General features: G+C 43.2%; 4 protein-coding genes and 1 long non-coding RNA gene across 6 annotated transcripts in view; 4 read left to right on the top strand and 1 right to left on the bottom strand.

Annotated features, from left to right (window-relative positions):
- Positions 1 to 5,440, top strand: part of LOC146894419 (uncharacterized) — a 16,931-nt gene extending 11,491 nt beyond the window's left edge. For both annotated transcript variants that reach the window (XM_087901877.1, XM_087901876.1), the window contains one exon: positions 1 to 5,440. This exon is cut by the window's left edge. In XM_087901877.1, the coding sequence (XP_087758003.1) occupies positions 1 to 5,208 (5,208 nt within the window). In that variant the 3' untranslated portion in view covers positions 5,209 to 5,440.
- Positions 5,441 to 10,120: 4,680 nt separating this feature from the next.
- Positions 10,121 to 11,838, bottom strand: LOC148117815 (intraflagellar transport protein 172 homolog). The gene is made up of 3 exons (XM_087901760.1): positions 11,587 to 11,838; positions 11,253 to 11,345; positions 10,121 to 10,505 (listed from the first exon to the last, which is right to left on the bottom strand). The coding sequence occupies exons 1-3, from the start codon at positions 11,719 to 11,721 to the stop codon at positions 10,350 to 10,352; spliced, it is 384 nt and encodes a 127-aa protein (XP_087757886.1). The 5' UTR covers positions 11,722 to 11,838; the 3' UTR covers positions 10,121 to 10,349.
- A 25,950-nt stretch (positions 11,839 to 37,788) lies between these two features.
- Positions 37,789 to 43,508, top strand: LOC148117814 (dual E2 ubiquitin-conjugating enzyme/E3 ubiquitin-protein ligase BIRC6-like). The gene is made up of 4 exons (XM_087901621.1): positions 37,789 to 37,804; positions 40,593 to 40,761; positions 42,161 to 42,321; positions 43,267 to 43,508. The coding sequence occupies exons 1-4, from the start codon at positions 37,789 to 37,791 to the stop codon at positions 43,506 to 43,508; spliced, it is 588 nt and encodes a 195-aa protein (XP_087757747.1).
- Positions 43,509 to 43,836: 328 nt separating this feature from the next.
- LOC148117813 (uncharacterized) lies at positions 43,837 to 48,032 on the top strand. The gene is made up of 3 exons (XR_015736612.1): positions 43,837 to 43,994; positions 46,612 to 46,790; positions 47,899 to 48,032. It is a non-coding gene; the product is annotated as an uncharacterized LOC148117813 (long non-coding RNA).
- An 895-nt stretch (positions 48,033 to 48,927) lies between these two features.
- LOC148117812 (dual E2 ubiquitin-conjugating enzyme/E3 ubiquitin-protein ligase BIRC6-like) lies at positions 48,928 to 56,501 on the top strand. The gene is made up of 5 exons (XM_087901620.1): positions 48,928 to 49,085; positions 49,181 to 49,312; positions 49,821 to 49,918; positions 52,293 to 52,440; positions 56,345 to 56,501. Exons 1-5 carry the CDS (start codon positions 48,940 to 48,942, stop codon positions 56,499 to 56,501), a joined length of 681 nt encoding a protein of 226 aa, XP_087757746.1. The 5' UTR covers positions 48,928 to 48,939.
- The last annotated feature ends 14,249 nt before the right edge of the window (positions 56,502 to 70,750 follow it).

Below are 70,750 nucleotides of genomic sequence, written 5' to 3'. Positions count from 1 at the left end.
AAGTTTCAAGATATCCCACTTTCGAAGAAGCAGTTTGGGTCACGGCAGCAAACCGCACAACCCGTGTTGACTCTGAAGCCTCAGTCAACTGGTGCGGACTCTGTGAAAGTTTTACCAACACCACTGCCTGAAGGTAGAATGTTTCCAGAGTTGAACAAACAGCCATTGCTTTGTACAAACTCTGTAAATCTGACACCTGGCTGTGGTCTGCAGGACTTAAGAAGTGAGGAATTTTCACCAGGACCTTGTTTTCAAACAGTTAGAGCTATGCATGTGAAGCCAGGGTCACAGTCTCAGAGTGCTAACTCTTCAGAGTTTGCTCCGTGCCACAGGTCTCAATATGTTCAGTTTTTCTTTGCTCCAGAGCCGTGTCTTCAAGATACAAAACCCACGCAGCTGAGGCTAGGATCCCAACAGCAAAGTATGAATCGCCAACAGATTGCTTTAGATGAGACGCCAATGGTAGTAACACCAGAGTTCACTAGGAAGTCCTTGGCAGGACCAGCCCTGACAAGTGTCAAATTTTCAAATTTAATTCCAGAATCGCAGCCGCAATGTATGAAAGCATCAGAGTCAAGGGAACAAAGTGTAAAACTTGTGAAATTATCATCAGTGTCTCTGCCACAAAGTGGAAACTCCATGGGCTTATCACCAAGTCCATTCCTTCAAAATGTGACATTTGGGAACCAAATTCCCCAAACAAATGATCAAATCACAGAACCCTCTAAGGCGACATGTAGACCAGCACACCACCTGGTGGACTGTGCAGAAACGAACACGAAGATAAGGCACCAAGTCCCCAAGCCAAAGGATAAAGTCACAGAATCATCAGGGATGCCTCAGCCGCTAGGGCTTCAAGTACCAGAATTTGTTGATCTGACTCCAACACTAAGTGATCAAGATTCAAACTTCTCAGAACTGACCCCACAGAAAAACTACCAGAGCCTAGAAACTCTGGAGTTTCTTTCTCATTCGTGGACTCAATCGAAAGATTTCAAGCAGTTACAGACCCAACCAGCCACAGGATCTAAGAGAATGACCCCCGACCTCAAGAATCATGTTGCAGAAATGACAGTGCTAACTTGTAAGGCAAGGCAACAAGGAAAAGAATTTCTTAGAGTGACTTCAATGCCAGTAAATAGAGAGACTGAATGCGCAGAAAAATCTCCAAGGCCATATCCTCAAGGCTTAGGACCTGTGGTGCTGAGCTCTGAGAAAAGAACCCCAAGGGAACAATCTGTAGTACCGACACCAAGGCCATTCTACCATGTTCCAGATTCTGCTCCAGGGATAACACCAGGACCTCAGATTCCCGAATCTAAGCTATGGCTGCAAAGGGAAGAATTCTCAGAGTTGGCTGCCCAGCCAACCAATCAAGTTGTGGGAAATACAGCCTCTGTCGAGCTGGCATTTGAGGAATGTCAGACAGAAGAGGTAGTAAGGAATCTAACAAAGCCCCAGAATGCAAGCATTGGAAAAGCAAATGTAACTCCAATAGAATCACTTAATCAAATGATAAACTTTCTAAGGATCAGCCCAAAGCCACTCGATCAAGTGACAGAATCCGCAAAGACACAGCTTCAAGTTCCTCAAGTTTCTGAATCTGTGACAGTGATTCCTGGACCACCACTTCAAGTTATAGAGTCAGTGATGATACCGGAGCCGACCTCTCAAGGGTCAAAATATGTTGATTTGACTCCCAAACTGTGTGATGCGATAGTTTCAGAGTTTGCTCCAAGACTTTGGCTACAAAATGTGCAATCTAAGAAATTAATCGCAGAGCCAACACATCAGATTTTAGAAACGATAGAATTATCAGGCTTTCAAGTGATAAAAACTATATTGCGTCCCAAGCCACTGCTTCTGATTGTGAAATCTGAAGAGCTGGCACCAGGACCAAGTCCCCAGGCTATAGAACCAATAGGAGTTGCCACAAGATCAAGAATTAAAGTAAAGGATTCTTTGAATTTACTCTCAAGACCACATCTTCAAGACAAGATAAAACCTATAGACCAAACTCGAAGGGCAAATATTCAAGAGAATTTTACAGAATTAATTTTACAGCAAACATCTCCACTTGAGGAACCTCCAGTATTAACTCACAAGCAAAGGCTTCAGGCTCGAAAATCTGTAGGAATCAAAAGAGAATCTCCTAAAGTACTGGAAATGAATTTGAACCAAGGACGGGTGTGCCAGAAGAGAGATTCGGAAACGATAACATCAGAAAAGTTACAAGCAGAGAATTACTTCTCTAGGTTCATAAACAGCCCTCCAATCCCATTTACTTCAAGCTCTGTCAAAACAACCGAGTTAGGGCCCCTTCAGGGTTCTGGAATGCCAGAAGTGCCAAGAGCCTTGAATATGAAGAACTTTAATGCTGGCATTTTGCAGTCTCCAGAATCCTACACAGACACTATTATACAGTCATCAGCTCTTCCCTTGGTCCTTCCCTCTGATAAAACAGGGAACTCTGTGGGATCCCTATATCCTGAGATCTGGGAAATGGATGTCTTAACTAAGGAATCAACCGAAAAGAAGCAAATGGAAGAATTTGGGAATTCACTGCATAGCTATTCTCCGTATCCACTGAGATTACTACCCTCGGAGTTTCAGGCAGGATTAGGATCTCGAAGAAACTCTATCCGTTCTTTCCTGGGCAGACAACTGAACATCTGGGAAAGTCATGTCTGTAGGCAGCGACTACCCAGGAAATATCTCTCCAATATGCTAATGCTGGGGAATGTTCTGGGAACCACTATGGAAAGGAAGCTTTGTTCTCAACCGTTTTTAACAGAAGGAGCCACTATGGATATCTGCCGATCTATTCAGAATTTATTTGGGGTTCCAGCTGAACTGATGAAATTTTCTCAGAGCCTACTAGAGAGGGGTCCAAGGATTATTTCACAGACTTCAGTTGTCAAAAACTATATTCAGAGACATATTCTATGTCGTGGTCATGAGAAAAGAATGCCCTTAAAGATGTGGACACGCGGATCCACATCCTCCATAATACAGCAGTACTCTGGTCCCAGATTGGGACTAAAAACAAACTCAAAACTCAGTGATATATTCCAGGAAGTCACTCAGCACATACCTGTCTCATGTACAGGGGCCCAGTTTCCTGTCTTAGGAAAACCAGAGTCTCCTCTCGGGATACTTTACGATAGGGAAGATCCTGTTTCCTGGGAGCTGAGTGAAATCTCCCAGAGCGATTCACAGACAAGAACTTTTGAGGCTCACCACTCCCTAACGGCAAGTAATTTTTCTGAGACCGAGACCGATCTCTCAGAAGAGCTCCTAAAAGATCTACAGCTAAAGATAGCGGCAAAACTCTTACGGAGTCAAATACCCCACAACGTCCCTCCACCCCCAGGGTCAGGTCCTGTCCTGAAATACCCCATCTGTTTGCAGTGTGGCAAATGTTCAGGATTTGGGTGCTCTCATAAGTTACAGTCTGCTTCTGGGGCTTACCTTCTCATCTACCCACAGATTCACCTTATAAGAAATTCTGAAGGCCATGGTGAGATTCGGTTGCATCCTGTGTTTAGGTTGCACTTGAGAAAAAGACCTCAGGCCTCAAAGTATTGTGGGAGAAAGAGAACAGACACATGGAAGAACCCTTCCTCACCATCACAAAGGAAAGCTAAAATCTATACTACGGCTTCCAAGAGTCCAACTTCTACAAGAGATTTCCAGTCCAGATCTCCCCAGTCTCCGGCTTCTGTACCAATTCCCAGGAGGCAAAAGCAATGGGGCAGCCATGGTGTGGCAGGGAAGACAGAAGCCAAAGACTCTGGGCAGTGTGAATCCTGTGAGGTTCTCTCTGTGTCAGAGAGTGGCTTTGAAAGTAACCGGGATGAAAAATGGGCTAAATCAAGACTCAGAAAGACCTCAGACTTAAAATATTCAATGAAGAAAATCACCAAGGAACTTAAAACACAAAACACAAAGCTCTACAAAAACAGTAGAACCACAGAAGAGAGTCCTTCTGGAACACGGACAGATCCATCGAGGAGCAAGAGTATCGAAACCGCTCAAACCAGCACTGTTTCTTCAAAGAGACAACCTAAGAAATCCATCCAGCCCAAGTTCATCCAGCTGCTTTTTCAGGGCCTAAAGCAGGCATTCCAAAGAGCACACAGAATTTTGACTATTAATAGACAGAAGCCTGAGGACAGGTCTAGTCTAGACAACTTGTGGTCAAGCAAAAACTTGTACCCCAAAGGAAAAGATGAGGATGATTGCTTACCAGGAGATGGCAAATGGGCCAGTACACCTGTTATCAAGCAAAGGTTCACGGGTTCCACCCCTAAGCAAGAAGGAGATGGCAAATGGGCCAGTACACCCGTTATCAAGCAGAGGTTCACGGGTTCCACCCCTAAGCAAGAAGGATATGGCAAATGGCCCAGTACACCCGTTATCAAGCAAAGGTTCACGGGTTCCACCCCTAAGCAAGAAGGAGATGGCAAATGGGCCAGTACACCCATTATCAAGCAAAGGTTCACGAGTTCCACCCCTAAGCAAGAAGGAGATGGCAAATGGGCCAGTACACCCATTATCAAGCAGAGGTTCACGGGTTCCACCCCTAAGCAAGAAGGAGATGGCAAATGGGCCAGTACACCCGTTATCAAGCAGAGGTTCACATGTTTCACCCCTAAGCAAGGAGGAGATGGCAAATGGGCATCTTCTGGGAGAAGGCCTCGCAGTTCCTCAGAGAGTACTCGTAGTAGCTCTCCAGAGAGATGGGGACATAATCCCTCCTCCAAGGGTTGGCTCGGTCTCTATGGGAGTAACCAACACAGTCCCCCTTTTCAGAGATGCCGCAGCCCCTCAAAAAGGAGCCATCTCAGTCCCATCCGGAGGACATGGACCAGTTCTTCAGAATGGAGCCATGATACTGTCTCTGAGAGACCCCCTTCCAGACCTTCTGGCAGGACAAGGCGTAGCTCTTCTGGAAGGGGTTACCGCAGTCCCTCTAAGTCCAGGCTACACAGACCTTCTTCTGGACTCCACCACAGTCATTCTCAGAGAACTCACTACAGCCCCTCTGAGAGCAGTCGTGATCATTCTGAGAGGAGCCGACGCTTAGAGAGGAACCAGCAAGGTCACCATGCAAGACTCCATCACAACCCCAAGGGGAGGCTCCGGCACAGTTCCCCTAAGGAGAGCCCCAGACATAGCTTGTCGAAAGAGTTCAAGGCTTATTGAACTCTCCTAGGGACCACACTCCAAACCCCCAAAGTTGGGCAAGTTTGGAGGCATAAAGTTAATAGATAAGGAGAGATCTGCCCCTATTAATTATATCCTGCAAATCTTCACCTAGCTGCCCCTTCACTCAACCACTGCCTGCACCCTCAGGAATCAAAGAGCTATCTAGGAGGGGAGTGAGAATGGATAAATGGATAAATTTAAAATCAATAAAGGTCATAATTGAACTCTCTTTGCTGTCGTAAGATCACTTGTCGGGTGGATGGGACTAGATGTGCAAATGCCCGGAGCTCAAGGGTTGGGGTTCACGAGGACCCCTGAAATATTCAGGCTTCACCCACTTGCCCCAACCCTCCCCCGCCCCACGGCCTCCCTAAGCCCTAACTTAGGTTCTAACTTTTCATGCTGTTCCTGCCCCACCTGTCTCTCTAGAACCACTGATAAAACACCTCCCTTCCAAAGATCTCTCTCTGCTATGTTCTCTTTCTTTCCTTCTCTCTCTCTCTCTTTTGATACAGGGTTTCACTATGTAACCTTGGCTGCCTGACCTGAGACTCACTCACTGTGTAGACCATGCCAGTCTTGAACTCATAGAGATCTACTTGTGCCAGACAGTGATGGCACATGCCTTTAGTCCCAGCACTCAGGAGGCAGAGGCAGGTGGATCTCTGAGTTCAAGGCCAGCCTGGCCTACAAAGTGAGTTCCAGGATAGCTAGGACTGTTACACAGAGAAACCCTGTCTCAAAACAGACAAACAAAAAACGCAACCACCAACAGTGACAAAAAAAAAACCAAAATTATGCATTATTATAATGCCTGGCCAATTTTTCACTCTTTAGTTTGTTTTGTTGAAGCATGATATCATATAGTCTAGGATGGCCTCAGACTTACTATGTAGCTAAAGCTGGCCCTGAACCTCTGATCCTTCTGCCTCCACCTGGAAGTGGCAGGATTATACACTGGCACCACTATGCCTAGCTCACATGTTTTTACTTCTGCTTCAGCTTTTGAAAATACTTTCCAGTTTTCTTGTCAGTTTTCCTTGTGTGGACTGCTCTGAGTGGGATGGAGCTGAAGGAGAGGAGACTGCACTGAGACCCACCAGTTGTCAGCAGCATGGTCAATGGCAGCCTCTAGAAGCCCCAGCTTGTTAAGCAGTCTAACTGCAGCCTCTCCTCCCAGACTCTTCGCCCACAGATAGGCCATGTGTTTGTGGGCATTGGCTCCTCCATGAGATTGGCCACCTGTAAAGCAAAGTTGTTAGAGCATTGCCCACTGCACAGTTGCCCCCTGTCTCCTCTGGCCTCCTGCCCCAGCTGTGATGAGGATCAGGATCCTGCTCCAGATCAACACTGAAGAGGACCAGCTCCCAGGTCTCTTAACATAGGGTCACAGTATTTAGGGACAGAGGATGGCTTCAGGAAAGCCATAAACCATTAAAATTATAAGTAAATGCTATATAGACAGGTATGGCTGTACTTCAGACAGAAATACTCAGGTCTTTGTGACTTTAGTTAAAAGTTGTCATGTAAGACCAGGAAAGAAGGATGCATGAACTCCTCACCCGGTAGGCCTCCTCCCAGAGCCCACTGTACTGGTACATGTTCACAGTTGCCTTCCATTACTGGGCTTCAAGGTAGTGATACTCAGCTTCCTGCAGTCGGCCTTCTGCCTCCAGTTCCTGTGGGGTCGTGCACTGTAGAGAGCTGCGTGATGCCGCGCCTTAAAGATGGCGCTGGTTTCCGCCTTCCACCTTCCCCACGGTGAGTGCTCTCGGTCGTGAACAACTCCATATATATGACTAACGCTAAGGATCTGACTTGCTTCCGCGTTTCTGGACCTATCTGCATTTCCCACGTGGCTTGCTGGGGTTGGCTACCCAGAGGTTATTTAAGCTGTGGGCTGGCTTTGCCGGGAGAGAGAGGTCAGAAGATTAATCAAGGATCCTGAATAAACCGCAGTTAGAAGAGTCCGGTGTTGCGTCTTCCTTGCTGGTGAGGCGGTCGCGACAGTGCATCATGATGGAAGGGGTGACGGACACTGGCTGGTCCAGCTCCTGTGGGGTAGTGCATCATGATGGAAGGGGTGACAGATACCGGCTAGTCCAGCTCCTGTGGGGTAGTGCATCATGATGGAAGGGGTGATGGATACTGACTGGTCCAGTTCCTGAGGGGTAGTGCATCATGATGGAAGGGGTGACGGATACTGGCTGGTCCAGCTCCTGTGGGGTAGTGCATCATGATGGAAGGGGTGATGGATACTGGCTGGGAGGCATGGGCAGGGGTAAAAAGGCTCACCTCGCCCAGGTGAAGGTGTGTGTCTGAGTAGATCTGGGTGGTACTTCCCTACCAGGCGGATCATATCATCATACAACTTGTGCTTTTGGAACATGGTGTTGGCAAGGTCAGACTCCTCCACTGTCACATACAGCCTGAGGACAGGGGATGCACCTGGAGCCTCCTACAGCTAGATCCCTGCTGCCACTGCTTCTGGGAGGAGGCCACAAGTCCTCAGCCCCATCCCTTCTCCACACTCACCGTTCAGCCTCTCGGTACTTGCCCTGCTTCTCCAATTCCTGGGCCTGGGTGATGTACAGCACTGACACATCCTCTGGCCGCATGCATTTCATTGCCAGCTGTGAACATGGAACCCAGAGGTTCAGGTGGCAGGCCACATGGAAACTCTGAGTCTGCCCAGCAATCACTGGCATTTAGTTACTGCCACTCTCAGTCCAGGCAATGTCATGCCCATCAGGAGCCCATGAAGAGCTCCATTCTGCCGAGGCCTGAGAGACAGATATGTAGGACACGCTACATTACCACGCCTCTGCTTACTCTACTGAGGTCTGCAGTGTAGGGGAGATGACAGCGCTATCAAGGGACCAGGGGCTTTGGAATGGTAGTTCAGAATGCCTGGCTCCCTGGTCCACAAGCTGAAGTGCGGGCTAAGGGACAGGATCCAAACTGTCAAGGCTGTATTTTAGTACTTTCTTAGCTTTCAGGGAACTAGTAAAGGAGGGGTATCGGAGATCAAGAAGTGAGGCAACATGGTGGCCACTAACGCAGAGTTCTTTCCTAATAGACACTGCTCATTCATTACCTTGTGGGCTTGCTCCCAGCGGCCAGCCTGGGTCTACATGTCTGTAGCATTTTTGGTCCGGTCTCCTTTTGTGTGGAGCTCCTCAGCAATCTGAAATTGCAAAGATGTCAACAGGGGTGGTGGAGAGCCTGGCCCACCACTTTGTAGTGATACTGCAGGAAAGATGAGTACAAGAAAATGTGTCTCTAGGAGAAACACTAGATCAAAGCACTGTGTGTGTGTGTGTGTGTGTGTGTGTGTGTGTGTGTGTGTGTGGTGCACGTATGTGTGGTGTATGCACATGTGTTAGGCACACACATAAACACAGGAGTAAGAGTACAGAGTGTTAATTCTATTGCCCTCTGCCTTGTTTCTTTGAGGCAGGTTGGTCTCTGAAGCTGGAGCATGTGTCTTTTAGCTAGGCTGGTGGCCAGCAAGCCCCAGTAGGGCTTCACCCCCACAGCTCTGGGGCTACAGGCATGTGTGAGACCACGTAGATTCTCCCAGTTGCACACAAGTATTCTCAACTGCTGAGCCACATATTCAGGTGGAACTTCACATTTCTGCCACATAGGGCGATCTACACTAGCTATGCTAGAGTCAGTCATGAAGAATCATGAGCTGGCACAGGAAAGGGAGCTAGAAATCATATTTGTGCCATGCTGGGATGATGGTAGGGACGTGATGGCTGCGCTCCAGCAGGAAGATCTTGGTGAGCTGCCCCATATCTTGTTCTAGGGGACGTCCTTACCGCCCTGCACTGCTCAGAGCTGCAGAAACGGGACTTCTCCTCACCTCATACTCCTGCAGAGACGCATAGTGCTGGGCCACACGAGGATAGTATTTAGACGCAGTGTTTCAGTCCTGGAGATCTAATATATAAATTGCCTTCTTCCACTGGCGAGCACCCGGAGCAGCCTCAATTGCTTTAATGGAGCACCTGGCATAGTCAGGGAAGACATTAATATGTATGAGGAGAGAGGAAGATGGAAGAATAGAGACCCCAAGCACATCCTAACCTACATTCTGAGATCTCTTCCTTTAGGCCGTGCCGTCCTCCTTCGCCCACAGTTTCTCACGTCATGCCCAGATCCCTGTGCCCTGTGCTGCCATACCTGGCTTCAATGTAGTGATTGATGGCTGCATCCAGCAGCTTCTGCTGCACCAGGTAGTACCACCCCCAGGCCTCTTCCAGCCTCACAACCTTCACGGGAAAGCCAGTTGTGCCAGCTCAACCGCTATCACGGACAGAAGAGGCACTTGGCTCAGAATCCCAGGGATGGGACCCAGGGAAACAGAACAGGGAAATGAAGTACGGACGGATGGGTGACAAGTGGAGGAATGCAGAGGAAACAAAGCCAGTCAGCCTGAAGAGATGTCCCCAAGGAGATGCTGGGATACTGGGTGGGCAGGAGTGTACAGTGGTAAAGACAGCTGATAAGCACCTAGTACCTTTCATGAATGCATTGCCTTTACAGTAGCACTCAAGGGCCCACTGTGGGTTTCGAATCTTCTCAAAGAGATCACCAGCCTGCCAACACATGACTACAATGAAACTCTGAACACAGAGTCAGGAATCAGCTCCCCAAAGAAGAAATGCTGGCAGTCAGGGAGAGTTATGAACCCCCAGGTCTCCTTGGGTGGATAATGACCGGGAAGAGGCAGCCCACATACCCTTTTGTAGAGCTCCCCTTTGATGAGGGCCATGATGATGTGTTCTACCAGCTCCGTGTTGGCCAGCAGCTCCTCGCGGGTCAGCACCAGCCACGCAGCTTTAGTAGGGAGCCCAGCCTTGAGGTAGAGGCTGATGGCTGCCAGCCCATCCCTTTGACTCTCCTGCAGTTCACCTGCTCGCTCCTCTTGTTGTGTGTCCATTAACCATTGATAGTAATCCCTGCGCAGCTTTTCCAGGGCTGGGTGTCCCTGGACATCACAGAGGGAGCTAGGGATTCCATGTCTCTTCTGCTCCTCTTCTGGGACAGTGTGGCTCCTCCCATTCCACCCATTCCACCAATATGTTAATCCCTCACCTTATCAGCCAGCCCCAGCCCCATTCCAGATCCTATGGCTTCCTTAGAAAGACAGCTAAAATTGGTGATGCCAAGTCGTGAACAATCATGCAGAGAAGACAGAACAATACCTTGGCCTTGGCCACAGTGATACACTCATCCCAGCGTTGTAGCTCCTGGTACATGTCCGTGGCCTCCTCCACTGCATTCTAAGGGTTAAGAGCATTCACACAAAAGAAAGAGGACCCCGGGAAGGCAGAGCATCAATACATCCTGCTCAGACTGTCTAAGATGCCAGGCATGAACATGCTGTGTGTGTGTGCATCAAAAACTGAACTGAGTGCTTTGCACATTTTAAGCCCAAGATCAACCACTGAGCTATGCACCTGACTCAGTGATAAATTTCTTATAGACTACTGGGCTCCTTGTTTGCACAGGTACTCAAAGCAATTTATCTTAATGAAGGCTCCTCAGACTATGTGTTTTGGGTGCCACAAAAACTTGGATCTACCTTGTGCATAAAATTGCAAAGACTAATAAACAAACAAACAAATAAATAAATGAAATAAAAGGTTGCAAAGACACGTTCTGGAGTAGATAGGAGCTAAGATACTTTTTGAAAGGAAGAAGAAAGTAAAACCAAAGAAGGATGTTTGCCTAGATGGCGCACACCTTTAATCCCAGCACTTGAGAGGCAGAAGCAGGTGGACCTCTGTGAGTTTGAGGCCAGCCTGATCTATAGAGCGAGTTCCAGGACAGGCTCCAAAGCTACATAGACAAACCTTGTCTTAAAAAAAAAAAAAAGACTAACAGAGGAGAAACTGAAAAACCTAAAGAAGGCATGGGATGAACTCTCTAAACCTAAAAGTTCTCTCCCAACTTTTGGAAGTCTTGGTCTTTCATCCTTTTTCCCCTCCCAAATCCCCTCTTCCATCCTGCTCCTCATCTCCCCTTACCTGTTCCAAGAAGATCATCTCTGCCAGTTTGTAGTTCTTTTCCAGCATGGCCAGTCGTGCTCGGACCTGATAGAAGTCAGTTCCTTCTCCACCCTACAGGGAAAAGGAGGTTTGGTCATTCGGCGCAGGTGGACACAGGGAGGCCAGGAGGACATGGGGGCTAGCAGACTTGAGAAGCTAAGGATCTTTAAGGGACTTAGCAGCCTGAGGTTTCACAGGCAATTCCAAAGTGGGTAGGGTGGAAGCTAGAGAAGCTGGGAAAGTAGGAATCAGGAAGAAAACTAACAGAAACTCCAGCTTGGGAGACTGAATGAAGCAAGAGGACGATACTTGCATATTCCCTGGACACCTGATCTGCAATCTCATTGGTCTCATGCAGCAATCGAGCTTTTGCCACATGACCCAAAGCAGAAAAGCACCTGCAGCACAGAGGCAATGATACCACGTTACAGTAGTACAGGGCTGTCATTCAGTCAGCACAGAGGCAATGATACCACGTTACAGTAGTACTGGGCTGTCATTCAGTCAGCACAGAGGCAATGATACCACGTTACAGTAGTACAGGGCTGTCATTCAGTCAGTACAGAGGCAATGATACCACGTTACAGTAGTACAGTGCTGTCATTCAGTCAGCACAGAGGCAATGATACCACGTTACAGTAGTACAGGGCTGTCATTCAGTCAGTACAGAGGCAATGATACCACATTACAGTAGTACAGGGCTGTCATTCAGTCAGTACAGAGGCAATGATACCACGTTACAGTAGTACAGGGCTGTCATTCAGTCACTGGTTCAACAAACAGGTAGTGGCATCTAGTGTGTGCAGACACTGCTGACTGTCACAGAAAGCCCACAGAGGCACAGGAAGGTAAAAGCCTTGCTCTCAGGGAAAGAATGAAGAGTAAAATGAGCAGCTGCCACAGGGGCCGAGACCACTGAAACTGGCTGGGACCGGAACACAAGAAGCAGCTAGTCACTGGCCAGGCAAAAATATGCTCACTGCTAAAGTGACAAGTCTGTTAATGAGGGAACCAAGGGTTTTCTCGTTGGATTCCAGGCTTGCCCTGTAAGAGGGAATTCACATCTGGTACTGTAAAACTGGCCCAGAGTCTGTGATCGGGAAGTCACAGGCCCTAGTTGGGAAGTGACGGCTGTCACTTTTTGCTAAATGCACATGATGTGCTCACCAGACTGCCTTCCAAATAATTACATTTATGCCCTCGATCAGTGCTGCGGTCAGCATTGGTCAGAGGAGCTTCTTCATGTAGTGGCAGATGTAACTGCAGGAACATAACTAACTGGTCAGAATAATGAGGGTGGGGGACGGTTGAATGCTCAGCCTAAAATGGCACATATGTATCAAAGTTCAGGGAACATCATGGAAGAGGGAATGGGAAGAATGTAAGAGTTGGAAGAAAGGGAGGATGTTGTCTTCCAGGTATGACATGGCTCTGCCATGTGGGGACTGACATAGCCTGTTATGGGGATGGAGACACTCAAGAGGTCCCAGCCCTCCCTCAGGATCTAAGGGCAGTTAATGGTTGGTGGGGGAGGGAAAGACACTTCTTTAGTGGTGTGGCCACTGGTAAGGTGCCCACACTTCTATAAGCAACCCCTCACCCACCCATACCCTTGTAAGCAACTCCTCACTCACACCCCTGTAAGCAACCTCTTACCCACATCCCTGCTAGCAACCCCTCACTCACACCCCTGTAAGCAACCCTTCACCCATACCCCTGTAAGCAACTCCTCACTCACACCCCTGTAAGCAACCTCTTACCCACATCCCTGCTAGCAACCCCTCACTCACACCCCTGTAAGCAACCCCTTACCCACCCATGCTCCTGTAAGCAACCCCTCTCTCACACCCCTGTAAGCAACCCCTCACCCACCCATGCTCCTGTAAGCAACTCTAAAAGAAACTCACGGAATCATTAAAAGCCAAAGGTAGCAGAGGGGCTAGCTGGGAAGAAGGGGATCAGAGGCAGTGAGAGGGGACAAGAGAGGGCAATGGGGTGAATATGGTAAAAATGAATTACACGCCATAAGGAAACCCATTAGTGTATATGCTTAATCTATGCCAATAGAAAAAAAGTTAAGGGAGTTAAGTCATGGAAGGATATGGCAGAGCGGATGGCTGTGCAACACATGCCCAGCAAGGATGAGGAGGGCATGCTCAGAGCCAAGGGGTACGATGTGGCTAGAAACTGCTGGGCGAGCAGATAACTGGCCTAAGAAAGAAGCAGAGGCAAATACTTGCACCCCTGGCCACAGCAAGCATTCTAGGTTTTATATGGAATATAAGAGTAAACTACTGGAAAATTCTAGGCAAAAACAGTTATACAACACAGCAGGTTTATGGTTGTTGTTTTATGTACAGGGTCTCATGTAGCCCATGCTGGTCATGAACTCATTATATAGTCAAGGAATTTCTGATCCTCCTGCCTCCACTTCCCAAATGCTGAAATTATAGGCATGTGCTATAATGTCTTGCATATGTGGTGCTGGGGATCAAAGCCAGGTGTCACGTGTGCTAGGCAAGTCCCAGGCCTCTAATTGATAGTCTTTTTTAAAAAAAATAATATTTATTTATTATGTATACAGTATTTGGCCTGCATGTATGCCTGCGTGCCAGAAAAGGGCACCAGATCTCATTACAGATGGTTGTGAGCCACCATGTGGTTGCTGGGAATTGAACTCAGGACCTCTGGAAAAGCAGCCAGTGCTCTTAACCACTGAGCCATCTCTCCAGCCTCTAATTGATTGTCTTAAAAATTATTTTAGTTATTGTTTGTGTGTATGTATTACATGTGGGTGAATGCAGGCATGCCTGTGTTATGCTGTGTTTGTGGAGTTGATTCTCTCCATCTCCTGTGGGTTCTGGGGATTGAACGCTCATCAGTAGTAGGCTTATGCAGCAAGACCTTTTAACCACTGAGCCATCTTGCTGGTCCTATATTGATGGTTTTCAAAAATGTTCATTTTATGTGTGTGGGCATTTTGTCTGCATATATGTCTATGTTCCATGTGGTCTGTACACCACATGCATGCCTGGTTTTCCCCAAGGCCAGAAGAGGGCATTGGATCACAAGGACTGGAGTTACAGAAGACTATAAGTTTCTAGGTGAGTCCTGGGAATCGAATCCTGGACCTCTGGAAGAGCAACCAGTGCTCTTAACTGATGAGCCATCTCTCTAGCCCCTTAGTTTAAAAAAAAATAGGTCAAATGTCATGGCATAGGTTTTTAACCTAAACACTGGGGAATCTGAGAAGATCACTGAGTTTGAGGTCAACTTGGTCTACACTGTGGGTCCCCACTGTGTGATGGACAGATGTTGAAGGACAAGGCTAACATCAGTAAGGCTAAGGAAGAGGCTTTCGTACGACTGAGGGTGGGAGATGCTGGTGGTCTGCACTGGTGGTCGTGTGGCCAGGCCAGATTTCAGACTTGGAATATGTGTGAAGACTAAGACCTAGGCTGGGGTGTAGCTCAGTTGGTTGAACACTCTAATGTTCATTAAGCTCTGGGTTTTGTCCCCACCACTGAATAAACTAGGCGAGGCAGTGCAAGCCTGCAATCTCCGCACTGAGAGGAAGAGGCAGGAGGATCAGAACTCCAAGGTCACCCTTGACTATATCTGAAATTTGAGGCCAGCATGGGCTACACAAGACTTTGCTTAAAAACAAAATCTGGGGCTGGAGAGATGACTCAGAGGTTAAGAGCATTTCCTGCTCTTCCAAAGGTCCTGAGTTCAATTCCCAGCAACCACATGGGGGCTCACAACCATCTGTAATGAGGTCTGGTGTCCTCTTCTGGCCTGTAGGCATACACACAGACAGAATATTGTATACATAATGAATAAATAAATATTTTTTTAAAAAATCTGAAAAAACAAGACAAAAACAAGACTAGGGCTGGAAGGATGGTTTAGCAGTTAAGAGCATTTTCTTCTCTTGTAGAGGACTAGAGTTTGGTTCCCAGCACCTACAAGGCGGCTCACAACCATCTGTAACTCCAGTTTCAGGGGATCTGATGCCCTCTTCTGACCTCCATGGGTGCCAGGCATACATGGGTACCTATGTAAAGCAAAACAGTCATACATGTAAAAATAAAATACACTCAAAAGGTAAAAAGTAGACAAATAGAGAAAAAGAGGGAGGGAAGGGGGGAGGGGGAGAGGTAAATAGACAGACAGACAGACAAGGTAGTGTCCTTAGGACTTGCAGACAGTTTACATGGGGTCGAGGGAGGAGGGGTGTATATGAAAAAGCTCAAACTGTTTCTGGGAAGCAGCTGACACTACTGAGTCCTTACATCTAAGTCTTTTGCAGATTTTCTTGTTCTTCACCACCCTTACCATTGCCACTCTCCTTTCTAATACTGTGTGGTAAATGCTGTCATCAGTGCCCCCAGTTTATCTGAAGAAAACCAAATCCTAGGGTTGGAAAGGATGAATGACCTAAGTGTATACAAGATGAAAAGTTGAACCAATGTTTGATCTCAAGGAATCTGAGGTCCCAAATGTGTTCATTACCTTTGTGCCACACCCAGGAAAGACACAGAGGTACGTTTAAAATGCTTGGGCAGGCTGCAGAGATGGCTTAGTGGTTAAGAGTGTGTACTGCTCTTGCAGAGGACCTGAGTTCAATTCCCAGTACCTACATATGAAGGCTCACAACTGCCTGAAGCTCCTCTTGCTCCAGGGGAATCCTACACCTCTGGCCTCTGCAGGGACCATCATTCATGTGGCCATACCCACATATGGACCCTCACACAGACACATGTGGCAGTGTAGATGAGACTGCCTCCCACAGGCTCAGATGTTTGAAGGTTTGGTCCCCAGGATTTGGAACTGTTTGGGAAGGATTGGGAAGTGTAGCCTTGTTGGAGAAGGGGTGAGGGTGAGGCTTTGAGGTTTCAAAAGTTTTCTGCCATCTCCAGTGCTGTGTTTGCTGGTTCCAAGATGTGAGCTCTCAGCTGTCCAGGCCACTATGCCTGCACTGCACCCATCATGGATTCTAACCCCATGGAACTGTAAGCTCATTTCATGCTTCTTTTATAGGCTGCCTTGGTCACGGTGTTTTGCCACAGTAATAGAAAAGTGACTAAATCTTAAAAACATAAAAACCTTAAATATATAAAAAGTAATAATACAAACAAGAAACAGCCTGTTAAAGGAGAACTTTGTAAAGGAGAAGCTAAAACATTAGGGCATATTCATATTAGGGACGGCTCTGCAATCATGAGTGTGTACTGCTCTTGTGGAGACTGGGGTTTGGTTCCAGCACCTTTATCAAGGTGGCTCAAGACCGCCTGGAACTCCAGCTCCAGGAGGTTCAACACTCTCTTCTGACCTTGGCAGGCACTGGCACTCATGTGCACAAACCCACACATTGACATTCTTATTCACAGAATTTAAAACTATTTTTTAAAAGCTATATTGATCTAGAGTAGGAGGGTGTTTGCAGTAAGTGCACCGGCTAGGCTCATACTGTTAGTGGGGTGTGGGGGGAGCAGTGCCCACACACAGGACAGAAGCAGCCCATAGGTGACTACCCACAGGCCTCCTAGTTGCCAGGATTCGGTTCCACACACTCTCACTGATGTCGCAGGGCGTTCAGTAAAGAAAAGTCCCCAGGCTATCTTAATACAAAATATACAGCTTTAATAAACAGAAGTAAGACTTAACACCAGTTTACACCAGAATCCAAAAGATCCGTCCTGACGCAGGAGCCAGGAGAGAGAGAGAGAGAGAGAGAGAGAGAGAGAGAGAGAGAGAGAAAGAGAGAGAGAGAGAGAGCTAGAGGAAGCACACTTGCCAGGTTTATAGGTAAACTTTAGCCTAAGGGCGACATGCCCCACAAACAAAATGTGATTGACTGAACTCCCCTATCATCTCACTTCTCAGCCTTGCCTCCAGGGCCAGTTTGCTCAAGGTTTTGCACTTCCCCTCTGTTTCTGGGGTCATCTCCAGGGTCTCCAAGAAGGCTGTTGCCCTGCAGAGGGAGGGAGGGAAGAAAGCACAGGAGTGAAGCAGGATCTCGAGGAGCAGAGAGGAACCCTGGTGCTGCTGGGGCAGCAGGAGGGGGGAAGAAAGGCTCCTCCCATGATTACAGGGTCCCACTGAGCAGTCACTGCAGGAGTCCCCTATGCCCACATCATCTCACCACCACACTGGTTGTCAGCAGCCTCTCACGGGATTTGGCTGTTCCAAACTCAGTCAGGCCCTCGTCTAGGGTGTAGGCCACAGTCGTCACACCCTCGGTCACCATCACCTCTGTCTTCCCTCCACCTTGCTCCAGACCTACAACGTCACCCTGCACAGTATACAAAGAGTGGCATCCAGTTCTTCAGCTGTAAACAAACTAAGGGGTGTGTGTGCACGCACAGACTGTGGGTGCTCGTGTGACTGCGTGTGTCCACATGACTGTGCTTGTACATGTGAGCAGGCCAGAAGACACGCTCGGGTGTCATTCCTCAGCTGCTTCCACCCTTTCTTTCTTGAACCAGGATCTCAGGTTGGCCCTGGAATTTACCAAGTAAGCTGGGCTGAGCCCGAGGGGTCTGCCAGTCTCTGCCTCTCCAGTTCTGGGATTTAAGTGTGTAATGCTTCACTTTCTTGCTGAATGTTCTGGGGCTCAAACTCAGGTCCCTCTATGGAACAGCAAGCACTTTACCAAATGAGTTATCTTCTCAACTCTTAGACTGATATTCTTTTTAAAGTATATTATTTTGTCGGGCAGTGGTAGCACACACCTTTAATCCCAGTACTTCCACAGGCAGGAATCATGGTTTCCTGAGTATATGAGGGTGTGTATTTATGTATTTATGTGCATTTTTGGTGCTTTTTCTTTGGCTCTTTCTTTCTTGTTTGGTTGTTTTGTCATATTCGGATTTGTTTGCTTTTAATTTATCTTCTTTCATTATTATTTCTTATATGCCTGTTTGTTTTCTAAGGAGAGACAGAAAGGGTGTGTGGATCCCGGTGGGATGTAAGGTGGGGAGGAACTGGGAGGAATAAGGGAGGGGAAACCATGATTAAAATATATTGTATGGAAAAAATCTATTTTCAATAAGAGAAGAGAAAAGAAAGAAAAAAATGTCAAATGTACTGAGGCTGAGAAACTCAGGCGGGGCGGGGGGGGGTTTATTTCCAGTGTCACAAATTAGGCAGCAACAGGAAATGTAGAACCGGCTAAAACTGAATGACTCATCAGCCAGAGGGAATAGAGAAAAAAAGCCTTCCAGAATCTTCTCTCGCTTATGGCTCAGGTTCGTACAGAGAATTTGGGAGGAAGCACCGGTAAGGGACAGCTGTCCTCAGGTGGGAGAAACAGATAGGAAGTTCTGAAGACAGGGATTTCAGGATGTCATCGGGTTCTGCTGCTATGCCAAGTCCTCTGGGCAGCCATCTCTCCTACCTTAGAGAATAAAGCCTACAGACAGATTAAGAAACAGGAAATGCCTTGTCCTTTCTTTCTTTCTTTCTTTCTTTCTTTCTTTCTTTCTCTCTCTCTCTCTCTCTCTTTCTTTTTTTCTTTCTTTCTTTCATATACAGACTATGTAGCCTTGGCTGGCCTAGAATTTGTTATTTAGATCAGGCTGACCTGGAATCATTGCCAAAATCTCCTTGCCTCTGTTTCCTGAATGCTGGGATTAGGTCACATCCAGCCCTAAGAAATGCAATTTTGGGAAGGGTTTTTAAGTTCCCATAAGTTTTCCTGAAAATTGTCTTGCAGGAAAAAATGTGTATTTCAAGTATTTAAGCTTATATATCTACAATTACAGAGCTCACTGTCATGTTGGGGGCAAAGGGTGATAATCTGATTGCTGTTCCTTTGAGAGGAACTAAGTCTATGTCAGTGGGAGAAGAGGAAGAAGAAAGAGATGAATATAAAAGAATGGCTGAGACCACCGGCCAGATCAGAGAACAGCGAAGAAGAACCACAGACCTTCCAGGATCCACTTGAGCAGATACAAGGAGCCAGCTTTCCTAGTGGCACCTCAGTGCTACATCACCACCAGCCTTGGAGTCACAGGAATGACACCTGCCTATAGGCAGTTCTCCTTCCCAACAGAGCACAGTGCTTGGAGCTCCAGAATGTAAGCAATGTCCTGTCATTGGTAGAACCGAAGGGAGTAAAGGGAGCCAGGCTCCCTGGGTGGTGGTGGCACACACATTTAATCCCAGCACTCAGGAAGCAGAGGCAGGTGGATCTCTGTGAGTTTGAGGCCAGCCTGGTCTACAGAGTGAGTTCCAGGAGAACCAGGGATACACAGAGACACCTAGTCTTGAAAAACAAAACAAAATGAAAAAGAAGCTCTATTATAGACGAAGATGGACGACAACTCCCATTGCTTTGGGTAAATAGTTCTAGAACTGTTTCTGAGAGAATCTTTTCTTCACTTTTCATACCAGCAGGGAGGAGCTCATGTTTCACTCCCTTACATTCAACATTCTCTATTGTCATAATGAAAAGCAAAGATTTTTCTTTGCCACTAAGTCTTAAAATATACTTTTCTGAGCCAGGAAGTGGTAGAGCACACCTTTAATCCCAGCACTCAAGGCAGAAGTAGGCAGATCTCTGTGAGTTCGAGGCCAGCCTGGTCTACAAGTGCTAGTTCCAGGACAGGTTCCAAAGTTACAGAAAAACCCTGTCTCAAAAAACAAAGCAAAATAGAAAAGCATACTTTTTCTGACTGTGGTTGCTTTTGCATTTTGAAAACCCTGTGTGTTTCTTTCTTTTCTCTGTGCTTCTGGATGTCTTGGAGGCAGAGATGTTACATTACCCCACTCTATACCTCTAGACCTGGTTCGGGTTAGGGCTCTGACAAATGTAGGTGTCTACAGGGGATGCTGTGGTGCAGGTCTACCATTTAGGAACAAAATGCCTATTCCACCACATGCAGTCATGTTGTCTGTGGTAGCTCATGGCTAGTCTAATGACTATTGGATTCAGAAATGTCAAGGCCCAGTCTGTTTGCCCAGCCAGCTCCGTGACTCCTCGTAGGATTGGCCCAGACCTCTGTTGCAAGTTCATCTCAGTTCAAGTCTTTCCAGTCAGTTCTTCTTCTCTCAAGCCCTTACAAGGATTGTCCCCAAGAGTATTCCCCAGCCAACCCTCCCTTACACACATCTCTGCTGAAGTCTGTTTCCTGGGAAACCAACTAAGACAGTGTTTAATAGATATTTGTTGAAGGAATGAATGAAGGGGCTCTCCCACAGTTCTTATTCTGAGTTGAAATATTGTGGGACACATTTGACCTTTATTTGTATATTTGACATTTTATTTTGTCATCTTAGGCATTACAAGTAGGATCTCACACTCAAATCATTCACCCGACCCCAGGGTCATGTATAGTTTACATGATGACAATATCAATGCCAGCTGTTGTAGTTATATTGTCATTTGACCGTCAGATGGCAGAGGTGACACTTGGAGAGCCAATCTGTCTGACCCTGGGTCCTCTATGCCAGGATTTAACATGAAACCCAAATTACCCATTTAGTACCATTAATTCCCATGCCATTGTAATTACACCATTGTTTCGCATCATAGGGAAGTGTCACTACTGCAAATGGCTTTGTTTGCTTTGAAAAAAGCAGAGTGTGGCTTTCACTAGTGTGGAATACATCAGGATCCCTACACACCAACTACTTGCTCCCCCGACCCATATCTTCATCTAACAACTCGATGAGAAGTCCAGGTCTGAGGATGCATGGCTGGACTCCTTCCCAGACCAGGAAGGTTCATGGTGAATAGAGGCACCCGGGTTGGGCCCCTTGTGCCTTCCCAAGGCTCCTAGGATTCTCTAAAAAGGTCCTAACAATACCTTTTGGCCTAAGCCAGACCCCAGGACCCCGCATTGCTTCCTCCTCTGTGAGGCCCTCCCAAATATTCCAAGCAGCGCCAACTTCCCCTACATGGTGGGGCAGTGTACTTTATTTCTCCCAGGAATCCACATTTTGGACCCTTTTGTTTGTGTGTGCTGTGAGGTGGTAGCTGCTTGACTAAGCTTGGATGAGCTTTCTCTCTTCACTGTCTGAATGTCCCTAGTCCCACAGCCATGACTGGCCAAGGGCAGTGACTAGCCTCAGCAGAGCACTTGCTCTGTGCAGTATTGCTCAAGTTCTGCCTTGTTCTACATGGAGTCTGAGAGTCAATGAAATGGGCCAAGGGTAGACAGCCAGGGGAGAACTGGGAAGTCAGTCTTGTTTGGAAATTGAGGCAAACAGAGTGAGAAGTCTGTTGCCCTTTTTCCATCCTAGCTTTCTAAGCTTAGGGAATGTATGAATTTCTCACTGATGCTGTAACAAAGACCACATAGTTAGTGGTTTAAAACAGCACACGTTTTTTTGTTCTGTTGGTCTGAAGTATGAAATAGATCCTAATTATCAAAGCATCTGAGCTAGTTGGTTCTATTCTGGAGGCTCCAGGAAGATTCCTTTCCTTGCTTTTTTTAATTTTCATTTTTTAAATTTATTTTTATTATTTTATGTGTATGAGTATTTTGCCTGCATATATGTCTGTGCACCACATGCATGCCTGGTCACAGAGGAGGTGGTGAACTTCCATGTGCATGCTAGGAATAGAACCCTGGTCCTTTGCAACAACAACAAGGGCTCATAAGCACTGAGCTGACTCTCTAACCTTGTCTTTTCTTCTTTTACTGGAATTAGATATGACATGCCTATGTCCTGGGTTTACCATATGACCACTTTTGGGGTCTTGCCATTCAGCCTGCTGAGAGAATTTGTGGTTTAAGGTTAAAGGAGCCTGAGACTGCTTGTTTAACACATTTTATGTTTCAGAAGCTATAACAGATGCTTTACACGTTCTATCTCATTTAATTCTCACACCAGCATATCAAAGAATGGTGTGTGTTGTGTGTGTGTGTGTGTGTGCTCGTGAATGCACGTGTATGTGTGAAGTCAGAGAACAACTTTCAGAAGTTGTTCTTTCCTTCCAGCATGCGGGTCCTGGAGATTTTATTCAGGTTGTCAGGCATGACAGCAAAAGCCCTTACCTACCAAGCCATCTTGTCAGCCCTTTATATTTACTTATGGAGCTAATTACTTATTTATTGGGGACAGGGTCTCATGTAGCCCCGGTTACTTTGGGCTTACTGTCTACTTGAGAATGATTGTGAATCCTGATCTTTGGGCTTCATCCCAAGCATGTGAATCACTGTGTGTGACTTTGCAGGATTTTTATGATGTCAGGCCAACCTTTTACTATCCAATACTAGAGTTTAATGCTAGGGTGTTCGTGTATGTGGCTGTGTGCATGTGTGTGTGTGCACATGCACATGTATGGGAAAGTCAGAAGACAACAATGGGTACAATTTTTCCTCATGCGCCATCTTCCTATTTTTTTCTTTTTTGAGACAAGGTCAAAATCGGCCTGGACTTCTGGTCAGTGAGCCCCAGAGATCCATCCACCTGTCTCCACTTCCCCAGCACTGGGATTACAAGTGTGTTAAGATTTGTTTTTTCTTTTTAATTATTCGATCCTTTCCTTAATACCTGGACAAACACTTTTCTGACTTGCAGAATGGGACAGTAAGTGGCTCAAGGGTTTGTGCGAGGAAGGAGATGACATCTGTAAGGGCCTAGGGGCCATGCTCATGGTAAGTGCTCCATTAGTGCCAGCTGTTGTAAGAGTCTGCATTTTCCAGTGGATGCCCACGCCCGACCCAGGCTGCGCGCTTTTTGAACTCGGGCCCATGAGAAGGGACGATTGTCCTGAGGGTTGAAAAAAGAGACACACAAAAGAGACTTGGCTCATCTACAAGAGTAAATGGCCACTTTATTAAACTCAAGTCAGATATTTATACCAGTGGGCTAGAAGGATAGAAAATGTAAGGCCTCCTCCCATCCAGAAGCAGGAGAAGAAGATTAAAGCTTCCCGGCCCCTCGGGCAGGGTCAGCTAGGGGAGGCAGGCTATCGGCCCACCGCTAAGACCTTGAATACAAGTGGAATCACCATAACAAAGAGAACCAGGTTCTAGCTAGGTTATCCCCTCAAGCCAGAGCTAGTGCAGAGTCTCCAGGAAGCCGGAGATCACACGGCCCTGCGAATCGCCAGGAGAGAAGGGAAGAAACTTTGGTAGCTACAAGTAGCTGTTACTGTCTTCTACCCCATCTCTCTTTCCCTGGGCTCTCCTAGCTCAGACTCTGCTCACTTGTCTGCTCACTTGGGCAGACAGGGCCCCACTCAGTCCCAGCTAAACCCGGGCAAAGTGGACAGGTGTCAGCGTGAGCTCTCAAACTAGTTTAATAACATTAATGTTGCAGGAACGGTGTCAGGAGCCACTTAGAGTACAGTCCCCACGTGCTCGAAGAGGAGAGGGCTTTTGTAAAATGTTTTACTATAAAGTAAAAAAGCCCTACTTTGTAAACTTTCTTTCAGCGGTGTCTGTCATGGTCAGACAACTCCAGGGACTGCTTTTACTAGGCCATGAGGGAGGGACGAAAGGACAGACAAAGAAAAACCAGGATCAGGTGACCTGGACTCCCGGATGGAGAAGCCTCATCACCTCTGAAGCTCAGTGGGTTTATTATCTATAGCTGAATGGAGCTGTAGTTATTGCATATGGCTGACCAAGGAGGCAGGCTGCGCTATTCTGGGTAGGAGCAGTCTTCAGGCCATAAAGATGCAGGGAGAGAAAGCTATGGAGAAGATATTCTGTACACATTATCAGCATCTGTACATGGACCAAAGGAAGGCTTTTCCATCCTCTGAGCCTCACCATGGGTCGGGGGAAATTTGTCATTTTCCCATTGGTCTGAGGTTATGGGCCTTGATATGGTCGACTCGTTTTAACAAAACACTTTCTCTTAGGATTTCAGTGCTTCCACTTCTCCCCACAAATGCCCTAAGAGGAGGATTGAATTTTGCCTAGCATCATCAAAAATGCTAATTAACCATGTTAGCTGATTCCTATGGGGCAGAGAGATGACTCAACAGTTAGGAGCACTGGATGCTTTTCCAGAGGACCTGGGTTCAATTCCCAGTACCCATGTGTTGGCTTACAGCTGTCCACAGTTCCAGCTCCAGGCGATTTGATGCCTTCTTCTCTCCTCCATAGGCACCGGGGACACATGTGGTGTACAGACATACATGGAGGCAAAACACCCACACACATTGGTTTTAAAAAAAATGTCCCAGAGAGCTGTTTTGTGCTCTCCACCCAGCCTTGCTGGGGTGTAAAGATCTCTGTGCCTTTTACTTCCTGTTCTTAATTAGTCACTGTACTATTGATCTGGACTTGAATCCATCTGGGAATCTTGCATGACTCTATCTCACAAATGGAATAGTGTGGACTAGTCTCTCCTATTGGAAGGACTGAGAATTGTGATTGCATATGGGTAGGTGATGTTTTCCATGGGTAGAGCTATACGTTTTAAATCTGTATGTGTTTCATAACCTTTCTTATCCTTAAGACGACAATAGTACAATCAAAGTAAAAAATAATTTTAAAATTCTTTTTTTGGTAATTTGAAGCATTTCAATTAACAACTTTATATAAACAGGTCTTCCTGGTGAGTGGTGGTGCATTCCTTTAATCCCAACACCTAGATGGTAGAGGCAGGTGGATCTCTGTGAGTTTGAGGCCTGGTCTATACAGTGAGTTCCAGGCGCACTGGGGTGAGACCTTAAACAAACAAACAAACAAGCAAACAAACAAACAAATGTATACATTAATATATATACACACACATATATATATTTAGTTGATGTGTATACATTGTGTATTTGTATGCTAAGTGTATGTGGGTGCCAGAGGAGGCCAGAGGATGTCATAATTTATCTTGTTGGTTATACAGAGTTACTAATGTGGGTGCCGGGAACCAAACTCTGGTTCCTGTAAGAGCAGCAAGCACTCTTAACGGCTGAGTTCCTCTCTAGCACCCGAAGAAAGTCTGAAGAGATCAGTTCATTCAGGCAGGCATTGTGGCCTGTGTCTGTAAATCCTAGGATTTGGGAGGCAGGGACGGGAGCAGCAGGATTTCGAGACCGTCCTCAGTTACGTGGGGTCTTCAGGGCCAGCCGGGGCTACATAAAACACTGTGAGGTTTTACTTCTTGTTTTAGAAAAGAACAAAGATATATTCTCTAAGTCAGTGTTACAAACTGAAGCTTAAGAAGAGAAATATTTGACTTAAGCTTCTTCCAGTCTTATAAACTGCTGTTCCAAACACATTACTTTCTGAATCTTATTTACAGCATCCATATTTTATGAACTTGTAAGTGGCTTGCATATGTAATCTCCCGTTTGAATAATTTTAGGCTATATTACTTCCAGCTATTTGTTTTATTACTAAGTTTCTTATAAGGGTTAAATATTCGCTTAAGGGGCTGGAGAGATGGCTCAGAGGTTAAGAGCATCGCCTGCTCGTCCAAAGGTCCTGAGTTCAATTCCCAGCAAGCACACGGTGGCTCACAACCATCTGTAATGGGGTCTGGTGCCCTCTTCTGGCCTGCAGGCATACACACAGAAATATTGTATACATAATAAATAAATAAATGAATAAATAAATAAATATATAATATTTGCTTAAGTAAAAAGTCTAAGTAACTATGTGCATTACTTAAAAAAAATATTTTCCTGCCTTTAATCCCAGCACTTGGGAGGCAGAGCAGGCAGATCTCTGTGAGTTGGAGGCTAGCCTGGTCTACAAGAGCTAGTTCCAGAATAGGCTTCAAAGCTACAGAGAAACCCTATCTAGAAAAACAAAAAATTTCTTTTTTTTTAAATATTTATTTATTTATTATACAATATTCTGTCTGTGTGTATGTTTGCAGGCCAGAAGAGGGCACCAGACCTCATTACAGATGGTTATGAGCCACCAAGTGGTTGCCAGGAATTGAACTCAGGACCTTTGGAAGAGCAGGCAATGCTCTTAACCACTGAGCCATCTCTCCAGCCCCCAAAACAAAAAATTTCTTGAAGAAAATTTATTTTATAGTGATTTTTCATAATATATATTATCTTTCTCTCTCTCTCTCTCTTATTTGTTAAGACGGGTTTCCTGCTTAGGTCTGGCTGTCCTGGAAGTTGCTCTGTAGACCAGATTGGCCTCAAACTTAGAGATTCGCCTGCCTTTGCCTCCTGAGAGAATTAAAGGGAGTGGGCCACCAGGTCAGGCATTACATGCATTATTTAAACTGAGTTGACAATTTATTCTTACATACTTTTAAGTAGGTTTTATATACTTTACAGTATCAATGTTGAATTCCACATTAAAATATGCTATTGTAATGACTGCCTATAATCTCAATATGTGGGAGGCAGAAGGAGGATTAAGAGTTTTACAATGGGTTACACAGTGAAACCTATTTCTAGACAAAAATATTTTATTCAAGCAACACAGAATTACACAGCATTGACAGTGGAGCCACACTTATGATATCACTCACCTAAAGCCCAGTGCTCTGGACTGCAGACTCTGAGGAAAGCAAGTGCCATTGTTATCAGCTTAGCCATGTCTACTTGGAGGAGCCTGTCACAAGCTGCCTTGTTGACTGCTGATATTCTCAAGGAGGTGGGGCCAATCGGACCCTCATCTCTGTGTCCAGTTCTCCCCCTAGCCATGTTTATGCAATTCTGCCCTAACTGTATGGGTCTCAGAAGATGCTGCACTATGGAGGTTAAGGGAAAGCCCCTGAAGGGGGCTCTGTCAATGCTGCCATGGAAAAAGCCATCAACCATGCTGGGTGCAGACTTCCCAGTGTGGCAGCTTTGGGCTCGTCTGCACATCAGCAAGTAGCCTCTTACCTGGACTGCATTAATTAGAGTTTCTATTGCTGTGATTAAACACCATGACCAAAACAACAACTTGGGAAAGAAAGGGTTTGACTGTACTTTTGCATCCCAGACCATCACTGAAGGAAGCTGACATCCCTTCATGGCTCCCACTTCTTTCAATGCTGGCCTGTGATGTGAAAGTGCAGTTTGCCCCTCATGACTTGCTCGGTCTTTCTCATCCCATCCCAGAACTCCTGCTCAGGGTTGTTACCTTCACATCAATCATTAATGCAGAAAACACCTTGCAGATTTGCCTACCAGCCCGAGCTTATGGTGGCATTTTCTCAAGATTCCTTCTTCCCAGTTATATCCAGGCCAGGGTCAAGGTGGCAAAAAACAAAAGCAAAAAACAAAAAAAAAAAACCCCAAAACAACAAACAAACAAAAACAGTGCACTAAATGTGTTGTGAGTCAGTTTATTGGTTCCCAAACTGAACTCAGGTGGAATGGGACTTTCGTTTGTCATTGGGACCTTATGAGGAGGGGACAGATGTTATTTACACCTTGTCAGGAGAGGAATTCTCTTACAGACCATTGTCTTCAACTTGAATATTTTTGCTGGCTGAAAGCCTAACTAAAAGGTGGTAATTCTGTAGTTTGCTGCCACATAGTGGTGAAGAATGCGTCGCTGTGGACTAAAACTGGAGGGAACTTGCTGGTCCTGTTTTAACTCAGCAACCATCTGTGGAGCTAGCTATGCTTGGCACTGCTCAGTCGCCAGGGACTTAAATATGGTGTCAGTATTGGGAAAATTCTAACTCAGAGGTTCTCAACCTACCTAATTCTGTGACCCTTTAATACAGCTCCTCATGTTGGGACCCCCCAACCACAAAATTATTTCATTGCTACTTTGTAACTGTAGTTTTGCTACAGTTATGAATTGTAATGTAAATATCTGATGTGACCCCCAAAGAGGTCATGACCCACAGGTTGAGATCTACTGGCTGTCAGGACCTAACTTATCAGGAGGCCTAATGAATGTGACAGCGTTCTGAGGAACAACCCAAGAACAGCAGTAGGAGTGGAACTCCTCGGGTTTCATTTAAGAAGTGATGTTGAGGCTTGTCCTCAAGTGTGAGGGAGTTTAAAGCAGTGCCTTCAGAAATCTTGAGAAGGTCATTCAAGTTGGAGACAGGTGTATGGGGAAGAAAGAGGAGGGACTGTCACAGACTATGGTTATGTCTTAGAGGGAAGGGATGAGAATTGTTGAGAAAGTCTGATGAACATCTGAAAAGTTCCTTACTCACAAACAGCTTAGTTTTGTGTCCAAATTGTGTTAGGCCATTAAAAGTAAAGAAAACTTTAAGAGTCACTAGAAGAGCTCTGGAGATAGATCAACCAATAAAAGATCAACCCGAGTTCAAATCCCCAGAATCCACATTTTAAAAAAAATCTGGGCATGGCTAGCATTCTCTTGTAATGACAGCAGTGGTGAGACAGGAGGATCCTTGGAATCGCTGACCTCCATCCTCTGCAGTACCCGCTGCCATCTCATCCAGTCCTGAGCCTTGAAACACCAGCAGCCATATCTCCTACAGCGCAGACTCTCTGAGTGTCTGCTGGATGGCTAAGGGGTCCCCAGTGCCGCCTGCCTTCTGTTCAGTCTATGAACTCTCCTCCAAGGATACTGCAAACCTAAGCCCTACCACCCCCTTCACCCCCAGAACCTAGGGACAGGGAGAGAACAAGTTCCAGGTATAAATGAGAGACCCTGCCTCAAGTGAAAGGTGAAAGGCACCTGTGAACAATATTCAAAGGGAAACTTGGACCTACACACACATATCACTGAAAATTATATGCAAATATATCTTAAATAAACGATTACTTGAAAAATGAAATTTATGCCCTGGCAATGCTGAAACATGTCTGGGCAGCTTGTATATGATGGTCCTGTTGAACTTGTCCATATTGGGTTTATTGGTCTAAGTTGATGAGGACGACTGACCAGTATGCAGGAGCAGCCCATCTCTGGCGGTTCTCCAGTTGTTCCTGGCCTGGGCATCCCTAGATGTTTGTGTTATTGTCATACGCAAGGTTCCACAGTCTTCCTCTATGCTGTCTATCCAGCGTTTGCGGGGGCTTTCCTCTCTGTCGTATCCCGTGCGCTCCTCCAAGCAGTGCTGTCTTCGGGTATCGGCTGTCATTCATTCTCATAACATGGCCAAAATTTCTCAAGCACCCTTGCCATATCCTGTAGTTCACTTCCTTCTGTAGATGAAGATGGCTCCTAATGTCACCACTGTGCAACCTATCTCTTCGTGTGCCACCTAGACTCCCCCTGAGACATGCCATCTCGAACACATGCAGCCGCTGTTCTGAGGAGCATTTCATTGTTCAGGTTTCGGAATTGTAAAGAAGCCAGCTCAAGACAAGCGTCTCGTATCCTTGTAATCTTGTTGTTGTCGTTGTGTCTCTTGCTGACCAAACTTCTCCTAGTGCCTGGAATGCAGCCCTTGCTGTCCCTATCTGCCTGACGTCTGAAATAGTTCCCTCCTTTGAACTGATGTTTCCTCCCAGAAAGACAAAGTTGACTGTTTGCTTGACGTTCTGATTCTTCATTACAATGTTAAAATCTTGGCACACCTGTCCTATGTGTTGTATCTCAGTCTTTCGATGTTTACTTTCATACCAAGGTTAAAAAAAAATACTTGGGAGGCATACGCCTTTAATCCCAGCACTAGGGAGGTGGACACAGGAATATAAGGCAGGTGGAGACAAGATCTTAGGCCCATTCAGTCTGAGGATTGGTAGAGACAGGAGCCCCAATTTGGTCTGAGATTTAGTAGAGGTAAGAAATGTCTGGTAGCTGGCTGCTTCTCTTCTTTGAGCTTTCACCTGCAATATCTGACTCTGGGTTTTTATTGTTAAGACTAATCAGGATCGCACTTCGCCCATTTCCTTGAGCCTGGAACCCTGTAGGAGCTTCCTTCCCTACTTGGGGTTTCCCTCAGCACAGGTGGCACATCTCAGAGTTATTTCTTTAATTAGTCTTTCCAAATTTGGAACAATACCTAGGTCTGAGGAGTTAAGAAGTTTTTGTGGCGGCCTAGGTGGATGACCTCATGGAGATCTACCACCAGCTGCCTTCCCAGCTCTGTCCTGCAGCATCCACCAACCTTGCTTAGCCCATTTCGGGTGGTCCAGTAAACCAGTAATGCAGGGCCATTAAGATTTCGAGTGTCCCTACTTGTTTTAGGGCCACTTCTTGGGGCGGCCAAGTCAGCCACTGCCGAAAGCATTTCCACAACACGGGGGTCTGCATCACCATCCACCCAGTATGGACCGCGACTCCATACCTTCCACGAGTTGGGTAAGGTCCTAGGGGTTAAGAAACAGAGACAACACACACATACAGAGAGTTCGAGTCATCCTCAAGAGGAGAATGCCCAATTTTATTCAATTGTATGGGGGTTAATATACCCTTTTGCTCCAGTAAAGGAAACTCCTCCCAGCCAGAGGGGGATGGGGAAGCTGGCTCCGAGTGAGAGCTTCTCTGCAGGCAGGTGGGCTTGAGTTGTGGAGCAGTGTCAGACAGGGTAGAGGGACCTGGCGCCTACCTGGACTCTCCAGGGCAGGTTAGGAAATTACCATTTCAAGGCTTAACAAAGCCTACAGCTGAAACACCAGGCTAAGAGCATAGCTAGCACAGAGCTAGCAGGAAGCTTAGCTGGTTGCCCAAACAGTCCTTGATTTGCATCCCAGGGAGCAAGGGAAGACATGGGCCTATAAGCCGCTCTGTTGCTTCTGGCTTCTCCTTTTTGGTGTCCTTTACAATGAACAATGACTAACCTCCTGGGTACCAGATAGCTTCCAATAGGACTCAGATTTCTTCTCTATTTTTAATTTCTTTTCCTGCTGAGGTTAGTAATCCTCTTTCTTTACACAGAGCCCCATGGACATGGGACATAGCGAAAGCAAATCTCCTGTCAGTGTTTATGGCGAGAGACTTGTCTTTCCCAGAGAAGTGGGAAATGCTTGAGTCGAAGGTAAAGTTTGTTGAGATGAGGTTCCCTGCTTAAAGACTGTATCCAAATAGTCTTATCTTAGGTCACCAATGCTGTGCCCCTGCATACCTGATCCCATCTTGGATGAAACTGCTCCCATCTGTGAACAATACCTTGTCTGGTGTTGCCCATGGTATGTCAATCAAATCAGGTCAGTAACTTCAGGAGAGTTATGCCGGGGATCCGAGGAGTTGTCTAGTAGGAGAGTGGCAGGGACCAAATGTGGGGTTGATCCAAAAGTAGGGCTTGCTATGGGGTCACCTGGGCATTAGACACCCATCTCTCGGGTATCCCCCTCAAAAGGGCCTCAACAGAGTGTAGAGTTATCAGAGACAGTTTGTGTTCTAAAGTTAATCTGTCAGATTCTTTTACCAGCAAGGCGTGGTGGCAGTAAGGGCCTTTATAAATGCTGACCATCCAACTGTGACCAGGCCAAGTTTCTTGGACAGATATGCCACCAGTCTTCCCCAGGGTCCCAGGGTTTGTGTGAGGACCCCTGGGACAACGCCTCTGGCTTCACCCACGCACAAGTGGAACAGCTTATTAATGTCTGGGAGGGCCAGGCTGGGGCAGACACCAGGGTCTTTTTCATGGCTTTGAGGACCCTCTGCTCAGTCTGAGTCCATTCCAAATACCAGCTGGGTACCCCTGGTGTTGGCATAGATGGGGCTTGGCTGCCTCAGCAAACCTCATTATCCACGGCCTGCAGTATCTAACTGCTCCCAGGAATTCCTGTAAGAGTCTGCACTTCCCAATGGATACCCACACCCGGTTCAGGCTGCGCGCTTTCCCGAACTCGAGCCCACGAGAATGGACGATTGTCCTGAGGGTTGGAAAAGAGACACACACACAAAAGAGACCTTCGTTCATTTACCAGAGTAAATGGCCACTTTATTAAACTCAAGTCAGGTATTTATACCAGTGGGCTAGAAGGATCGAAAATGCAAGGCCTCCTCCCATCCAGGAGCAGAATGAGAAGATTAAAGCTTCCCAGCCCCTCGGGCAGGGTCAGCTAGGGGAGGCAGGCTATCAGCCCACCGCTAAGACCTTGAATACAAGTGGAATCACCATAACAAAGAGAACCAGGTTCTTGCTAAATTATCCCCTCAAGCCAGAGCTAGTGCAGAGTCTCCAGGGAGCTGGAGGTCACACGGCCCTGCGAATCGCCAGGAGAAGGGAAAAACCTTGGCAGCTATTACTTATTTTGATCAGAGAGCAGAGATCTTCAATTGCTGACTCTGCTGTGTTTGAGGGTTTTCTGCTGCTATCTGCTGTGCTCTAGATTTCTCCTGCTTTTTAATTCTTTAATTGGCAGAGAAAACGATCACAACCCAGACCTGTAGACCATATCGTTTCAGGAACCTTAGACTGTATCAGTAGTTTATTATGGTTAGGAAATCCCCAGGCACCCGAAAAGGGCAGGGCCACTGACTTGGTCCAAAACGACAGTCTTGGCTCACTCCGCTCATGCTGGACTATTGGATTGCTGGCTGACATTTTCAGGATTTCTCAAGAACTTGCAAAACTATTTGTGTCTGCCAGGATGAGTCTTTTCGCTACTTTCCCTGCCTCTGGCCGAAGAGGCATCTGGCTCCCTATTGACATGCACGTATGGTGCGTACCAAAGTTAATGTTAGCTCCTGTACTTGTTATGCATCTCAGAGTCCAGGCTGGCATCCTGTTCTTTGTACTTCCTCCTCTATCCTCTTAGGGCAGCTCCAGTTCACAGGCTTCACTATTCCATGGCCATGTCTGTTTTTTTGTTTTTGTTTTTTTCTAATCTGGACTCCTCCAGAGCAAACGTCCAGAGGCACTAACTAGCATAAATGCATAAATGTAGCACAGCATATTATATGTTAACAGTGAATCAAAGAATTACCATCACCCATTTTAGGTGGGTGACCCCAAAAGCAATGCTAAAATATGCAAATCGGTGGATAATATACACAAAATTAAACAAGCTATTGTTTAGTGACACACGTGGCAAAATCACAAAGAATAACTAAGCGCAGTAATATAAAATTGAGAAAAAATTTCAAATCTTAAACATCCACCCGATGAACCTCTTTTTCATTATTTCAACGAATGCGCTTCAAGATAGCATCTTGTCTGATTTCTAATTTTGTCCCCTGCCCCAGCTCCTACGGCCGTGATAGGACTCCAGTTTTTACTCATTTTTAAAAACTGGACTGAGTGACAGTTTGTGAGTTGTGTAAAAAGTACACTCTAAGTCAGCTTTCAAGGCTCGGATGGTGGAGTTCAAGTCGTTGCTTGTGGCTTCAGTTCACCGCAGGGATCAACAGTCGACGCGGGTAGTTTGTGCCCTGTCTCTGAGCACAGTGAGTGTAGAAAGTCTGGATTGAGAAAGAAATGTGGTCCTGACACCTAGGGGTGTGGAGACTGCAGCCCCGCCACCTAGAGGAAGGTAAGGCGTGAGTAGCAAACAGCAGCCCCGATCACAAGAACACTGATCCAAAACTGTCCTCGCGGTCTATCCGAACCTACTTGCTAACTAACGCCCTCTCTGATGACATCACAGGTCTTCCGCACTTCTGATTGGCGGAGCGGCATGCGGCTACTCTCGCAATATTTCTTTGCCAGATCCCGGTTTGCTTCCCGGCGCCCAGACCTCCGCTTGTGGATTACGAACCACATTACGAGCTACCGGGATGCCATAGACTAGACGGGCTTCCGGGACTCGTCCAGAGGCGGCGACTCTTTGCAGACGTCCCCGGGCACGAGGTTTGGCTCGCAAGTGTGCTGCCTGCCAGGCGCGTGGGCGTGTGGAACCGACTCAACACCGCGCGGCCGGGCCAGCCTGCAGGGCTTCCTGAGGGTGCCAGCCTGAGACTCTGGTCGCTTAGGTCTCCATGGAGACAGACCTTTAACCACTTTTTCGCTTGTCATTTTTCGGACTCCACGTGGGAATCTGAAAGATGTAGATGGGAGGGAAGCAGCAACTGGTATCTACGAGCAGAAAGTCACCAGGCTGGACAGGGGTATTTCCCACACTGGGGAGGCCCAGTTCACACGTTTATCCATAGAACACGCAGAATCACCGAATCTGTTTTCTGTGCAGTCCCATACTGCTGCAAACTTTTCATTTACCCAGAATGTCTCCAATTTCCTTCCTCATTACCTTCTCACTTTGTTCCCTGGCTGCTCGTTTAGGAACCTATTTTCCAAATGTAACTAAGAACTTCTAATTCTTCCCTTATTGTCTGCTAGCTGTGTTCATTCTTAACCTTTTAGTGGACTGCTCACTTTACTATTGACTTTTTGTCCAAATGTACTATATGAATTCTTTAGTATCAGGATCAGCCTGACACTTAGCCGTAGCGTGAACGTTTAGGTAATAGGTGGTCCACCTTTGCCATTAAAGGTATTTGCCCCTCCCAGAATGTCTCTAGCAGATGTTAATTCTTTGGTTTTGTTCAACAAACGTTTATAAAGCGTCTACATGCCTGAATGGTGAAAGAATTGAGAATTTAAACACTGGAATCACCATTAAAATTGCCACCTTCTTGGAGTTTGCTAATAGGGAAAACAGACAATACAGAGATGTGCGAGTACATGTAGTTTCAGGTAGTAATACATGCTGTAAAAAATGATGGAAGGGGTGAGTATCAGTGATGACATTGTAGGTCAAGTGACAGAAAGCTTCTCAGGTGGTATTCAATCACAAATTTGGATGATAAAAAGTATGTCTTGCCGTATATGTGGGACAGCATTAGTGGACAGATCTGGAAGGCTCATGGGTGATAACAAGAGCATCAGGGGCTGTGAGTGCTCCTAAGGTGGCAGAGCAGATTGCTTTGAAATGAAAAGCAGGATGCTGAGTTTTCAGGCTTTGAATACCAACACCCAAATTTGGATATTAATAATTAAATTGCACTTAGTGCCATTGGAAACCCTTGAGATTATAAGTAAGTGTGTGTTTAGACTTTGTTAATGTTTTTAAAAGATTACTTTGATGGTTGACAAGAATGAATTCTTCAGAGGCGGTGGAGGTGGGGAGGCAGTTAGTAAGCTGAGTCAGGCCTATAGGTGAAATTATACTGAGTCAGTTTCTGCCTTGGAGAGATTCTGAGGGTAGCTCATTCCTCATTGAACCACAGAGTTCTTCTCTGACTTAAGCTGGAATTTGAAGTTTTGTCAACCTAATCCTTCAGTGGGACAAACGAAACCTCTCCTTCAAAGCAGCAGCTATTTTTTAAAGAACTGCATAGTGAGATTCCCTTTCAAACAACAGCAGCAAAACACTAAACAAACAAGCAAGCACACAGTTTTTCTTTTGTAAACCAGATATCCTCACCTTAGTGGTCGTCAGCTGGGGCAGTTGTGCCCTCTGATAGTGGCAGTGTTGGGAGACCTCTGTTGGTTGTCTTAACTTGTTGGAAGTAAGATGCTCCTGGCATCTAATGGGATAGAGGCTGGGAAGCTAAGCATCCTGTAGTGCAAAGGACAACATCCTCAGTCGTCGTGTGGTCTAAATGTCAGTGTTGCAGGAGAAACCCTCCGCTGGACCAACATTTTAAACTCTTCTTTCTTTCAGAGACTGCTGTTTGTCCTGTCTAAAATGGGTGTGCAGAAGGAAAGAGAAATGCAGGTTGCTGTATTGACTATGTCATCAGGACCTGGAAATTTTGAGATGTAGGTGATTTTTAAGTTTTGCTAGTTTAGTGAATGAATTTGCAAGTTTACCAGCAGTGTATTTAAATCTCTGGGATGCTTTAGAATATAATGCTGACATTCATTCTGTTTAATTTTTTTCATTTTTTTGTATTCAATTTTTGATAAGAAATAGTTATGTTAAATATTATTTGTCTTTAGACGGAATTCTGTTTGCTATTTTAGTTTCTATACTTTTTTAAAAGATTTATGTATGTATGTGCACCATGTGTGTGTATTCTGGAAGCCCACAGAGATCATAAGAGGGCACCAAATCCCCAGGAACTATAGTTATAGAAGGTAGTGAGCTGCCATGTGGATGCTGGGAACTGAACCTGGGTTCTCTGCAAGAGCAGCCAGTGCTGTTAATGGCAGAGCCTCTGTATCTATTTTTACTTTATTATTTATTAATCTGTGTGTGCGCACGCACACACACGAGTGTGCACGCGCTCACTCGCTGTTTACTTTTTTTGTCAATTTGAGCTAGAGTCACCTGGGAAGAGGGAAATTCCATCAGAAAATACCTCCATCAGGTTAGCCTGTAGGCAAATCCATGCGTGTGTGAATTTCCTTGATTAATGATTGATTTGAGGAGGGCCCGGCCCATTGTAGGCAGTACCACCCTTGGACAGGTGGTCTTGGGTTGTATAATAAAAGCAAGCTGAGTAATCCACATGGAACAACCAGTGACCAGCATTGCCTCCATGGTCTGTGCTTAGGTTCCTACCTCCAGGTCTCAGCCTTGAGCTCCTGTCCTGACTTCCGCTAGTGATAGACTGTGACCTGGGAGTTGAAAGATAAAATAAACTCTTTCCTCCCCAGGTTGCTTTTGGCCATGGTATTTGTCACAGCAGTAGAAAGCAAATATGACAGCATGTGTATATGTGGACATACACATGCCCGGACAAGGTGTAGAGGTCAGAGGACAACTCTGAAGAGTTGGCTCTTCTCCCTCCACTGCATGGGTTCTGGGGACTCAAACTTAGGGTCAGACTTGGTGGTAAGCCACTCACTGCTAACCCACTCACTGACCCTGGTTTATATCCTCAGCAGTTTTGTAGCATGTATAAGGAAGGAACAATTAATCCATATGTAGCCACATGATTGAAAGTTTTGTTCCTGTTCCTTAGCTTTTGCTGATGCGGAAGGGAAAAATCTAGCCTCTTTGTTGCTAGATTTTGTACATTGTGTACAGCTCACAGATGGAGTGTCCCAAATCCATTCTGTTAAACAGGTAAAGTGGAGTTTTGTTCATGATGTGTCTTAAATATTATCATGCTATTACGGATTTTAAAAATTAACTGACAGTTTTTGGTTTTATTTATTTAACGCCAATTTATCACCAAATGACAGTTTTTCCTTTTTCTGTTCACTGTAGAACGTCTTTTTATTCAGAGCAGCAATAGAAATAGTAAAGAAGCTTCCACCACCATTGTGATTATAAGTAGATAGGAGATACTTGTGTGCAGTTTTTTAAAATTTTTATGTCTTTTGTTTTCCTGAGACAGGGTTTCACTGTGTAGCCCTGGCTGTCCTGGAACTCACTCTGTAGACCAGGCTGGCCTCAGACTCACAGAAGTCTGCCTGCCTCTGTTCCCAAGTGCTGGAATTAAAAGTGTGTGCCACCACTACCTGGCAATTTTTTTAAAAAGTTACTACTAATTTTGAATTTTAATTTTGGCAGACACATTTGAAAGTTAACTTAAAATATAGATAGTTCTTATTTGTATTTCAGCATTTAGATTTTTCACACACACTTTGAAATGAGTTAAATGTATTACTCACTTCTAAAGAATGCTATAGACTTTCTATATTACCCTGGGGCATGTGTATGTGTGTGTCTTTTTTTTTTAATTTAAATTTATGTCCTGGCAGTACTGAAGCATGCGTGGGCAACCTGTATATGGCGGCTCTGTTGAACTTGTCCATATTGGGTTTCATTGTCTAAGTTGATGAGGACGATTGACCAGTAGAATCAGTCTGAGAATGTAGCTCCATTGGTAGAGTGCTTGCCCTGGTTTGCTCCTCAGCACCGCAGAAATCAGACATGGCGGCACGTGCCCGTAGTCTCGATCTCAAGAGGCAGAAGTGGGTGTATCAGAAGTTCAAGGTCACTCTCCTGCTTTCTTTCAAAGAAAAGGAAAATGACTTAAAAGAATATTTGTAATCATCTTAGTTTGATGTACTTGATATTAGAATTGCTTTGATTTTTTAAATTATAGATTGTGCCTTTTCTGGAGAAAGTAGATAAAAATGGTGTGTGTGATCCTGCTCTTCAAAGTTGTTTGGATATTTTATCAGGCATTTATTTTTCCTTGACTCTGAAGAATCCCTTGAAGAAAGTTTTAGTAAGGTAAGGAAAAGAAGAGAGTATAAGTCGAATGCTACAAAGAATAACCAGGGACTAGAGACACTCTTCAGTAGTAGTGCTGACCTCCCTAGTCAGGTGAGACCTGGCTTCCATCCCCAGCTCTTAAAGATTTACTTATTATGTATATAGTGTTCTGTCTGTCTGTATGTTTGCAGGCCAGAAAGAGGGCACCAGACCTTATTACAGATGGTTGCAACCCACCATGTGGTTGCTGGGAATTGAACTCAGAACCTCTGAAACAACAGTCAGAGCTCTTAACCTCTGAGCCGTCTCTCCAGCCCTCTATGTATCTGTCTGAGGTTTTCAGAAAGCAAAAGGCCTTAGGTTATAGGATAAAAAAAACAAGCTGCACATTTATTCTTTGAGTCCCAGTTCACTGGTTTCTGGGTCAGTTCTTTTACATAGATGTTTAAATCTCTCATCTTGCTTTTTTCCCCCTGTCCCCATCTATTCTGACAGATAGTACAGGATTATATGCTTCATATAAAGTATTAAGTAGTACAGAAGTCTAAAAAATTAAGTGAAGCTTGAATTCCACCATTTCTGCCTTGTTTCATTAGGAAAGGGTTGTCACTTTAATTTCGGCTTTTGGTTTTTGAAACCTTTGCTTTGGGTTTAACATGTATACTATGTTTTGGTTTTAATATTTTTACATAAGTGGGATTATGCTCTACACAATGCTCTGTAGTTAATTTGTTTACTAAAGAATATCTTTGAGGGCTGGTGAGGTGGCTCTGTGGGTCAGGGTCATTCCCATCAAGCCTGACAGCCTGAGTTTTATCTTTGCCTTCTATGTGGTAGAAAGAGAGAACCAACTCGTACAAGTTTGATGTCCATATGTGTGCTGTGGTACCCATGTGTAAGCAGAGAAACAAGCAAATAGAATATCTTAGAGAAATTTCTATATCAAAATAGCCCTCTTAAAATTTTATTTTTTGTTTTGTGTGTGAGTGTTTTGTTTGCATTCATGACTGTGTATGTACTCCATATTAAGATATATCAAAATGTATATCATGATACATATTATTTGGTTTATTTAATCTCCTTGCCACTTATGAATATCTGATGTTGTAGGTTTCATTATTTCAGCGATGCTGTAGTGATATTCTTTGTAATACATAGAATGTATGTAATCTGCAGGAATTACTAGAGTGGGATTTCTAGACCAAAAGCCTATTTTGTAGATGTTGACTGTTTTTCTCCTAAGCTATTTATTTACGCTTCTCCAGCTGTGAATGACTCTACTTATTTCTTTGTGTCTCTCCAGCTCTGGATGATACCAGTTTTTACATTTTTAAAATCTAAAGATGAGAAATGGAGGAAATAAGTGAAAAGATTTTGAAAAGCTCTCAAAACAAAGAAAAGTCATATAGTCAGAGCTAAGTGAATAAGGGTTGAGATGAAGTCAGAGGGCTAATGGTGAGGGAGAGAGGCAGGTTTTTGAAACGCCTTGTAGTTTACTGTGAGCTATGCTTATTAGTGCCACTGTTTGTGGAACTTGTTAGAGGATCACAGGTCAGTTCTTTACGTCTCTGCATGCGGCATTTGGCAAACTCAGTTCATGTACTGAACATGTACACACTTGTTTTCTTTATTATCGTCCCTTAAACGACAGAGAAAAACAACTGTTAATATAGCATCCACATTGCATTACATATTGCAAACAACTTAGAGGTGGTTTAAAGTATATGGGAGAATACGCACAGGGAATAATACAAATGCATTATTTGTATGTGTGTTATACAGGAGGTCGAACAACCCCCAGTTTTTGTATCTGGTTGGTTATGAAATCATTCTCATAGTAATTGGTGACTATATGGTGCTTTAGTACTATTGTGTAAGCTGAAACTGAGTATTCATTGCCTGGCCACCCAGACCCGAATAATCACACAGACACTATGTTAATTACAACACTGTTTGGCCAATAGCTCAGATGTATTTCTGGCTAGCTCTTATATCTTCATTTAACCCATTTCTATTATTCTATGTATCGCCTTGAGTCTGTGGCTTACTGGTACGATTCTGGCATCTTATTCCTTTGGCAGCTTACATGGCATCTCCTTCACTCCATCTACTCTTTCTCTATATCTCTGTTCGAATTTCTCACCTGGCATTTCTTATGTAATTGCTGGCACCTTGTATTTGCTTTGTAAATAGCATGTTATAAAAATTAACTGCCGATCTAAGTAAGGTGGGTTGCATTTTAATGTCATATTTGCCCATTTCTAGCAGACTGTGTTTGAGTGTGCTGACTGAGCTGTACCACGACCAGTGCTAATTAGTGTGGAGTAGAGATTCCTTAGCCTGCTTTATTTGCTTTTATACATTTGACATGTCATATTTTGAATAGACAAAAAGCATGAATTAAAATAACATCTTTTCTTTTTAAATCTGTTTCAAATACTACATTCACTGCTGTTAAGGAGTTGATTTATTGGTGGACCAGCCTTTCACACTTGAAATCTTGACGTCTCTCGTAGAGCTAACTCGATTTGAGACACTGACTCCACGATTTTCAGCTACTGTTCCTCCATGTTGGGTAGAAGTTCAGCAAGAACAGCCGCAAAGACGGCACCCTCGGCACCTGCATCAGCAGCACCATGGAGATGCTGCTCAGCACACCCGCACTTGGAAATTACAGACCGACAGGTACTGGGCTCCTCCAAGGAGCTTCAGCTTAGAGATTTTTTTTAGATGTAGCATGTAATTCCCAGCTATGTTACTATTTCTCTTAGCATTTTAGTATTAATAACTTTTCTCCCTTATGTTGGTTATTTAATTTTGGATATTCCTAAACTGTTTCATGTTGTAGGATAATATAATGAGATAATCTGCTATTATTTGATTACTTAGTCCACAGATTTCTTTAGCAAATCTTTCAATACTTGTATGCAGAAACAGGCACTGTCGTGGACACTAGTACTAGGGTTCCTGTAAAAGTCACATTTTAGTGGGCGTCAGACAGTGAGCAGATAGATAGATCCTATGCTGCAGTCGTAGTTCAGAGATGTTTGTGATTAGACTAGCCGTGGGGTGGAGCGGGGAGAAGACACATGAATGCGCATCAAGCACATGGGCAAGAGAGATCATCCTTAGAAAGCCCTGTATAGAGATACTGATTCGGGGCAGTGCAAGTTTAAAGCCCTGACGTAGTGTATGTTATGACTTTTAGAGTAAGAAAACCATTGTTGTTGGAGGGTGGAGAAGATAGTAGAGTGGTAGAAAGTAAGGTCCAGCTCTGAATTGTAGGAGGTGAGGGTGTTAGAGGCACAGGACGGCTTTGGCAGCAATTCATACTTTTTTTTTTTTGAGTCAGGGTTTCTCTGGGTAGCCTTGGCAGTCCAGGAGTTCACTCTGTGTACTTGACTGGCCTCAAATTCACCTGTCTCTGCCTCTCGAGTGCTGGGATTAAAGATGTGCATCACTACACTTGGTGGACAGTAATTTCTTTTAAAAATAAAACATGAGGGGCTGGAGAGATGGCTCAGAGGTTAAGAGCATCGCCTACTCTTCCAAAGGTCCTGAGTTCAATTCCCAGCAACCACATGGTGGCTCACAACCATCTGTAATGGGGTCTGGTGCCCTCTTCTGGTCTGCAGGCATACACACAGACAGAATATTGTATACATAATAAATAAATAAATATTAAAAAATAAAACATGAGCTTATTTTTATTTTTATTCCTATGCATATATTTGTTTGTGTATGCCATATGTGTTTGAATGACCGTGGATGCCAAAAAAGCTATCAGATGTCTTTCTACTGGAGTTAGTGGTCGTTACGAGCTGCCCAGTCTGAGTGCTTGCAGATGAATTTGGGTCTTCTGGTAAAGTGTTCTTTTAACTACTGGGCCGTCTCTTTAGCCTCTGTCTTCCCTTTCTTTTTGAGGCTATGTCTTTGTACCTCAGTTTTGTCTAGAGCTCTCTGTATCTCAGGATTTGTTGGAATGTAAGAAACAAGGAATAGGAAAGGTGGTGTGATGTTGATGATATTATTATGTAAGAGGAAGATTTTTGCTTTCCTTAACATTTTTCACCTTTTGTGACAGCAACAGCTGGGATGAACATGTATTTGAATTGGTTCTTCCTAAAGCCTGTATGGTTGGACATGTAGACTTCAAATTTGTTCTGAACTCGAACATCACCAGTGTCCCCCAGATACAAGTGACACTGCTGAAGAACAAGGCTCCGGGCCTAGGGAAAGCCAATGGTAAGAGGGGTCAGAGTTAATGTTGAAGACCTTGTTTTGTGGTTGGTGTCACTACAGAAGCTTGACTGGTGGTTTTGGTGACTCTTCCTGCTCCTGATAGTTGTTGACCTACTTAGGGTCAGAGTCATTGAAAGGACTTTTCAGATTTTCCAGTAACTCTGCAATTTGCACAATTTATGATAGTGATTAGTGTAATCAAGTCTTTGTGAAGTGACTTTAATTCCACTTCTGTGACTGCAAGCTTTAAGCTTTGTCTTTTTAAAGGAAGACTTGGTGGCAAGAAAAACAGTTTTGGAAATTACTATTTAAAAGTAATCAGTCAAGCTAGCCTTTCATGTAATGCCAGAAATAATACCATTTTTTTTTTTGGTGTGGATTTACTATGGTAGGAACTAGATGTGACTTCTTCTCAGTATTTTCTTTTTTCCCCCCTTCTTTTTTTCTTTAAAAATGATTTAAAAACTTGAGAATAAATTGAGTGTAAAATGGCACCCCAACAATGAGTACAAATATTCAAATCTGAAAATTTTCCTTTGCCAGAAATTTCTTGCGTGTTTGCATACTTAATTGAGGGGTGAGTGTGTCTGTCTTTCTGTCTGTCTGTCTGTGTATTCTCATGACATTTTCATGTAATGAATCTAAGACTTAGGCAATTGGTATTTTAAAAGCTTTGTGGGTATTTGTACTGTGCAGAACTTTTAATTTAATTAAAATTTAATTTAATTTAATTGTCAACAAATTATATCTTTTGGCAAATATTTTATTATCATTTGTAGAGGAGAAAGTATAAAACATTGAGTTTAATTTTCTCCTCTTGACACCAACCATTTTATATTAACTATGGTGAAAATCATAGTTCCCTGTTTAGCAGAAGGTTTTAGATTTTTAGACACAAAATTATTGATACTAAGCAAAATTAAGTTTACTAATATTTTTATCCTCTAGAAACAGCAGTAGATAGGCAGATCACCTTTCCTTTGTCTCCAGCTCTTAACATTGAAGTGGAACAAAGTGGGAACCCGTCTCTGGTTGATATGAATGAAGAAGTGCAGCTCATGGATGCAGGGGGGTCACCGTGTGAGTTCAACCACAGAGCTGCTGTCCCTGGCAGTAAAGGAGTAGTGGTCTTAATGCATTGCATTCTCTGGGGAAAGACTTCCTTGTGGCTTGCAAGAGCTTGGTTTTAAGAATATGATTAAAAAGTAACACATAATTCTGCTTTGGCAATGTGCTGTAACTTTCAGTTCATCTTTGAAATATAGCTGCACTAATACTTGTGTTCTACTTAATAACTTGTGATTTGAATCAAGTCGTGATTCTATAGATCCTTTCTTGAAAATCAGGGTGAAATATAAAATGAGAGTGGTAAACAACACATAACATAGATGATTGATTATACTTCCTTTGCATGATGATGATTTTGTTTGAACACGTTTTATGTATTGTATTTTGTGTGGTGGTATCATGCAAATGGGTTGTGTATATCTTTATTGGATTTCCAATAATACACTGGAATAAAAATTATGTATTTTTCTTTTTAGGTCTTAGGTTATGTCCGTTTTTAGAGGATCATAAAGAAGATATTCTGTGTGGCCCAGTATGGCTTGCTAGTGGTCTTGATCTATCAGGTCATGCTGGGATGTTGACATTGACAAACCCCAAACTTGTTAAAGGTAAAGTAACGTATTTTGTGAAAGCAGAATAATACCAGCATGATAAAAGGATGCTTTGAAAAAAATCACAAAAATGCTGTTTTGTTCATAACTTTGATTAAAACTTCTAACTTCGGGGCTGTAGAGATGGCTCAGAGGGTAAAAGCACTGGCTGCTCTTCAGAGTTCAATTCCCAGCAACCTCATGGTGGCTCATAACCATTTATAATGAGATCTGGTGCCCTCTTCTGGCCCACAGGGATACATGCAGGCAGAATATTGTGTATATAATAAATAAATAAATAAAGTTAAACTTCTAGCCTCCTATGTGTGAGGTTATCAGCTATCATAATTACCTATTTATGTGAATCTTTGATTCTAGGTTTTGGGGGTTTTGATGTGTCTGTGAGGTAGGGTTATGTAGCTTCTTTGCAGTTTTGTGTTTTAGGAAAGTACGTGGTGTATATAGGGTTCAGCACCACCCAGTGGGTGGTTTTGAAACATACACCCCCAGATAGAGGTAAGTTCTGTATATACAAGTTTCATTATACTTCATGACTATATGTCATTTGTTCATAAAAGATGTGAGATCCTATGATGTGTTTGGGTTCATTCTGGAAGGTGGTTGCACAAAAAAATCAAATCTGTTGTATTATTTAGAGTATAAATGAGCGTTGTAAAGAAAAAGTGGTTAGACTAAATAGGGACACGTTACATTTTATGTCTCAGCAAAGACTTAGTGTTTTGTGGTATTTTTTTCTTCTCTAATCTCCCCTATGATCTCACAATCTATCTTCCTTCCTTCCTTCCTTCTTTCTTTCCTTTTCTTTCCTTTTCTTTTCTTTTCTTTTCTTTTCTTTTTTTGAGGTAGGATCTCTATGTAGCCCTGACTATCCTGATACTCATTATGTAAATCAGGCTGGCCTGGAAATCAGAGCTCCATTTGCCTCCAGAGTGCTAGGATTAAAGGTCTGCACCACCATACCTGGCCCTCATGATCTTTAAAATTATAGAACTGTGATTGTAAAATTTTAACAGGAGAGTAAAGGTATGAGTTGTATCAAAGGAAAGCTTGAAGAAGGAAGATGGAGGTGGAGAGTCCTGTCGGATCCCAGTAGACTAATACAGTAGAGTGTCGCAGTACCAGGGCGGCTTGGGTCAGAGAGAAAGATTTAGTACGTACTATAGCATCAGTTTGATGGTTTATTAGGTGTATTTATTTGAGGATATTTTACATTATAGATGGGATCTATGACACTGCATTAAAGGTTAGTAACTGTTGAATTCTTTCTTTCTTACAAGAGTGTTAGTTAATTTCAAGGTGTAGGTACTGTTGTATATGAGAAAGAACTGAACCACAAGAAGGTATTTATCACATGCCTTGAAATGGCAGTTACTACTCAAAACCTGGTAGTTAAAGCAAAACTGTTTCTTTTCTTTCAGGAAACCAAGCTACCTACTTTTCTCCCTCTGTCTCTCTCCCTCTCTTTCTGTGTGTGTTTTTTGTTTGCTTGTTTGTTTTTTAAGACAGGGTTTCTCTCTGTAGCTCTGGTCTTGGGATTTGCTAGCTTTGAACTCACAGAAATCTGCCTGTCTCTGTCTCCCAAGTGCTAGGATTAAAGGCATACACCACCACTGCTCAGAGCTAAAGTATGTCATTGATTTTTATCTATTACGATTAAAATGCTTTGTGTATGTTTTTACACACATATATGTATGGACATATGAAGTTTAGATAAGGGTTCAAGAGGTGGCTCAGTGGTTAAGAGATCTGAGTTCAATACAGTTCCCTTTACAGGACTTCAAACACCTCTTTTCCAAAGGCACTGAACACACATGCGTAAGGACATAACTCAGACACACTCTTACACGTAATTAAAAGATAAAAATAATTTTAAAAAGACTACTGCTGGAGAGATGGCTTACTGGTTAAGAGCACTGGTTGTTCTTCTAGAAGACTGAGTTACAATTCCCAGCACCCGCTTGGCAAGTCACAACTTTCTGTAACTCCAGTTCCAGGAAATCTAGTGCCTGCGCATAGACATACACGCATGCGAAACAGTAGTGCACGTAAAAAATGAATTAAAGAAGATGGCTAGATAGATCTTAGACCACATTCTACCGTAGTCATTTGTTGACAGTAGTCCCTTTTCCTATGAACAATTTATGTTTGTTTGTGTTTTCTATAGTTTACAAAATTCTACCATTAAAATAAATAATGTCATTAGAACAACATATGTCAAATGATTTCTATAATCAAAAATTTTCTCATTGGAATAGATAATGTCAAATGATACTTATAGTCAACTTTTTTTTTCTTGTTTTCTATTTTTGAAGACAGGGTTTCTATGTGTAACTGCTCTGGCTGTCCTTGAATTCACAGAGATCTGTCTTCCGAGCGCTGTGATTTAAGTTGTGTACTGCCAATATCTGGCACAATTTTCTCTCTTAGACTCTTATAAAGCTTTATTTACTTTGCTACTATGTTGAAATTGTTCCATTATGTAATCAGAAAGAATAAATTGGAATTTCTGGCTTTGTATATTTTTCTTTTCATGGAGTTAGTATTTACCTTGCTCTATAATGATGAAAAAGCTTACTTTTTTGGCAGTAAATTTTTTATCTTTCCACGCCTCCAGGTATGGCAGGAGGGAAATAGCGCTCGTTTTTAATCCATGTCAAAGCAGTTAATGAAAGAGGAGCAGATGAGATGTGTAGCGGTGGCATGCGTCCTGTTGTGAGACTTCCATCTCTGAAACACCAGGGTCACCAGGGCTACTCACTTGCTTCTCTCTTGGCAAAGGTTGCAGCAGGCAAGGTATGAATTCTATATTTGAATAGGACAATGCTATGGTTGAGATTTGTTGGAAGGCCTGCTTATCTTGTTTGATGGTTCGTTTGCTGCTCGGTCTTTTGGTAATTTTTCTCTGCCATGAAATCAAAAAATATATAATTATAATCAAGAAGAAGTTTTGAATTAACTTTGGATAAATAATTTAGCTATTCTTTCTTTCTTTCTTTCATGGCTAATTTTCTTCATACTTGTCTGAGTGTAGATTTTCCTATACTTGGGATTTATTTCTTTGTAGTAATATGATGTTATGCTTTTTGGACTCTTTTGGGGGTCCCACCATCCGGCTCCCAAATAAATCAGACACAGAGTCTTTTTCTAATTTATAAATGTCTGGCCTTAGCTTGGCATATTTTGTGCCTACTTTTCTTAACTTACATTATCCCGTCTACCCTTTGGCCTCTGTTTTTCCTGTTCTTTTACTTCTTTAACTCTTCCTCTTACTCCTTGGATTGCTGTGTCGCTGGGTGGCGGGGCCCTGATGTCCTGTTTCTTCTTGAGCTACTGCTCTGAACCCCATCTCCCAGTTCTCTCCTGTATATTCTCTCTGCCCACCAGTCCCGCTTGTCCTTCCTCCTGCCTCACTGTTGGCATTCAGATATTTATTAGACCTTCAGGTGTTCAAGACGGGCAAATTATCACTGCTTCACAGAGTTAAACAAATGCAACTTAAACAAAAGTAACACACTTTAAAGTAATATTACCAACATTTTTTACTATTATTATTGTTTAGAAACATTAGCAGTATTATTAGTAACACCCTCGTCACTTTGGATTTGCATAGGCCTTCTAGTTTTTCAAGGACTTTATCAGAGTTAATCCTCAGAGTAACTCTGAGGTAGTCTAAATATTTCTGTGTTTCTGTAGCTGGGGAGTAGACTCAAAGTTTTGGTTGTATAATTTTTACTTCTTGGGCTTTTAAAATCTTGACTATACTTTTCCTGTTAAAATTGTGGAAAAATAGGCATTTACCAGTTTAATCTAGAACACATTTTTTTGCTATTTGGAATTTGTTTTTATTTTATATTTTTAGTTTAATTTGTTTATCTTAAATTATTTGATTTTGTATATTTAGGAAAAATCATCTAATGTTAAAAATGAAAATGCAGGAAGCACTCGTAAGTCTGAAAATCTCCGGGGCTGTGACTTACTTCAAGAAGTCTTTGTCACCATTCGGAGATTTAAGAAAACTTCAATTTCTGAGGAAAGGTAATCACATTTCATTAGTCTTTTTTTTTTCCTGTTTGTTGTTTCAAGTCTCAGGTACTTCCTGGCTGACATTGAACTGATTCTCCTGCCTCCAACTCCTACCTCCTTGGATTTAAGGTATGCCTCACCACATGTGGAGATTCTATTATTATAACAATAAAATACAAATAAACACATGATTTAATGTCTTTCACCTAGAAGTATTTGCTTGCTTTCCCATTCTCTAAATAAATTACAGTCTCTGAGGATATTTTTAATTGTTCTCAGTAATTTATTTCTGGTCATTGTATTGCTTACTGTGTCTGAGGAATAGGTAAGAAATGTAAGAAGCATGGTTGAGGCCTCAGCTACACTCTGTTAGATCACATTGTAAGCTTGTTTTTTTAAAACATCCTATGAATTCTGTATTTCACATAAGACTGTTTTAGAAGCCTTTTTATTCTTTTTCTTTCTTTCTTTCTTTCTCTCTTTCTTTCTTTCTTTCTTTCTTTCTTTCTTTCTTTCTTTCTTTCTTTCTTTTTATTATTCTCCTCTTTTGCTTTGAACCTAGGTCCTAAATAATACTGGCAAGTCCTCTGCTACTGAACTACCCAATCCTGAAAATTTAATTTTTTAATTATTATTATTATTGTTGTTGTTTTTGTTTTTTGAGACAGGTTTTTTTTTTTTTGTGTATCTCTGGCTGTCATGGAACTCACTCTGTAGACCAGACTGGCCACAGAGATTCGCCAGCCTCTGCCTCCCCGAGTTTTAGGGTTAACGAAAGGCATGCATCACCAGCACCCAGCTGATATTTATTATTTTAAATGAAACACTGTATAACCCTTTATGTTGTATAGCAGTAGTCTGATTGTTTTCACTGGTATAAATACACTGTATATCTCTTTTTAGGGTTCAGCATTGTGCCATGTTACAGTTTTCAGAATTCCATGAGAAACTTCTTAATACTTTTTGTAGAAGATCAGATGATGGGCAAGTCACAGAACACGCTCAGAGTCTTGTTTTGGATGCTCTCTGCTGGTTAGCTGGAGTTCATTCAAATGGACCTGGCAGGTTAATAATTAGGATTTTGTTTACCTTAATGCCTGTCCCTTGACTGCTAAGATTCAGAGACCAAGTAAGTCTGTCTGTTTGCTCTTATTTTGCAGCTCAAAGGAAGGAAATGAGTGCCTACTTTCAAAAACACGAAAATGTCTTTCAGACATTGTCCGTGTTTGCTTCTTCGAGGCAGGACGAAGTATAGCCCATAAATGTGCCCGATTTCTAGCCTTGTGCATTAGGTTGGTATGTTTTTATTTCAAAGCATACTTTTAATTGTATCTATGGTTTGGTGTTGATATATTATCTATGATGTGATTTAATTCTCATCTAATCCATGAGTAAGTTTTGAACAGTTGCTAAAGAAGAATTTGGGGTCTTTAGTGTAAAATGCAAAGTTAAGTAAATTTGCTGAGTTTAATTACTGTAATTGTGAGAATTCGAGTGGTGCCCTTCCCCGACTCTTACTGCTTGATTGTTCACCACCTTTTATTCCTTGTCTTGCTAAGTCCTCTAACATCACCTAACTGTCTTGGAAGTATTTAAGAATTCCTCTTAAATTTAAGAATTCCTCTTAAATACTTCCTAATTGGCCCTTCTTTTAGTAACTGTAGTCGTCTAACTTGGGGGAAAACACTCTTGGTGACTTGACTGTTTTTTTAATTTTCAAGTATTATGCCAAGGTTACGGTTGAATTTAAATCATAAAAACGTCTTTAAATTCTTTCTTTTTTAATAAACGATTTTCCAGTAATGGCAAATGTGACCCCTGTCAGCCTGGATTTGGATCTGTTCTGTTGAAGGCTTTACTTGATAATATGTGCTTTTTGCCAGCAGCAGCAACTGGTGGTATGTAAACTTACTTTAATACAAATAGTTATACTGAATAATGTAATTAGTACATGTAATTAGTACATACTTTGTTATCGGGTGTGCTTGTGTTTGTGTATAGGTGCACTTATGAGTATAGGTGCATTTGGGGGCATCAGATTCTCAGGTATAATTTCTCTTAAATGTTGTCTATCTTCCTTTAGAATTAAGGTCCCTCATTGGCCTCCAGCCTTACTATTAGACTAAGCTGGGTGTCCTGTGGGTTTCAAAGACCCTCCTGTCTGCATCTCCCCAGCATGCCATCATGCCCATTTTTAAAGATGTATTCTTAGAGTTTGGATTTAGGTCTCCCATCATGTGTATTAGGCCTATACTAACTAAACCAATTTACCAGCCCTGTATGTATTTCTTGACGGGTTAGTAACTGTGGTTCTTTTTCTGCATATACTTTCTGTTTAATAGTAGGAAGGACAGGTGAGTTGAGTCTGTAATTCAGGACACTTGGCTGCTGTGCCTGATATGTTGAGTTCTGTCCCTGAAACCCACCTTGGGATGGGGGGACTAACCCCTTGCACACATATTCGGACCTCTTCACATGTGCTGTGGCATTTGTATCTACAAGCACATACATTTATATAATTTCCATCAGTAGATAAGAGGCACAGGTAGTTTCAAGTCATCTTGACAGTTTTTTCTTTGACATTAAAATTATTGAATTGTTTACTGACTGTAGATCATGTGTCACAACTGCAATGCCAAAAAGTGCTATAGAGATGTCATAGATAAATAAAATAGTTGAGCTGCCATTGCATGTGCGTATATATTATATTATTGCAAGTGACAGTGGCAAACTGAGTTCCCCTAAAGGGCCCAGTGAGGATTCTATAGAAATACTTTCTAAGAATAAATGTAGTTATCAAAAAGGGATTTGCAAAGCTGTCACTCCAATAATACACGCATAAGGTAAAAAAGTAAGAGACTTTTGTGTGTGTTCTTCTGCTGTTACTGTGAAAGAATGCCTGTTTAGCCTTTTAATCCGTGTGTGCGTGTGTGTGTGCGCGTGTGTGTGCGTGTGTGTGTGTGCGTGTGTGTGTGTGTGTGTGTGTGTGTGTGTGAGAGAGAGAGAGAGAGAGAGAGAGAGAGAGAGAGAGAATGAGAGTGTAGGTACATCTGTTTTTATTTTATTTTAGGTGAGCTTTTGTCTTCATGTTAAGGATGGCATGTGTTTGCAGTGCCCTAGGAGACCTGGAAGGGGCTGCAGATCCTCTAGAGCTAGAGTCATGGGATTGTGAACTACTATGAAGATACTGGGAACCAAACCTAGTTTTATGCAAGAGAACCAAGAAGTGCTCTTATCTGCTGAACCATCTCTGCAGCCTGATATTTCTATAGGTGTTTCTCACAGTTGTTCTGTAGTGTCCTTGTTTATTTATTCATTTTTTTATCTATCTAATTTTGAAATGGTCTCTATAGAGCTTGGCATTTTACATTCTTTTGCTCACTGTAATAACCTCCGATCTTCCACAGATTCTTACAGTTCTTTTTTTATAATTGGTTGCTAAAATTTTGGCATGTAGTTAGTACTAAGATTTCTTTATTAAAGTATCTGATGTGCCATGGTTCTCTTATTCATGCTGCATTGGTTATATCTGACATAATGTTTAGAGTGCTACTCCATTCGTTTGTTGAAGTGTACTGCGTTCAGCTCACTCTGTACACTCAAGTGTATAGGGAAGCTGTATTTCAGGCTAACTTGGCTCTTCCAGTCTCTGCTTTTCTCACATTAATTTACTTGTTTGTTGTTGTTGTTGTTTGTTTGTTTTGTTTGTTTGTTTTGGTGTGGTTTTTGGAGTTGGTGTCTCTGTGTGTCCATGGCTATTCTGGAACTTGCTATGTAGATCAGGCTAGCCCTGAGATCTTCCTGTCTTTGTCTCCCAAATGCTGGGATTGAAGGAATACTCCACCATGCCTGGCACATTAATGTATTCTTATCAAAAGTTTGATTTAATATACCTTCTGAAAAATGTTTTAGATTTCTTAGGAAAATATTTCTGTATTTGTGGATGGGATGGCGTGAATGCCACACTGCGTACGTGGAGACCAAAGGGCAGTCTTACGGTGTTGATTTTGGGTATCAGGCTTGGGGGACAAGTGCCCGTACCTGCTGAATCATCTTACCAGTCCTGAAATTCTTAACCTAAGGCTTTTCCTCAGGATGCTGTTTATATTGTTCTAGAATTTTTTTGGTTCTTTCTTCCTAAATTGTTAAGGATTATCTTTCCAGAACAAGGAGGTATCTTTCTAATATAGGTAGCTGTATTTATAAACATGTGAACTGAAGTTCTATATCGTGGAGAAGGTGCAAAAGGCTTGATTCTGTGGTTGTTTCTAGGTTCTGTCTATTGGTATTTTGTACTGCTAAATTACGTTAAGGATGAAGACTTGGCTGGGTGCAGTACGGCTTGTGCAGCTTTACTCACTGCCGTGTCCAGACAGTTGCAGGACAGGCTGACACCACTGGAGGCTCTACTTCAAACAAGGTTAGTTTTAACATCCTAAATTGTGAATAGTGCACACAGAACTGCTAATTGATAAATGTCTTAGTTGGAGTTCTGATTGCTGTGAAGAGACACCATGACTGCAGCCACTCTTATAAAGGAGAACATTTAATGGGATTGATTTACAGTTCAGAAGTTTGGTCCACTATCATGATGGTGGGAAGCATAGCATTGTGCAGGCAGACATGGTGCTAGAGAAGGAGCTGAGAGTTTTACATCTTGACCCACAAGCAGCAGGAATTGAACTTTGAAACTGGGCATAGCTTGAGCGTAGAAAATCTCAAGGCTCAGCCTCTAGCAAGGCCACACCTCGTAACAGTGCTGCTCTGTTTGGGGTCATTTTCTTTCAAGGCATCATGCTAGGTGCACTTGGAACAGTGTTTTACCTTAAAAAGTTTATTCATGTTGTGCAGAATGTTCTTCTAAATGCGACTCTTATGTTTTCTCTGCCACTCTTCCCTTCAGCCATTAGTAACATTCCATGGTGTTTATTCAGAGGGCTAATTATATATTTTTAAAGAGATATATTTTCTTGTTTGTTTTTGTTTTGTTTTCTTTTGCCTGCGTGTTTTATCTGTGTACCACATGCATGCAGTGTTATGGAGGCTAGAAAAGTGTGTTGGATCCCCTGAAACTGGAGTTACAGATGGTTGTGAGCTGCCATTTGTGTGCTGGGCATCAATACCATGTTCTCTGGAAGGATAGCCAGTGTGCTTAACTGTTAAGCTATCTTTCCAGCCCTATATTTAACAATGATGCTTTGTTTAGCTAATGCAAGAGGCGTGTTGTAACATGAGGGCCGGCTTGTTGGGGTTTCCGTCTGTCCGGTACCCCAACAGCCGGCAAATCCCAAAGAGAAAATCACACACAGGACTCCATAACATTATAAACTGATTGGCCCTTAGCTCTGGCTACTTATTAGTTCTTATGACTTATCTTAACCCATTATTCTGATCTATGTTAGCCACACGGGCTCCGTACCTTTCTCAGCAGGGCAAGTTACATGCTGCCTCTTCAGTGGTCTGCACAGGAATGGCTGAGGGAGCTCTGCTTCCAGAATACTCCCAGTCTCTTTGCTCCACCCCTACTTCCTGTCTGGCTTTCCCGCCTATACTGCCTGCCTGGCCAATCAGCGTTTTATTAAAATATGATTGACAGAATACAGATAATTCTCCCGCACCATTTCCCTCTTTTTTTTTTTAAACAAAGGAAAATACCCATAATCCATTTGTTGGGAATGTGGGCGTAGTATTTCAGGCTACTTCCTGCTGGTTGGGGGCGCTGATAGTCTTAAGGGGACCTAAAGAAAATTTAGAGTTATAATCAAGTCATGACTGGAGTATCCTGTGAGTCTCGATCATCTCAGGCAGCAGTCTTGGATCAGTTCTGGATGTAGACCTCTGTCATCTGGGCCATCTGTTCCTATCGGAGATTTTTCAGGTGGCCTCCCTTGGTCAAAGGTGATTATTCTTAACTCTGAATAAATCCAGAGTCTCTCGTTTTCTGTGGAAACAAAAGCAAAATCTCTTCTCCAAAGTAACATACCTTTTGACTTCAGTTTTGAAGCCAAGGTATTTTCAAAATTCCTATCTTGGGTTAGTTCAGCAGCATTTATAAACAAAAGTCTTTTAGCAGTTGTTGCTCCTTCCTCAGCAATCAAACAATTTAAAGAGAGCATAAAAGCATACAGTATGAAGATTCTCCGTGCATTTTCCATCTTTATGTGGCTTTATTTTAACCTCTATTTCTTTTATTTTTACTTTTACTTTTTGAGACAGGATCTTTGTATATCTTTGTCCTGGAATAACACTGTAGACCAGGCTGTCTTTGAACTCAGAGATCCTCCTGTCTCTGCCTCCCCAGTGCTGGGATTAAAGGTGTATGCTACCACGCCTTGGACTCACAGAGATCTGTCTCTGCCTCCCAGGCATTGGGATTAAAGGCGTGTACTACCACACCTTGAGGTCACAGAGGTCAATCTACCTCTACCCCTTGAAGTCACAGAGGTCAATATGCCTCTGCCTCCCAGGCATTGGGATTAAAGGTGTGTACCACCACACCCAACTACTCTCTTTCTTTCCTTTTAACTTTAAGAACTTTAACTTTTAGCCTGCATATACACACTGTAAACCATTTAGAGGTTTTCTTCCTCTTTGAATCTCTCTTTACTGTATATTTTTCTTTTTCTGACCACATGAGCCATTAATTTACAAAGCAATATGGAAAGCCATGGCTTTGACAGCTAGATCCAGCTCATTCCTTAGCTTTCCAGACTCATAGCTGAGATACCAGCCACAGCTGTGTTCACTGCCACAACTCTGTTGTGTTTCAAGGTCCTTGCTAGCAAGCAAGCTGCATCATTCTGCTCACAGACCACACTCAGTCGGACTGCATGCCTGAAAGAGTCAAAGTTTGCTCTGGCAGGACATCCCATAAAGCCGACATTTTAAAACAGCACAGCTTTTTCCTGCTACAGCTTAAAACCGAAAAGCATGCGTCAAGCTTTTCATCAACACCGTTTAAGTGTTTCATGGCAGGACCTCTTAATGAGCTGCAAGGTTTTGCAGCTAAAGCTGAGTCAGGAAGCCTCTCTTAGATGAGAGCCTTGCTTGCCTCTAGCAAGCAAAGTAGACCCGAGAAATTGCTGCTACAAACAAAACAAGCTTTACTCTATTCTTTCCCAAGCTTTCTCAGGCTTTCTGTGGATTCAGTTATCCACGTCTGGGCGCCATATGTAACATGAGGGCCGGCTTGTTGGGGTTTCCGTCTGTCCGGTACCCCAACAGCCGGCAAATCCCAAAGAGAAAATCACACACAGGACTCCATAACATTATAAACTGATTGGCCCTTAGCTCTGGCTACTTATTAGTTCTTATGACTTATCTTAACCCATTATTCTGATCTATGTTAGCCACACGGGCTCCGTACCTTTCTCAGCTGGGCAAGTTACATGTTGCCTCTTCAGTGGTCTGCACAGGAATGGCTGAGGGAGCTCTGCTTCCAGAATACTCCCAGTCTCTTTGCTCCACCCCTACTTCCTGTCTGGCTTTCCCGCCTATACTGCCTGCCTGGCCAATCAGCGTTTTATTAAAATATGATTGACAGAATACAGATAATTCTCCCGCACCAGCGTGTAATATAAATTATTAATGGTACAACTTTATAGGTATAATTATGTAAATCACTTGTTGCTTTTACCTGAAATTCTTTAAATCTTTATGTAGTGAAATAACTTAAAGTTTGGATTTACAATTTTTCGTGGTCTTCAGCTTTTAAAGAAAAATTTTAGATTTTACTTTATATGTTTGAGTGTTTTGCCTGCATGTCCATGTGTTCACTGTGAGCATAACTGGTCCCTGTGGGTGTCAGAAGAGGGTGGCACATAACCTGGACCTGGAGTTATGAATGTTTGTATGAGCCACCATATGGGTGCTAGGAATCAGACCTTGGTCTTCTGTGATAGCCACAAGTGCTCTCAACCACTAAGCCATTTTCCAAGCCCATGGTTTTCAGCTTTTAAAGTTGGGCATTTTATTTAGACCCCTGTTTTTTTTTCAGTATGTTTAGCTATAAATCCTGATTTTGATGAAATTTTTCTTAAAGTTTTTATTATCTCTTGTCATTGTAGTGAGGGAATGGGAGAAAGGAGTGGTTTCTTTTTTGTTTTCTCCCTTACCTCAGGCGTCGACAGCAGTCTTGTTGCCTTGGCACCAGTTTCTTTCAATCTTGTTTATTAGCTTCTGGACAGTGTTTTAGAATGTAATTTTCTCTGGTGTTGAGTGAATTTGTTGCTCCTTTTAGTCAAACTGCTTTAGAAACCAAACAGGTAATTTGTTAACTAAATGGCTGAGAAGTAAATTATTTATTACATTATTTCATTTATCAGATATGGATTATACAGTTTCCCATTTGATCCAGTCCTTTTTGACTTGGAGATGAGTGGCTCTTCTTGTAAAAACGTATATAATAGCAGCATTGGTGTCCAGTCAGATGAAATTGATTATCAGATGTTCTTTCAGGTACCGACCTCTTTTATTAAGTGAATAAAACACAAATAGTTCTGTATTTTATTCGTATGTCTTAATGTTAGATACTGAGTTTAACTTACCATCTCTTTATTGTAGCTACTCTCTTTCCTCTTCAGATCACTAAAGTTTTTTTGAAGAATTTACCCATAATGTCTAAGAACTATTAAAACCATTTGATGTAATATATTAATTTATTTGTCCCTTTTCTCAAAAAAACAAAAACAATTTTGAATATATGTAATTTGAAAATCCAAAACTGAAACTTTTGTCCATCATGTTAGTGATCAAAAGTTTCAGAATTTTGAGTATTTCAGAAGTGCATACTAAAGATACTTTATAGTGAAGTTTGCAAATATTAAAACACAAAAGAAGTTGTTTTCAAAATTTAAAACAACTCATGGTCCAATTTAATTGTTTTTTGTTGTTGTTGCAATTATTTCACTGGAATTTTACTGCCTAAGAGATTCCGTTTGATACATGCTGTAAGTTTTTTTTTTTTACTGTGAATTCCTACCAACTTTTATTCAGCCCTGCTTTTATATGAAGGAAGCCAGTATCTTTGTTTATAGATTTTTCTTATTGTGCCTTTTGTTAAAGTAGTGTGTGAGGTTTGTACATTTTATACTAATTAAAGTTGGTATAGTAGTCATGATTATTATTACTTCATGCCTTTTATAGATTATCTTCTTGCATTATGAGGTTTTTCTTTCTGCACTAGGAAATGGAAAAGTCAGTAGCTGCACAGCTGCTGAGGGAAGCTTCACATCTCTCACTGGACTTTTAGAGGTTGAACCCCTGCACTTTACTTGCGTCTCAACTAGTGATGGAACCAGACTAGAAAGGGATGATGCAAGTACGTTTACTGGTATATACCTTCTTTTATTACATTCTTTGTGTAGTAATGTACAAGAATGATATGAAGCTATTTAAATCCAAACTTATATATGTAAATTTTAGATATTCTGCTTGATAAGTAGAAGCAATATGAGAGAGAGAGATGTTTGGAGGGAATACTATGAATAGTTTTGCATTCAAGGTCAGTACATGATTTTTCCCTTGTTACCCAGTAATGTACTTCCTTAAATCCTTTTTATTTTTATATGTGCATACATTTCTAGGAACTTTTTATTATGGTAAATATCAACCAGAATGAAAACAGAAGAGTAAGGTAGATAAATATTTCCATAAATCCATCTTCAGCAATCAGATGATAGCTAGTTTTGTTTATAATTTTGGTATCCTGGTGTTTCTTGTTATACTTAAATTAGCAGTAGTTTCAGTTGTGTTTTACCTGCCTATAATCACGGGAATACTGAATCCAGCCTGGGCTTTCTAACAAGAGCTTGTCTTAGTGAGGTCTTGGGAGTGTTGCAGTGATGAACACTGTATGATGGTGGTAAGTATGTGCTGGTATTGATTAGAGAAGCAACTTTAGCTGCTTTTTATGTTTTAATTATACTAACTTTTAGTTCTATATTGAAGCAGCTACAAAATTTCATTATGTTAGCAATTGAATCTTACTTGCTTTAGAAGAGAGAATTTAAAGCTTATAAAAGTCTCTTGGTATTTTTTACCCATTTAATTATTCATTGATAGCAGCATTGTTCCTGATAGCATATAGAGAGAAAATTTGTTGCTCTGTACATGAACAGTTATTTATATTGTAATTTGGTTTTAACCCATGAACACAGTTGAATCCTACGAGTTCTGTGAGGAAGTGAACTATAATTTTATTATTTGGGAAATTGGAAATTGCCTTTTTTTCTTTTAACACAGTTCTGTCAAAACCAGCACTATTCCTATACATTATCTTTGTTTTTTTTCTCTGCAGAGTGGATATGGTAGAAATTGCTAAACTACTTCTCATATCAATTTAATGAGAAAGAATTATGGTATTATTATTAATTTGCATTTCATTTCGGTAATGTATAGTTCTGACCTAGAAAGACAGTGTTGTATTCGTTCTGGAGCATCTACTGGAATGCTCTGTATCTTCTGGAGGCAGATTTGTGTGTGTGTGCGTGTGTGTGCGTGTGTGTGTATGTGTATGTGTGTGTGTGCGTGTGTGTATGCGTGTGTGTGCGTGTGTGTGTATGTGTGTGTGTGTGTGTGTGTGTGTGTGTATGTGTGTGTGTGCGTCACAGATATCTGCCTGACTCTGCCTCCCGAGTACTGGGATTAAAGGTGTGCACCACCACTGCCCAGCTTCTTTAGGCTATTTTTAAAGCTTTGGTTTTCATTTGTGCATGTGCAAGTATGTGTGTCTGCATAAATTTGTGAGTGTGTGTCTGCATAAATTTGTGAGTGTGTGTCTGCATAAATTTGTGAGTGGGTATGTTTGTTTGCATGCATGACTGTCTGACTTGTCTGTTTTTGTGCACATGAGTGCTGGTGCCCATAGAGGGCAAAGGAGTTGGATCTCCCTGGAACCAGATTTAGACAGAGTTGACTGTGAGAAAGCAGCCTGACTTGGGGGCTGGGATCAAATACGGCTCCTGAAAGAACAGTGTGTGCTCATTTTAAATTGACAAGGCACATTTTATTTTTTGTTATTTAGTACCTTTTCCAGCGGGGCAGGTTACATCTTGCTTCTCTGTGGTCTGGGCAAGAATGGAGGAATGGGCTTCCTCCTTCCTAGTCTTCTTCTGTTCTCATTGCCCCGCCTCTACTTCCTGCCTGGCCAATCAGTGTTTTATTAAAATACATGACTGACAGAATACAGATAATTCTCCCACACCATATGAGGACACTCATTTCAGGATAAAGTCCCTCCACCAGGGGGATAGTCCAGTTATCTTGGGTCACCCTGGTATGGGACCCGCTCTTGTTCCCCTTTGGAGGGGGTTCCTCCTTGAGTTGACGGGGCTGGAGGATGCCGCTCCTCTAGTTTAAAGGATTTTGCTCTAGATCAAATTTGGACCAACAGTCCTTTTTTCCAATGATACCCCTTTCTGCATCTAGGGCAGGGGTAGGGGTGGCTCCGATGCCCCCCCCCAGCCATTTGGTGGGGAGAGTGTTGTTGGCATTCTCTCTTAAAATGCCTCTCCTGCCCATATTTGAAACGAAACAGGTCCCTCTCCCTGAAGGCTTTGAAGTTCCTTGACCTTGGGCCGCTAATGCCTGGGCAATAGCCTTAGTCATCTATGATGTCTGGGCTTGTAGGGCCAGTGATTGAGATTGATGCTGTTGTGTACTCCCATCCTGGGAAGCCACTACCCATCTGCTCAGGGAGCCTTGCAGTGGTCACAAGCCATGCAGTGGTCTGCATTCATACCCTCCCAAACTAACAGCTTCACAAATTGGTCCCGGAGGTCTCTTGCCGGCAGTTTACGGTGGATGCTCTGCTGGTCTATGGAGTCTCACAAAGACTTACCAGGTTTCTGCCTCACTCCAGCTATGGGGGACTCAGTGGGTCCTTCATCCAGTTTGTACTATGCATTCAGTCTGACTTGTCTCCCCTGATCACTATATGGCCGGGCTTTGCTGCCTGATGCGCTCCAGCGGGGTATTCCTACCCCTCCCCACCAGCGTAAGTGATCGGTGTCATGGGCCTGGCTTGCCAGTTGGCCTCTGCCAGTATTCTGCATTCCTCTTTAAAGAAGGCACACCATTTGATGAACTGAGAGCTGGTGAGGACGTCCTTAGCCACGTCCAGCCAGTCCTTTGGGGCACATAAATGATAGGCGATATCCTGCAGTAGGGTCTGGGCCCAAGGAGAGTTTGGGCCACTCTTGGTTACTGCTTTACAGAGCTCTTTGAGATTTTGCTTCCCATGGGTGTCATTCTAAAGGCCTACCAGCTCCTGGGGCCAGGTTAAATAGATAAGCTTGGGGGGGGGCGAGCCACATGGTCCCAGATTTGAGTCCCCTCCCGATGATTCCCCCTTAACAAGATAAGCCTCTACATAGGTCGCCTCTCCCCTTCCCCACTCGGTCAAAGGCTGGTGATAGGAGTCCAGATCACACAGGTCCCTCCTCAAGACTGCATAGGATGATGCTCCCTCTCCAGTACCAGGAGCATAAGCTGGGGGCCCAGGATCCTTTGGGGAGCAAGAATCGAGAGGAGTGACTTTTGCTTGTCTTAACATCCACAGTGTGTGCTTCCGTTTGGCTAATGCGCTGTCAAATTTAGTCCATTCCTTTTCCTGTTTGTCTTTTGTGTTTTCTCTTATCTCTCCTGGGCCTGCACTGTCCCCTTTTCCTCTGCGGGTCCCTGGCTGTGAGGGGGATTGTATCTGGGAGGAAGGACGTTCTAAGGTCGGTGACGGTGAGATAGAACCCCAGCGGTGATGCAATACTAAAATGTTTTTTCCTTCCTACATCTAACTTCTCCACCCAGGCCCAGGTAGTACAGCAGTAAAGGTTGGAGCTGGGGGCCCAGGGAACCAGGGTAACAATAGTGTCCCCTGTCTTGACAGCATTACTATTGGATAATTCAAGGCCTCTGAACTTAAGTGTGAGCTGCAAGGCCTTTAAGGCCTCTTTTTAGGTGAAATAGAATTTCACCTAAATACTAAGGGTTTCACTTACCCTGAGAGACTGCTTAGCCTCGACCCAAATGTTCTTCCGCTCCATGTTGGGTACCAGGTGCTGCATCTTAGCCCAAGGGGATGAGGATGAGCTGGGTCCCAGGAAAGGTAAGTGCACTGCTCACCTGTTCCCCAGCCTCCCTCAGTCCTGGAGACAGTCAGCCACAGTTCCCCAGCCTCCCTCAGTCCTGGAGACAGTCAGCCACAGTTCCCCAGCCTCCCTCAGTCCTGGAGACAGTCAGCCACAGTTCCCCAGCCTCCCTCAGTCCTGGAGACAGTCAGCCACAGTTCCCCAGCCTCCCTCAGTCCTGGAGACAGTCAGCCACAGTTCTCCAGCCTCCCTCAGTCCTGGAGACAGTCAGCCACAGTTCCCCAGCCTCCCTCAGTCCTGGAGACAGTCAGCCACAGTTCCCCAGCCTCCCTCAGTCCTGGAGACAGTCAGCCACAGTGCGGAGTTCAGTCCAGTCAAGCAGGAACTTTTTGTTTTTGTACGGAAAACATCTTTTAAAGCAAAAAAAAAAAAAAACAAAAAACAAAAAACAAAAAACAAAAAAAACCCCTGCAGGGCCATGGTGGGGGGGGGGGCAGCCAATCATTTTAAAGGTCACCCTATCATGTACTCAGGAACCCCACATTTACTCTATAGTCCAGGAGTTGTTCACGTGTTAATATCAGTTTGCCTGGTTCTGTGTCCAGTCAGGTCTTGGTGTAAACAACTCAGGGTCCACCCATCTGACCTTCATTCCGTGTTCTCTTAGCTGCCCCTGTGCCCTATAGGAAAGAATTTTCCAGAATTCTTCATTGTGTGTTTGTTTTGTTTTTGTTTATTTGGTTAGTTGGATGGGGTTCTCTTGTCCCCTGGCCGGATCTATGTCACAGACCAGTTCTAGTTCACAGGTGGTAGAACCATATCATTCTGGGTTAAATGTGCTTCTCTAAGGAGGTGCATGAGGATACACCTGTCCCGTCACAGGGAAGAACTGTGGGGACAGCTTAAGGCAATGCGGAGACTCAGTTTCACTGTCCTTGGAAAGCAGATAACTCCCCCTTCATGCATATTTATTTTCCCATCAGTTTTGAGAAAATCATCTCTTGGATTCCTCCTTTGAGAATGACCATTTCTTTCAGTCTCCTTGGCTGTACCCTCTTTTTTCATGACCCCAGTCCTCAGAAAGGCTATGGTCTCAGGCCCCAGAGAGCTTCTCTATCTTCTCTTCCTCTCTGGATGTCTCTTCAAATCTTGTGACTTCATTTATTTTTCATATGATTTTTATCTGTTTTTATCACCCACCTTTTCCCTACCCTCTAGTCTTAGGTCTCTGCTTCAAAACACATCCATGTTAATGACTCCTCAATATAATGTATTTAAAAATCAAACTTTATTATTCAGCCGCTCTCTCTACCCCTTTATGTGTCTATAATAGAATACCATATATGAGTAATTTGTAAAGCAAAGAATTTTATTTCTTACCATTCTGGATCCTGGGACATCTTATATCAAAGGACAGAATCTAATGAGTTTCTTGCTGATTTATAGCATGTAAGAGAGCATTACATGTGTGTATATGTGTGAGAGAGAAGGAGTATAAAACTCACTTTATAACAAAACAATTCAATTAAATGAACCCACATCTACTACAAAAACATTAATCAATTCCTAAAGCATCAATTGCCTCTGAAGAATCCCATTTCTAACATATAAATTTGAAGGGACATAATCAAATCAAAACAACCCTCAAAATTTATACCTACCTCCCCAGTTTGGCATCTCTGTGATGACACCACCATTCCTGCTTCTGTCCACAGCCCAGCTTTACACTAAATGCTTCTGCCTTGCTCTCACCCAGTTTGAGACCTTCACGGCATGTTAAAGTCTCACCACTGTTTACCAAAGTCCAGAACTATGTTCTTGGTCAGTCACTACATTTCATATAGATATAACCCACAGCTAGTCTCTCTGCATCCATTCTTGCTCTCCTTTTGGTTTGTGTTTTGTGAAATGGGGAGCTCAGGCTGTCTTTGAACTCAGGATTCTCCTGCCTCAGTTTCCTGAGTATATACTATCAACACAGGCCATTCCCTCTGCAGCCTTTGCTATTCAGTTCTACAGTCTTCTGTGGAACATTCTTCTCAGAGTCAACTCTTCATGCTGCAGATAGAGCAGGCCTTTTAAAGGAGAAATGAGGTATCCTTTTGTGCAGCTTCCATAGTTGGCTGATGAACATGCGCCACAATAAGAATATAGAGCATAATGCCCCTCCCATGGGAGTGCTAGGCACGCCTGCCTTATCAGACTACATTCATGAGTTACTGGTCTCAGCAAATGGACTACAGATCACATCTAGACCTAAGATTTTGACAGACCTTTGGAGAACCCGGGCTAAGGCAAGGCTGCTCTCTGATGACATCTGCTCCTCTCCAAAACCTCTCTTGCCACCTTAGACTGCTGTGCCACTCCCTCATGTTGCTGGCATGGTTGCTATTGTGATCTACCCTGTGGAGACGAATCTTTTTCAGTCAAGTCTTTCTGCTAGAAAAAGATACCTCAAAGCATCGACTTCACACCCACAGAGGCTAGCTTGCACTCTGATTGAGCAACTAGATTAAATGAAACTGGAACTCATTCTCTCTGTATTTACTGCACCCATTCCCTATGAAATGTGCTTTTGTTATTCCACTATTAAGTATGGAAAACAAAGGAAGAGTGCTTCCTGGATTCATCTTTCCGTCTTATGACATAGATGAACACAATAGAGTAATCCCATGCTGGCTCAGAATGGGGTATAATAAAGAGTTCTTTATTTAGGGGTAGACCTACAGAACAGTCCTCTACATGAGTGGGGAACAGGAACTGAATCCAGCAGCCAAGAGAGAGCTTACACGTTGCTAACACCCAAGGCCATGCCCAACATGGTCCAGCATATCAAAGGTCATTTGCTGAAGAAGTTCTGCCAGAACCTCCCCTTTTTGTTTAAATAAGAGAGCTTAAAACCCAATACAAAACTTTATACAAGAAGAACAGTTATCAAGTATAAAAATTAGAATTACAACCAGCATAAACAATATTAAGCAAGAAACATATGCTAAATGTTTCAATAATTATTCTATCTTAGGAGTCTAAATCTTATATTAGAAATGGCTTGTCCAAGTCATGAGAGAAAAGTAACTACAACTATCTAGTCTTTAACCCCATTGAAGATCTGAGAAGGGAAATAATGCTACCTGAGTAAACAGGAACTGTAATCAAGCAACTTCCAAAATGTGCAATAAATAATAGAGACAACTGGCTACTTGGGCAATCACCCAAAGTCTCATTTGCAATGTTGAAACAACCAACTTTGACTAAGGTCTAGAGTAACTGACATACCATTTTCAGAGGCAGGAATATTTTCAAAACCATTTTACCCTGTCTTGGCAAAGATTGGCAGTCTTTTTTCTTGTATCTTGCTTGTTTAGTCTGGTCACCGTGCATTTTGCCAGTGGTCAAGGCATGGGTAGTTCTTTGCCCAAAAGCCAGTTTTTCCAAGAAGAAAACAAACTTCAAGTGAAATGTCTTCAATGTTCAACATTCTCTTGGGAGTATAATGGTGCTGCCAGGAGCGATTGTGTCTCGCGTCTACGGAACCCTAAGTTATTAAACATCATATTCTACAGCTCTTTGAAGTAGTTGAAGATTACCTATCTATGTGGAATGCCATCTCTATGTATCTGAAAGGACCTGATTAGTCTAACTATAAGTATGAAAAACATGGATGACTATTGACCTATAATTATTAATACCTATATAGCTTAAAGACTACAGCTCCATATTAAAATATTAGACAATTTTTAAACAACTCTGCAGCAAAAGAGGACAATGACCTCCACAAAATGTAAACAATGTATAAGTGTCTTGATCAGAGGTAGAAATGTATAGTGCAATATGATAAATATATTCTAAAATTATATCAATATACAAAATGTCTTAAACAGAGGTAGAAATATGCATGCATAAATATGATAAAATAACTTTGCATAGGTGTACAAATATATTGTAAACAGAAATAGAAACATTTAATATGCCAAATATAATTTAAATTTGTATCAATATAAATGACTCTATACCAATGTAGATTGTTTATAAATAAAAGCTCACAAGTATTCACTCTATTACTCACCATTATTATTAGCGTAAGCTCACACTAATCTACCTATTATCTCATTAAATTTTTTTTCTTTTTTAAAGGAGATCCCTGAGCCTACATAATTCCCATCCCAACCTATACCAGTTATAATCAATCCCTAATTAATGTCCCTAACCCTGAGAACAAACTTTATTGTGAGGGGTCATCATCTTTGAGCATTACTTCCAGCTGTCATGGGGGTGATGTAAAATAGACTTCTTTAACAAGGCTAACGGCTTGTAAGAGCTCCACTATCCTGTGTAACTGTGTCTCCTCATTCCCTTGTATGTACTCCGTTAGCCACACTAAGCTGTTTGCACATCCTAAACACTAACCAGAGTCTCCTGAAGAGCCTTCGCCCTGGAGGTCCCCATTCCTGAAACACTTTGCTCATTGCCCCACTGGTTCTGTTCTGTCTCTGTGGAGAGCTCTTCCCAGCTAACAGGATCACTGTTTTCCTCACGCCCTTAGTCTGCATTATTTTGTTTCATAGTGACTATATCTGCCATCATCCATTGATTAATTTAGGTTTTTTTTTTTGTCAATCTATCTCCATGAGTTTGTCTGCTCCATAAAAGCAAGAATTTAGGCATTTTTCAATACTTTACCCTTAGCACTTGTGGTGGTTAATTTTCTTCACTAATTTGACAAGATTTAGAATCCCATGGAAATAGGACTCTGACTGAATCTAGAAGGGTGTTTCTAGAAAGGATTAGCTGGAGAGAAAGACCCCCCTCAATATGGGCAACACCATCTAATGAGGTGGGGTCTGAAGACAACTTAAAAGTAAGTGGGTCACCAGCCTATATTTCTCTGCCTGCCACTGTGGATACAGTGTGACCAGCCACCACAAAACCCTGCCACCACACCTTCAACGATGATGGACTGTGTCTGCAAATTCTGAGCGGAAATAAATTCTGCCTTTTTACTTTCCTCAGATACTTTGTCTCAGCAACCACAAAAGTAACTAGTTAAGTGTGTGTTGCATAGCAGATACATAACCAAAAATTCTCTGGTGAATCGGTGAATTCCTAATGGAAGGGAAAATACATTTTAAGAAATCAGTCATAAAAATATTTTTGAGATTTTTTTAAATAGGAGTTTACTTCCAAATCTTGTATTTTTCCAAGATCTAGGCAGATCAAGTTAGCAGTACCCTTATAGAAGTCTTTTGAGGAGGCATACAACATGCCTGTTTATATGAGAATTAATTCCTTTTTCCTTAAGAAACACTTCTGACTTGAAACAACATCATCTCACTTAGAAGATAATAAAAAATTTGAAGAATGGAATATAAAGGCATTGCTTTGTCTTCAAAATGAAATTGAAAACATAATTCATGTTTAAACCAAAGAAATGTCAAGACTGCTTTATGGTGTCTGGGGCTGCTGTTGATGTGACCTGAGCATCAGTCTGAGCCTGGCAGATGGCAGAATGATAGGCCAAAGGGTATACACAGATCAAGGACCAGCAAGCCAAACCAGGGTGGCAAAGCAAGAGAAAAACAATTATGCAAGTGGCAGTGTTCAAGAAAACCTTGAAAGACTTAGGATCTTGATGACAGGGGCACGGGGAAGGGGTCCCACGAGCCACAGTGCAGGACCTGTTTCTAAAGGCTTCCTCAGATGCTCTGATATAAAAGGAAAGTATGGAAGAAGTCAATGCAACAAATATTTTTTACTATTGTTTCAGGGTAAGAAAAGTTCTTAGCAAGGCTATAAACACCAGAATCCACAAAGAAAATAGCAAGTTAATTTACATAAAATTGCATGCTGCAGTAAAAAAATTAATGGCAAACAGATGGCACACAAATGACAAACTGAGAGAGTATTTGTCCGACATATAAGCTCTTAATTAACTGGTAGATACAGATAACAAGGCAACAGAATATGGATCAATTCCTTGGCACATAATTAAAACTGGTTCATAAGTTTTAAGTTTTAAAAAAGGCTATTTTCCCTGGGAACATGGCGACCACAAATCCTCTCGTCTCCACCTCTGTAGGCATCTCACAACCTCATGCTTGCATGGCAAGCAACTTCAGTGAACATTCTCCCCCACAGAGGCCTGAAATCCCGGGACTACAACTTCTTCCATCTAGATTCTGTCCTGAGTTGTATCTCCCCGAGGCCTCTCTATGACTGTAGACCTCTCTCCTGAAGCAGAACCCTGGTTTTGCTCCTGCCAGGCCATCTATGCCTCTCACTGTCATGCCTTTCAGTCTCTCTGAGAATGACCCCAGCAGCACCCACCCTGGTCACATACAGTGGCCCTGTACCTCCCCCTCCCCAGCCCTACCTTTCCAGTTGGCAGGCTCAGGAAAACATAACCCCTCCAACCTTCCACACACCTCTGTCTTCCTACCTTCCACACCCCCACAATTGAGCACAGATAGGGCCAAGGTGGGAGGGCTGAGTCATATGAAAACCTGGGGAGATTAGGAACTACACAGTTATCACACCAAGACCCTGTCCAGTTATGTCTTGTTCTAGTGTCTGTTTTCTTAAGAACACCTGATGTGGAGGGAGTCCCCTCCTCATGGAGCACAGTGCAGGCTCCCTGAGACGTCGGGTTCACCAGCTTTCTTCACTCACCTTCTGTGTCTGTTTCAGTATGAATGAGGCTCCATAGAGGATGGTGAGAAATAAATCCCTGTTTCGACTAATCTCTCTGGGGTCAGGGAAGAAATCTGTTTTCTCTGGATGGATGCACAGGCGTTTCATAGGGAAGCAATTGGACACGCAAAGACCGCCTGAGTGGGGCTGCTAATGAGGTTTAAATGCTCTTTTCACAGACTCCTCTAGGCTCACCTGGCTGGCTGTTCTGCTTGATTCAGGATGAGATTTATGGCCTGGTGTAGTGGAGCAAATCTTTAATCCCAGCTCTCAGGAGGCAGAGGCAGGTGAATCTCTATGAGTTTGAGGCCAGTCTGATCTAAATAGACAGGACAGCCAGGGCTACATAGAGAGTCCCTGTCTCAATCAAACAAACCAAACACAATGAAGCTTATTATGAAACTTCATGTATGATAAACACATTGCAGTGTGATCTGCATGTGTGATCTAAGAGATCCAAAAGTTTAGACCAAATGATCCCCAAATCTCTATCTCTACCTATTTATCATGTGATCTTAAGTTCTATAGTTAACAGCTATTTCTTTATAGCAAATGACATCTCTGGGTGAGCTGATACATACACTTAACAGACAAATATTGTTCAAGAAGAGGAATCTTGTGTGTGTATGGGGAGGAGGGAGAGAGGGTGGGAGGGAAGGAAGGAGAAACTTTATCTGCATGGTTTCAGTTTGAGAACGGTATCTAGCACCCTGACACCACTCCCTGTGGATGAGGGTCTTCAGTGCTGGTAATATATTACAGCATGTGACTGGTAGACCCTGGTTTTGCTGCTTCAATGGCTGTCAAATAAAGATACTTTTAATTTCTTTTCTGTTCCCCTTATTACACAGCCCACAATCTTGATTTCTTAGATGAAATGGTTTTATGGCTTCTCAAAGAAATCTCTAGAAACTATTGAGGATATCTATTTAGCTGATGGTGCAGCTGTCACCTCTGTCCTCTTCTGAAGTGAGGGTGTGCTAAGCCCAGAGGTCAACTTTGGATATGTAGTAGCTGGCTTCTCTGCTGTGGCCTTAAACAAGCAAACAAACAAATAATCCTCCTTTCTTCCCACCCAGGCCCTTTACCAACTCTCCAGACCACACGGAAAGCAGGCAGAGGATTGAAAAGTTGGCTGAAGACGAGGACAACAGTGAGGAATCAAACAGAAGCCGCCAGGCTGGGCTCTCTGCTGCCCCCATATGTGGTACCTGCTCCCAGGTGTGGTACCTGCTCCCAGGTGTGGTACCTGCTCCCAGGTGTGGTACCTGCTCCCAGGTGTGGTACCTGCCCCCAGGTGTGGTACCTGCCCCCAGGTGTGGTACCACACAACCTTACAGAAGGTAGGCTGCTGTTGTCTCTCTGTCTCTCTCTCTCTCTCTCTCTCTCTCTCTCTCTCTCTCTCTCTCTCTTTCTCTTTCCCAGGGTTAGAGCGGTAGTCTCTTCTAGAGGCCCATCCGCTATGCTCTGTCTGTTGCCAAAGCCATGGATGCAAAGTCATCAACTCAGCTCTGCCGTTTTCAAGAGAATCTCCCAAATTATTATACAAAAAAGCTCAGTAGCTCATTTCTACAGTAGAATGCACAAACATAGAAATATATAAATTACCCAGTCTGATTCAAGAACAAAGAAGCTGGGCATGGTGGTGTACCATGGGAACCTAAGCTGGGCATGGCGGTGTACACCTGGTAACCTAAGCTGGGCATGGCGGTGTACACCTGGTAACCTAAGCTGGGCATGGCGGTGTACACCTGGGAACCTAAGCTGGGCGTGGCGGTGTACACCTGGGAACCTAAGCTGGGCGTGGCGGTGTACACCTGGGAACCTAAGCTGGGCGTGGCGGTGTACACCTGGGAACCTAAGCTGGGCGTGGCGGTGTACACCTGGGAACCTAAGCTGGGCGTGGCGGTGTACACCTGGGAACCTAAGCTGGGCATGGCGGTGTACACCTGGGAACCTAAGCTGGGCGTGGCGGTGTACACCTGGGAACCTAAGCTGGGCGTGGCGGTGTACACCTGGGAACCTAAGCTGGGCATGGCGGTGTACACCTGGGAAACCGAAGCAGGGTATTGTGAGTTTGCAGTCAGTTTAGTCTACATGGAGAAACCGGGCCTCAAGGAAAAACAGGAGGAGCAAGAGAAAGAGAGAGAAGATGAGAAAGAGGAGGAGGATTTTAGATCTATAATAAGAAAAATTTAATTTCTAATTAAATTAGGACCAGGTGGTTATATTTGTTAACTTCCCAAACTTTTAAGAAAGCAATGACATCAATACTAAACAAGCTCTTTCAGAAAACAGAAGGGACTCATCCTTCCCAACTCCTCTCAAGAGGTCAGCATCCTGTTGACGCCTAACCAGATGCAAGCATCATAAAAATATAAAACCAGGTTCGTGAACATAGGTTCAGAAAACTTTAATAAAATATTATAAAAATAAACAGCAAAATGTGACAATTATACTTCTTAAACAAGTATAACATATTCAAGAATGCAAGGTAAACCATGGCAATAAACAGGATATGTTATATTAGTAGAGTAAAGGAGATTTAAAAAATTACCATCCCAGTAGAATCAGGAAATCTAAAAACCATTTGTTCCAGTTTTCTTTAACTGTCAACTTGAACAAGCCCAGAGTTACCTAATAACTAATAAAGCTTCCACTGAGGGATACCTACATCAGATTGCCCTGTGTTTGTCTGTGGGGGGTGGGTGTTTGAACTGTTAGTTGGTGCAGGAAGGCCCGGCCCACTACAAGTAACACTGTCCTTTAGGCAGGTGGCCCTGGACTGGGTAAAAAAAGCTAGCTAATCATGAGCCACTGGGCAATCCAGAGGGCCAGGAGTGTTCCTCCATGGTTCTTGTCTCCAGTTGTTCCTGCTCTGAGTCCCCTGACTGTGACCTGGATGTGTAAGAAAGTAAAGCCTTTCCTCCCTAAGTTACTTTTGGTCAAAGTGTTTCT

This window comes from Myodes glareolus, chromosome 25, assembly GCF_982192425.1.
Source record: "Myodes glareolus chromosome 25, mMyoGla1.1, whole genome shotgun sequence".
NCBI lineage: Eukaryota > Metazoa > Chordata > Mammalia > Rodentia > Cricetidae > Myodes > Myodes glareolus.
The sequence above is the reverse complement of the archived record's forward strand: the minus strand, read 5'-3'. Positions and strand labels throughout refer to the sequence as shown.

Coding starts and splice junctions, on each gene's coding strand:
- LOC148117815 (XM_087901760.1), bottom strand. CDS start 11,721: ATGACAGCCCTGTACTACTGTAACGTGGTATCATTGCCTCTGTGCTGC. Junction 11,346..11,586: donor ATCAGGTGTCCAGGGAATAT/GCAAGTATCGTC, acceptor TTTTCCCTGTAG/GGTGGAGAAGGAACTGACTT. Junction 10,506..11,252: donor AGATGATCTTCTTGGAACAG/GTAAGGGGAGAT, acceptor CTTAACCCTTAG/AATGCAGTGGAGGAGGCCAC.
- LOC148117814 (XM_087901621.1), top strand. Junction 40,762..42,160: donor TGGAAATTACAGACCGACAG/GTACTGGGCTCC, acceptor CTTTTGTGACAG/CAACAGCTGGGATGAACATG. Junction 42,322..43,266: donor GGGCCTAGGGAAAGCCAATG/GTAAGAGGGGTC, acceptor TTTATCCTCTAG/AAACAGCAGTAGATAGGCAG.
- LOC148117812 (XM_087901620.1), top strand. CDS start 48,940: ATGTTACAGTTTTCAGAATTCCATGAGAAACTTCTTAATACTTTTTGT. Junction 49,313..49,820: donor TTTCTAGCCTTGTGCATTAG/GTTGGTATGTTT, acceptor ACGATTTTCCAG/TAATGGCAAATGTGACCCCT. Junction 49,919..52,292: donor GCCAGCAGCAGCAACTGGTG/GTATGTAAACTT, acceptor GGTTGTTTCTAG/GTTCTGTCTATTGGTATTTT.